Source organism: Coptis chinensis, chromosome 7 (assembly GCF_015680905.1).
Source record: "Coptis chinensis isolate HL-2020 chromosome 7, ASM1568090v1, whole genome shotgun sequence".
Taxonomy (NCBI): Eukaryota; Viridiplantae; Streptophyta; class Magnoliopsida; order Ranunculales; family Ranunculaceae; genus Coptis; species Coptis chinensis.
The window spans coordinates 88,927,169-88,999,257 of NC_141462.1; the positions used below are offsets into that span (position 1 = coordinate 88,927,169).

Here is a 72,089-nt window from a genome sequence, read left to right on the forward strand (position 1 = left end):
ACTTTGATTTTTTTTCAATCGGATCCAACACTTTTTTCCGCATCCAACACTTCTTTTATTAAACCTTTCAGATTTCTATAGTCAAAGAGTCGTGGAGCTCTTTGTAGTGCCACATGAACTTTAAATTTAAAATTTTCATGTATTTTTTAGATTATATTCTTTTTTTCCGAACTAGTCAATAAAAAGTGATGGTTGTTAAGAACATATTCTTTCCTGTAAAAAAAAAAAATAAATAAATAAACTAAACTTTAAGAAGAAAAAATTATCTAGAAATTTAAAATCTAACTATAAACTGATTTAAACAATATTATCTAAGTAAATTATTTTACATGTTATTAGGCGGTGAGTGGAGTATTTCTAAAAACTCCCAAAATTAAGTATTGTAATTTAAACCTCCTGTGCGTCCCTCAATTGCGATTGCCCACAGAGCTTCCAAAATATCAACAAAAACTATGTAGTCCTGTTCTATCGGAATTGCTTCTGCTTAAATTTTAAAAAAAAAACAAACTTGTTAAAGTCAATAACGGATACACACAAAAAAACAAAAAAAAAAAAACAAAAATACTTACTACTTGGATGGATATGTAATAACATTGGTCTTGCATAAACTTTTGGTCGGACATACCAAATATTTTGTAGGGTGAGATTACCGTGGCCTCTGTTCTCTTGTATATGATGAAGTCCTAGTGCGTTTAAAATTTCTCTAAAAAACCGAGCAAAAAAAAAAAAATATATATATTTAAATAAAAAATATATTAAAAACATTAATCCAATCGGATACTAATTACCGTATATAAATGAAAATAGAAGATATTATATAAGCGCACACCTGCATAGAAGTTTCAAATCCGGAGTTAATCTAACATTAACGTGGTGTGAATGAAGACATTGAACCACAGTTTCTAAATCCATCCGCGTAACTCTAAAAGGTAAAATAATACAAACAAAAAAGAGTTCAAAATGAACGAAAAAAGAGCATAGTATAATTTAATTTAAAACATATATTTGTGCAAACCAGTAAATCACAGAGTTGAGTTGCAATGATTTTGAATCTAAAAAAAATAAAATATGACTTATAGCTTTGGAAACGAGTTTGAACTCAGTTCTACAACTAATATGGAGATGTAATATACAGTATTGGAGTATGTAGTATATCTCTAGCAGTTTTATACTTCATAACCATTTCACGCACACACTCAAGTGGGCTTATAGTAATCTTATATATGCATTTCATTTCTCATAAGTCAACTCATAGCACCTATTGCTTACATTATAGTTTCCTAAAAAATGTTTGTATCAACCCATTTTATGACCAATGAGGGTGGCATATCCTCATGCCCGAAGTAGAATAAGGAGGTGGGAACGCAAAACACCGAAGCAAGTCCGCAGAACCCTAGCAGGATGTGGGTCGCATAAAGGCAAGTGACTCAAGAGGTGTCAGGGCCCAACCGAAGGCAAGATAAGTAATAAGGAACGGGAGATACAAAAGTAGGGTCACGAAACCCTAAAAGGACTGGTGTGGGGGAATTGACCGTGAGATAGAAGGAAGATCAAGGGATGGAAGGAGGGGGAGGAAGATATAAAAAGGAACAGTGGAGAGAAAGAAAGGGAGAAATTAAAAAGGAGAAAAAAAAAAGAAAGAGAGAAAGAAATAGACTAAACGAGAGGAGAGACTAGTGAGGCTGTTAGGTATATTTGTGGTGAACACAATGTCAATATTTGTAGACTATATGTGTTGGACAGTTCCTCGTGTCTAATAACATCCTCAAATATAATGTTATTAGAATAAATAATTTTTATTTTATTTTTTAAAATATTGTGTAGTAGATTAACAGTCTAGATATGCATATATTACCCTTTCGCTTGAACTAAATCCGTGAAGGTTCGAACCTTGCATTGGAAAACCTGTTCCATGTACCATAGATTGCAGGTCATAGAACCAAGAAAATTGACTCCATGTCTCCATCAATTACTACTTCCCCCACTATCAACCATGTCAAATTGTCAAGGAGCACTTGAGTACACATTCGAACTTATTTTTACACCGAAAAACTTTACAAACTTATTATATCATACAAACACAGAGACCCCCAATCTCACTTAAAATTATATAATTTTAACCTATAGCTCAATAAGAAAGGAAAACCATTCCAACAAATAAACTTTAATTTACCAGTAATGGCGAAGTAATGCGCTTTTAGACAGCAAGCACAGCACCTTCTTTAGTCTTCAAAAGACACATAAATCAAAATTTGACAACCCCATTTCTTAAAACAATGAAAATAAAGTAATTTATATATACCTTGATTGCTTCAATTGTATATTCAACTTGAAACAGCCATCTTTCGGGTGAGGTGAGAACGTGTTAACCCCTCTGTCCAAACTTTAAGACAAACCCTAGATTTTTGGGAGTATTAGTACCTGGTTAGAAATATTTTAATTGAACTGATGAGAATGTGAAATCAGAAGATCTGTGTTTCTTGGGAATATTTGTTTCACTTGTTTTTTATATCGGAAGAGATCCAACCCAAAAAAATAAAATTTTGTGAGGAAACAAAGCCCAGAAAAACCAAACGGGAGCCGTTCCCGTCAGTGTCTCGGTTCTAGCAATTAAAATCCGCGCACAGCAGTCGTTAGATTTTCCTTATTTTGCCCTGTAGCGCCCAAAAATATAAAATTTACAAACTTGAACTAGCTAGTATTCTTCTCTAACTGAATAATGGAGATAACATCTCGAAGGCTCTAGAAGATCAGACAACTCAGCAAAGATTAGTTACAACAAACTAACAGTTTTCTGTAACAAACTAACTGATTGTGTAACTGTGAAAACCTCTTGTATATATAAAGCATGTGAGCTCAAAGAATGTAAATGAACATAATCCATTTTTTTGTTGAGGACGTCTAGGGTGCACCCTGCTGTACGTGTGCGCAGGACATCTAGCCGTTCACAGTACTTTTACCTTGCAATACACACGAGTCCCTGCCTATATGAGTGGTTGAGAGGCCTGCGTATGGGTACACCCTGCGCACCCTAGATTTTCACTTTTTTGTTTTGAGTTCAATTCTAACATCTTTTCTAAATTCTTGTCATGGTATCAGAGCCATGAAAGCCAAATGGCTATCACCTTCTTCCTTTCAATCAAATTTGTCAGTGATTTGATCATTTCATCATCAATCTTAACTACAAATGGCTATTTCAAAGAACACCAACACTACATCTCAAAACCATAATTCATCAGTTCAATTGAACCAGACAACAAATCAAAACTCATCATTGATTCTTCAAAATATTGGAAATCTTGTTCCAATCAAACTCACTCGAGATAACTATTTGTTATGAAAATCGATCTATTTACCTATTCTTCGAAATTTTAATATGCTTGAACTTGTTCTTGGAAGAGAAGAGTGTCCATCTCAATTCATTATTGATGATAAAGGAAATCTAACAACACAAGAAAATCAAGCGTTTTATGATTGGGTGAAAAGGGATCAAACCCTACTTATCTGGTTAAATGACACGCTATTTGCTGATCTTCTACCTTATGTGGTTAGTATCTCCACATCAAAAGAGCTATGGTCTATTCTTGAAAGAAGATTATCTACACTCTCTAGAGCTCATATCAATCAGCTAAAATTGTATTCAAACAATCAAGAAAGGTAACTCAACTATATCTCCATACTTACATTCTATTAAACAAGTATCAGATAGATTGGCAGCTGCTGGTGATGCAGTTAAGGATGAGGATTTGTTGTGTTATGTATTATCTGGATTAACTAATGATTATGGACCATTTATATTTACTACTTCCATTCGTGCAAGATCAAATAATGATCCAGTAACACCTGATGAACTGCATAGTTTACTTTTGAGTGAAGAATTAGCCTGAGAACAAAGAAATGCTCATATCCAAACCAATGTATCGTTAGAACTTATTTCTCATGCTTTTGTGGCAACATCCCAAAACAATAATATATCAAATAGAGGAGGTTATCAAGCAAACAAAGGTGGTTATAGAGGAAATAACTTTCAGAATAGAGGCGGTCGTGATAGAAATGGTTATGGCAAAGCATACTATCAGAATACTGGCTCTTAACACAAATGGAAGAGTTAACATACCAGTGTGCCAGATCTGTAATAAGCCTGGTCACATAGCAGTGGATTATTATAGTCGTATGAACCATTCATATGTTAGGAAAGTTCCACCTGCTCAACTTGCAATGATGGCAACTTTTCAAGATAATGCTTCAACAAGCTATCCTTCAGGAAATCATGTCTATCAAGCTTATGGACTATCTTCATATAACAACAACTTAGCACCATTCAACAATTACGTAAACAACAAGTTTGAAGGTTCTACATCTTATGATCCAGCTCATTATCCATCCAACAATAATCCAATAGCTTATTTTGCTTCATCTGCAAATGCTTCTACCAATTGGTATGCGGACACAGGTGCCTCTCATCATATTACTTCAGACCTCTCTAACATCTCTCATCCTTCAGACCACAAAGGAAAGGAAAAAGTCATGGTTGCTAATGGACAAGGTTTGCACATACTTCACACTGGATCCTCTTTAGTGACTCCTCATACTTCTGCTTCCACTTTTAAACTGAGAAATATTTTGCATGTTCCTAAAATGACACACAATCTGTTGTCTGTTAACAAATTTGTTACAGATAATAATTGTTCATTAATTTTTTATTCTACTGGTTTTTCTGTGAAGGACAATGCTTCACAAAGGATTCTTTTCAAAGGTAGTTCAATCAATGGTCTATATCCACTGCCTTTCAATTTCCACTACATCAACCTCATTTCCTACTACTACTGCATTCATAGTTGTTAAAGCTTCTACACTCACCTGGCATCAACGTATAAGGCATCCATCTCATCAGACTTTGCATCAAATTTTTACAAGGAACAATGTGATTTCTAAAGATTTTCAGTCTAAACACATTACTTCCATTTTCTGTACTGACTGCCAACTTGGCAAAAGTCATAAGCTATCTTTTTTGTCTTCTGTTGTCAAAACTGTGACACCTTTACAAATGTTACATGTGGACTTAAAATCTAACTATCTTTTAACTAATAATGATTAATTCTGGTTAATTAAAATCTAACAAAATATTTATTTTATTCTCTCTTCAAATCACTCTGTTTTTTTTTTCTCTACAAATATTTCATTTCTTTGGTTTTCCACGAAAAAAAATCTATAGTAAAATTTGTGAAACAATCTTGTCGGTAAAACCAAAAAGAAAATAAAAAGAAAAAACCTTGTATAATAAAATAAAAACTACTCTAACATTAACATTTATGGGGAAAAACACTTAAATTTTATCATAATTAAATTAAAAAACACCCTTAAATGCAATTACAAATTACAACTTTATTTCAAACCAAAATACCAATGATAATAGCCAATAAAAAAAATAAAATTGAGAAATTCGCGTTGTAATTGAATGAAGAAAAACCCCTTGAAAAATCTGCAACATAAAATTAAAATCAAAATTTGTAAAATTTTTTAATTTTTAATTGAAAATTAATATTTTATTTTATTTTTATAGAAACACAAAGAAAAAAAAATTGTGAAGAAAAAATGGGATAATTTGTGGATAAGTGGTGAATTGGTGACTTTTCGCTCCTAAGCGCTTAGGAGAAAAAATATTCTCGGTACAACCAATGGCACCCATACTAATCTAGGCTGTCAGCAGTTAAAATCTACCGACAGATTTTACTTTGGAAGCTCTATAAGCAACTTTTGTACACAGGTTAATGCAATAACGTGGCAGACTGGCAGACACTCGAGAATTCAAGCCCCTTCTGGGTTGCTCGGCAACTTAGATGCTTGTGCAATACATGTAATATTCGGGGAAATACTCTAGCAATACCTTATTCATATAAATATGATTACCGAAATGTACAACAATATCTGGTGGATTTGACCACCAGAAAGATACACTGTTATAAATATGGGATTCTGTTTTCAGGGTATTTAAGCTACCCCATAGTAGGCTCCTCTGCATACAGATATACATATCCTCAAACCAATGCCAAACTAATAACACAAACTGATACAAAATCACACAATTACAATTTAAATTGCAATACAATGAAAGGTTTCTGAAATTTATCTGTGAAGATGTCTCCAGAGGCAAACCTTTAAGACGTCTGTTGTAAGAACCATCTTAACTTGTCCAGGATTAGGTATGCCATCAAGCTGAGTTAACCAATAGTTTCTTGATCAACAAATATAATAACTGACAATTTATGATTGTGGGGTGCCATGAACCAATTCGCCTTCTGCAATTATGGAAGCAGTTGTGTCCTTTTCTTCAAACCCCGTTGAATCTATACAGATAGTACAGTAACAGAAACCATAGAGAAGAGCTATTCCTAGTGTCGAAAGATTGATAACTGAAGCTCAAATACAACCCCCAGAAGATAGGCTTAACTTATCAATCTCAACAATTGCACTTATGTGGGTTCCTGGTAGCAACAAATGCAACAGAGGGACCGAGGATATCTTCACTTTTGATTTGATCATAGATAATGCTGAACTAATGATAGAAATAGGTGGCATCCCAAACCACTGAAGATACCAAGAAAAAAGAGCTTTATTTCCTCCATGACTTTGCTCATTGGGCCACTTTCCTTCGTTCAAGTAGTTACAGAGATCACTCCCGACTCCAGAGTAATTCAGGATGTCCTCAACCCGTTTCTGTAAAGAAGCAATGAAATTAGATTGAACAATACCACCTTTTGAACTGGTCAACCTCCCACTTGTCACAGCCTTGTTGTAGGCGAGTGCAATCTGCAACCACAATGAGCAACAGTCGCTTTTGTCAGTGCTTTTGTTTCATTCAGAACTACTAATGTTTTTACGAGTTTAGAGATGTCTAAGATGGGCAAAAAGTGCAACTAAAGGATGTCAAGGACAAAAAAAATCAAGGTCATACAGATCAATTACTTGTTTCTTGCAAATCGTTTCCACTCTGGGGCAACTTTCTAACACAGTTTTAGTATGGTTACACATCTATAGTAACCCCATGTCTATTTGACTCTGTGAGTGGAACTACGGATGTAATGTTTGTAAAATATTGAAATAGCTTTGTAACACAACAGACCAACACAACGTAATTTGTTTATCTGAATACGCTTTTAGTCGTACAACAAATGTTTGCTGTTTGGGTCGCAGAATACTTTATAAGATTTTGAAAAATCCCATTGGATTTGAAATAAATTTCTTATAGAAGAAAGCCCCATACGGCCATCCATATGAAGAAGAATATGTCTCACAAGTGGAAATTAGAAAAATATATTAACATACAAAATTTGGTTTCAACCTCTTGAACTTCTATAGATATATATATTGACAATTTTTTTCTTCTTTTTTAATATAGATATATATTGACAAGTTAGCTCGACTTTGAGCACATTGGTCTTTTTGACGCATCAAATTAAACCAATAAGCTACAAGAAGCTACTCAACATCAACATTTGAAGCCCTTACCAACGCAAGGTTTAATGTACATCTGGATAACAATGGGAAGTACCAATTCTCGTCATGGTGCACAAGAATCCAGCCATTCAGTAATAGCTAAAAATGAGTATTTCCTACAAATAGGCATGTTTTAAATTTGGGCATTTGGTGATGAGTGAAGAAGCCCAAGAACTATATCCTATACGGCAAGGCATTAAACATCCCACGTCGTACTATACACGTGGAGTAGTAAACAGGCCCTTTGGCCCAAATACAATATCATGCTCTAATACCATCTTAAATTTGAGCATCCATCTCAAAACCTATTGGTGATGAGTGGAGAAGCTCAGGAACTTTTCTACTATACTGCAAGGCATTAAATATCCCATGTGGGACTAAACTAAACATCTCAACAGCATGGCAGCAACAGCTTGTGTACGTAGTACATAACAATCAAGGTGTACAAGAGATAGAGTCACTATTTGCAAATCACAATCCTTGAGAGAAGTTCTATGTGATTGTGTGAGGGGTGTATGTGAGAGAGACAGATGGAAACCATCATTAACAAGAAACAAAACAAGGCAGTCTACAGAAAAGAGTCACCTTTAAACTAGAGATGAAGATTGAGTTATCAAAAACAGTAGCACCACCGACAGCCTGTTCGGCCATTGATGTAATCGTCGTGTATAGTGAGATGTAAACCTTGCATCAAAATTCAACCGTCAGATATAATGAAAAATGTCTCATGAACCACAAAGGAAAGCAAATACAACATGGTAACTTCTGCTAGCCTTAATCGAAGGACTAGGAGATATTCTCCACCTATGTAAACCAAATAAATGTACTGAGCTATGATGTAAACAGAGATTTCGTAACTCACATAATCAGATATGTAGCAAAGAATACCTGTAAGAGAGCTGGTCTATCCTTGCTCACGCAGTCAAACAATACTTGGAGACAGAAGTCCTGAAAATCAACATCCGATCTGCAGATCACATTTACAATGGTTTAGTTTCTTACAATAATAAGAAATAGAACTCAGTTATGCTTAATATAAATATATAACAAATCTTGAGACAGCATTCAAACAAGGTCTACCTACTCTATTATTGCTACCATATTACCACACATCATATTCAAAAAGTAATAACCATATATATATGGAGAAACTCTAGGCCTCTAGTTCAAATAAAGTGTAGAAAGAAATGATAACTTATATTCTGTTAATTATTACTTGCCTGCTGTTCCAACAAGGGTCACAGCACACTTGTGCGAAGGCTATCAAGCTTGGATCGGAAGAAAAGGTACGGACCAACTGATCAACTTTGAAGAAACCAGCTTGACTGTTTCCAATACTACTTGAAGTAGAAGCTCTTGTGCTTGACAAATCACAAACCTGCCATGCAAGGACCTTTTGATAGTTTAGTTATATGATATAATTTTAAAATCTTGACAGGAATATGCAACATGTCTATAACCTTGTCCATTGCTCGTGACAGCAGCGACTGACATCCCACAGGATCATCCACATAAGAGCAAGCTCCAACTTTTCGCTTAATATAGAGAATACCACCATTAAATGGGTCATTCTTCTCTCCAAACTTCCACCAGGGCTTATCTGTGGAAATAGGCAACCCACAGTTCACAATTCACATTTTCAATATTATTGTCTAAAATAGCTTAAAGCGGGTAGTTTTTACTTCATTACCTTCTGGAACAAGATCTACATATTGAGGCCAATATCTAGGACCACAAACACGAACAGTCTTCAACTGCAAACAGGATGGATGACTTTGTTAAACCATATTAATTATTTGAGAGTAGTTTGTATTTTATGTTTCTTAGATGCCATGCTCAGCACATGTCAATTGTAACTTTGAGAAGAATAGATTGATCTAAGTTAACAGGTTTTACTCTTTTAATATCTAAAACTGAATTATATTATTAAGACATGCACATACAGTTCACACTGTTTTCAAGCAGATAAAATGAAGAAGTCGCATTCAGGACAACTTGAGTGAACCAGAAGAGTTTTTCTTTCTTTCAGCATGTTGACAAGACGTCTTATCCTCTGTTACTTTCATTCAGCCATAAAAAGTTTCACAAATGATTTCACAGAAAGGAACAAATTCCAAGGATGTTAAGCAGTAAAATTACCATTGCTGAGATGTTTAGTCCCAAATGGGATATGTTAAGCCACGCATAAAAATATGTCTTGGGACCTCTCCACTTACCACCAATTGGTTTTAAGTTGGATGCCCATCTTCAATATGGTATCAAAGCGGGATATTGTGTTTGGCCCAAAGGGCCTGTTGTTTACTCTACGTAACCCAAGTATGTTTGTCCACGTGTTATGCTCAAGTAATGTCACACGTGAGGGGGAGTGTTGAGATGTTTAGTCCCACATGGGATATAGCCACGCATAAAAATATATAAGTGTTGGGGCCTCTCCACTTATCACCAATTGGTTCTTTAAGTTGGATGTCCATCTTCAATAACCATATTAAGCTTCTAACTTCATTCACAACAATTAGAGGACAAAGATGAGGAAAAAGAAAAAAGAAATACGCAACCCTGCAGATCTACCAAGAAAGAGATACGAATTACTAAACCAACACATCCAAAAGAAAATGATCCCACGACTTACCACAGAGCGTTCTGGCAAAATACATGGTGTGACTTCACAGAAGTTTGTCTCTGCATAATGTTCGGTTTCTGCAGTAGTGATTTCGAGAGGGGCATAAACTGGTAAACCTGTATCAACATCAACTGTTTGTACCCAACGGCCTTCTGTCGAGAGAACATAAAAGTGTCTGAATGCCTGGAGAAGATGAGTCCAGAGAATTAGGCATGAAGCTTATTATTCTTTTCGTCTTTTGAGATATAAGACATACAAGACAGACTGAAGATGTTCCCTAAAATCTCCCCCCCGCCCCCCACACACACACAAAATAATAAAGATATACATATATATATGAGTAGTGTATGCACGCAAGACATTGAATGAGCAACTAAGCTGTGGAAAGAGAACTTAGGGGTTACAGCAATTGCGCCACCCAAGGATCTACTACTAATAAATAAATCCATGATTCTGACCATTAAGAATTGGTTGACCATCTAAACTTACCTGAAGATGGCAACGATTGTCATTTGGTCCAGTGGGTAAACGAGGATAGAGAGTAATTAGTAAAGAAGCAATAGCACCATTTCCAGTTGAAAAGGTCCGCATTCCACCACCAAGAAACAAGAAACCAATACCTAAGCTTACCTGCACAATGCATAAACAACTAAATATGTGACCAAAACAACACCCTGAAAATTTGAAATGGAAACTACAAACAACATTAATAGTCAGCTGTTTGCTGCAACCTACAAAATAGCCTAGGATTGAAACTTCATCCCCCATTCCTAATGAAAATAATACAATGCCCACTTTGTGTTAGACGGAAGTTGATGTCAAAGGTTCAATGTTCAACCCCCCTTCATTCCAGTTACCAATTGACAAGTACTTACAAGTTACAACTATGCAGAACATTATCTCATCAACGTGACCCTATTCAACTCCTGGAATCAAAAGAGTTAAAATATTTGAAAACATCTAAGATGTGGACACCCATGTAAAAATAATGTATGGAAATGGATGCGTTGCCCAGAGCGAAAGAATAAGGGAAACTGATAGCATAGGGGACAATGGAAGCATTACCGAAAGCTTCAGAGCTTTTTCTTCAAAAGAAAATGTAAAGGACGAGATTTCATATTATAAAATTATCATTAATTGTTTATCAAGAAAGCTACTATTATTAATTTTCATATAACACATGAACAAATAAACTCAAAACTCAAGTCTCGTATTGACATTAGAATTACCTCCTCAACAATAAGGCGCAGGCACCACAACTAAAACATAATTTGAACGATTCGAAGGACTAACTTACAGCCATTTGAATACCATAATTTGCATGGACATCTGCAGAGTTTCGATTACGAAGATATCTCAACAAGCGAAATGTTTGTAGATGTCCTGAACCTGCCATAACCTGGATCCCAGAACAATTGTTTAATTACACGGTCATGGTTTCAATTTTGAAATGATAAAAAATAAAAAAGCAAAATCACAAGGTAACATATCCCCTCACCACACATAGGGAAAGTACAACTAGGTGCAGGCATATTTCCAAAGTTCCCCGATCTACATACTCTGACAATCCTTTTGGCAAGCCCTTTGAACTTGTAGAAGAAACAGGCTTGATCTGTATATTAGTTGTAGTTTTAGTTCCAAGCCAGCTGTGTGCAATAGAAAACATCGGAGTTCATGCTAAGGGGATACCTCATTCAGTAAGTACGTCGCATAATTGTGAAGTAGTTCCTGTGCATATCCATCCCTAGTGCCAGCATATCTCAACCCTGTGATCAAACCAAATAAGAAAATTCTCAAAAACAATATATAAGATAAATTAGTAGTCTTTCGGAAAAGATAAAATCCTAAATACATTGTTCAGAAGTTCAACTCTAGTCAGTAGACAAATAAGAAGTCTCGGAAAAAAGAAGAAAAAATTACATCATCGTCATCTCAGAAAAAAGTATATAACTTGATTATCATCATCATAGTAAAACCTATCCAGCTAGATAACATGTTACTAACAATGAAGGCATGCAATGGATGCCTAATCCATTTCAAACAACTTTACTTTATAAAGAGAAATTTTTTTATTGAATCTGCATCAACTTTGAATAGAGATTTTGGATGTGAGACCACCTGCAAAGGCCACCAAAGCCCTTAAACACCTCTAATTTCTTCAATTTTCGAACATAAAACTCCTGCTAAACTTTCTTGAATACCAAGGACAGCCCTGATGCACCTTTATAGGTTATTTGCCCGTTCTAAGAAGGTTAGTTTGCGTAAAAGAGAAATTATTGACATTCAATTTCTTTATAAAAGAGGACAAAGAGCAACTAATGGCAATATAGAGATGTGGTCATAGACTTAAGGTTGCTTGTAGAAGATGCTAACAAAGTTTGAATACAGTTCACCAACACGAGCAGGGGCGGATCCAGGATCTTCAAGCAAGGTGGGCTGCTGCAACTATCTTCACTACTATATTTTTTTAGGGTAAATTGTATACTATTATTAATAGTTTTTTTTTTTTTTTTGTGAAAGATAGGGGGGGATCCTGACTGGTACACGAGGGAGGAGAATTTATTTCATCAAGGCTTTGCTAACTCTAATGGCCTATCAGGTGCAGCTGCTTTTGGTCTCACCTAAGATTTTGTTTCATAAATTGGTTCGAATGTCATTAATAAAAACTAGCCATAAAAAGACCAACTTCCATCTGATTTTTGAAAACATCCATCATAGCAACATTGTTGTCAAAACCAGAACTCAATCTCCGGAGTGTTCAGAACTGATAGCAGGTTTTATGGTTTTCGCAGGATATATACAAGCTACTTGTGCCCTTCCTAAAACATGAGAAAATTAAGAGACGGATAAGATAACTATGATTATTAACTTCTGACCTCTATTGTACTTACTGTTTCTCTGGTATAAAATAAGCACGTATATAGACACAGACATGCAACCTAATCCATGAGGATAGAAATCATCAGTACAACTAGCAAAAACTGTTCATTTGAAAATAGCAACTAACTGATGAACTGGCAAAAATGCCCTAACAAGTCAGAATTTCCCAAATGCTTAAAGACTTGAATCATTGTAGCTCTGAACAAATAAGCATCAACGTATACTGTGCCGAATTTCAGTAGCAAACAAATGTGAACTCCATCTACTATGACATTAAGAAAGAGATAACAGCAAAAACCAAAATCCAAACAAACAAATAAATAAGGAAAAGGCAGTTAAAGGTCAAAGCAGAAACTGAAAACAAGGTATAAATTAGTCTTGAAGTCTATAAAAAAAACTAAGGTACTTGTAAACTGGAATAAGTAGATTTACCAATAGAGATGCATGCTCCAGCAACTATATTCACATACGCCTGAACTAGTGCTTCAGCGTCCATTTCGTGAAAGTCACTTGTCTCATCCCCCAGGTTAGCAACACCCATCTTAACTATGTCAGGGAGCTGGGACTGAATCCAATCTCTGGATGGTCGGATCCTACACTAAAACAAGCATAAAAAGCTAATAACTCCTCGGATGCAGCCAATAACAGTGTGTGGCCAATTAAGAAGCTTCATATAATAAATTTACCTGCTCCACATTATCAAATTCCGAGCAATTACACGAAGCATTATAAAGTCGGGTCTCACATATTGCAAATCAAAATGTGTATGAGGAATAGAAAGTCTACATGCTGTAACTTCTGATTCTGTCTGTAACAAGAATTCAATCAAAGAAAATAAACACAGGTAATAACTTTAAAATTAAAAGGTTTTTCAGTTGATGAAGGCTAAACCTTTAAAAACAGTAACGCTAGAGCAATTATAGCACCAGGTGCAGTAACATCAACATTGACCGCTGTCCCATCCATCATCTAGTAACAAAATAATCAGCAAGCGCAAAACAGTCAAAAGATAGTTTAAATAAAACTTCATCATGTCACCTGCCCAGAATTGCGGTTGTGATCATCAATAGATGGAATCGCATTACGGGGTCTCTCCTGGAAAAAGCAAAACTCTTAGATACCATTTAAAGATGTAAACAAGACTGCTATAAATATTTCAATAAGTATAAGCATCAAATAATAAGTTAAATCTGGTTCCATATAATTGGGAAGTAAAAATTTGGCAAAATGAAACAGGTCTAAAACACCCTGATCTACCATCATCAAACAAATGGAGCAAAAAGATAACCAAAAAGAATTTTCAATAGCTCACATTATGGTACTCTTTGACACCAACATATTGGAACAGCCTGTCCACCAGTGTTTCCGTGAAACCAACAGATTCTTCCCCTCGTCCTTAAATGATAACGACACTAAGTTAGGGAAAATGTTACTTTTCGTAGTACTCAACTACATTAAACAGATGTTTACCTAAAGCTACAAGCCCTAATGCAAATCCTGAAGCAACAGCATACCCCTCCCTCTCAAGTACATTATCACCTCCACTTCGGCGCCCAATTTCACCCTGTAAAGAAAGTTGACAAGCAGATGATTTTAGGGGGGGAGGGGCGGAAACTAAGCAAGCTGGTAAGCCTTTGGCACGTAAAAATTTATATACATTCACACGGCTTCTCCATGCCTTGTCTTAAACATGTCCCATTTCCCATGTCTCAGGCACAAACAATATTTCTATTACTTTTGGAAATTAGTTTTTCATTACTTGTCACAGAAGAAAAGTTTCTTCAGTGAGCTCTCTAGAAATGTAAATTGATTGTGTTAGTGGACCACTCTCTTGGAGCCACTCCATTGCAGAAGTGAGAAATTAGATTATTACCAACAAACAAATTTGTGCCACAAAATTTGTTTATTAGGAAGAGAAAAAATCCAAAAATAGATCTAGAAAGTAAGAACAGTAAGAAATGAAGAGGATACCAGAAGGATTTGCATTGTTTGTGGATGTGCTGATCCTTCATATAAAACCCCAAGAGCCATAAGTGCAGCTGACTGAAAAAAGAAAAAGCAAGAGTATGCTTAATGGACAAAAAAAAAACAATGAATTACAGATACAGTTGAGAACTAAACTAATATCTACTCATTATGGGGTGCAAAATATATATAAACCCTATCAAAACACCTTTGATGAAAAGAGACAAATACTTGATTGTTGCTTGATAGCAAATGAGCTTGTGGATTAAAAGTAAGATGGGGGAGCTTGTCGACTCAAAGCAGACTTCATGAATGCCTTTTGACCATGTCTCGTGGAACTTTCTAGAGTGTCATGGTGGATGAGATTTGGAGTAGTATGGAGACGTTGGATGAGGTTTTGTATCTTTATGGCTCGGTTCTCTATACTTATCAATGGTGTTCCACATGGCTTTTCTTGAAGCTCAAGAGGATTGAGGCAAGGTGATCCTCTTTCACTTTTTTTGTTTATTTTGTGTCAAGGTATTTATAGATTAACATTATCTTTGGTGGATGAGGATCTCCTTGATGGGTTTAAGCTATGTTGTCAAAGGCGTGAGGCGGGGCGAAACGGTAGACCAGTTTAAGCCCACTTTGGGGGTGCCTTTGACCAGTCAAAAATATTTATCATATGTTTTACAGTAACATATTCTACAAGTCTACATCTTCAAAAATATATTGCTTGCAGTTTGTTTACCCTTATGAATATATTTCTTGCATTCATGCAACACGAAACTGTTTTGGATGATATGAAATGAACACCGAGCGATTATCTGGATCCTTTGCTCTCAAATTATAAGAAGAATATTTCTACAGGATGGAACAGTGACCAACGCATACTTGACGGGTCGTGATCTCATGGTTCTTATAGTTGGATTCTCACAAGTGCTGCAAATACTATGGTGGTTATCTCTTTTGGTAACCAGATACAAAGGCAAAATTCGAGGTCGAATTTACCAGAACAGCGGGAGGGTGGTGTATGTTGGTTTTGCTGTATACTGGAACGTGTTCATATCAACAAATTTGAGGACAAATTCTTTCAAGACAAGGAGTTTGAAAGAGATTGATGCAGTAGCATAGCTGCCGACATCAGCATGATATCAGACTTGCTGGAAATACAAATATTATTGGTTATCATTATCAATTTATTTTTTTTATCAGCATCATTATCAATTTATCATGCTGTATAGTTACTAGTTTCTAAATTAGGAGTCATACTTTAATGAGGATTAGTAAAGGTTATTAAGTAGTTTTCCCGTTTGGATTCTAATTCAAATTAGGAATATGGTTTCTTATTTACAGGCATCTAGATTGTTAGATAATTGTTATTTCATATTATTTTCAAGAAATTGTTGTACGTGTTGAAGGTTTAAACCCTAGATTTAAGTGTTTGTTTCTACTAAAATTTAATTGGTGTTTATTGTCGTTGCTTGCTTCCGCCAACAAATTACATCATTTAACGGTCCCACATGGGATGTTTAACTTGCGGTATGCCATAAAAAAATCATGGACCTCTCCATTCATAGCCAGTCAATTTTGAGTTGGATGCCCAATTCAATAATCACGAATGGTCAAAAGTAAGTTTATTAAGACAAAAAGGAAATACTTCATACCTGCAAAAGTGTTGGTAATTCCAACTCCGGAAAAGAAGATGGGTGACGAGAAGGAATATGAAAATAAAGAGACTGCAAGAAAATAGTCAAACTTAAGCATTAGTTACCAAGGGAAAGTGCTTCATGAAGACAGGCATTAAAAAATAGCTTTAGAAAGGAATGATTTGACCCAGAACTTCCACAATTTCATTCTTTTTGCAGAATGAAAAGTTCTGCCATAAAGAATTTAGAATACCAAAACAAATTTCACTGTAAAGGGCTGCAACAATTACCTTAGATACAGATGGATCCATAGTCCCCCGATAAGACGCTGCCAGCCCAAGCATCAAAGCTACTGTTGTGCTTTCGTGTTCCTATCAGGACGAATTCTACAAATATAAGCAATGAAAGAGAACCTAACATACCTAACATTCAAAATCCTAATAAGCATATAAATAGAAAATGCTAAAAAGCAGACCAAATACGTCAAGAATAAAAAGAAACAACCGGTAACAAAGGTGAGGCAAACTTCAGTCACTGAAAAGAGAAGAAAAGATATTTCTTTGACTCATGTTATTATAATCCATAATCTACTGAACTGGAGAGAGATTATTTTAAAATAATCACTCTTATTCTTGAGATTGTTTTGCTAGCATGTTTATCGATTATATTCAGCACCTTCATTCGGCTCATGTTCGTCATCTCCACAAAGCTATCTATGGACTTAAACAGGTTCCCGAGTCTGGCTTACTCAGTTATGCTCCTTCATTGTCCAGTATGGCTTCACTTATAGGAAGGCTGATCATTCTTTGTTTGTCTAAACCAGTGCGTCACAACTTATGTTTTTCGGCGCAATTTTCATGGCATCATCTTTACAGGAAACAGAAACCTCCTCAGTGTCCCTATTCACCTCCCTGCTTGGCAATAAAATCCCTGCTTGGCAATAAAATAGAAATCAAAGAGGTAGGGAACAATATTATCTTGGTCTTGAAGTATCTTCCCCTCAACGTGGTTTGCATTTTTCAAAATAAAGTAATGAAACACGTTAATGGAAGTGGTTTTCAAGTCTCAACTTCCCACTTTGGATAGTAATCCCCCCTTGTCTGATGTGACCAAGTACCCCGATCTACTTGGCTCTCTGTGACCTTGCCTGTGTTGTTCAGCAGGTGGGACAATTTATTAGTGCTCCATGCCCCTATGTTTAAAATATAGACCTTGAATAATGAATCCTGCTAAATATCCAAGCCACAATAGTTTGGTTTGATACTCCGACAGGACACGTCTCACACATATTATGATTCAATCCATAGAGGCCCCAGCACGAAAGTAACTCATAATATATATCTAGTAGATGCAGATAAACTTTATGCTATACATGGAATAGAATAATGTACAGTAGTTAGCGTTCGGTTAAGTTCTAGGTGCACCATCGGTGGTAGTTGGGTTTAAACCTTGTCCGCGCACAACCTTAAAAAGTTTAATAGTTATTCTCAAAACTATTCTCAAAACATGGGTCTTGGTTGGATATATTAGAACAGTATCTAACTGGACCTGGATGTGGACATAGCTATTGGCTTATCAGCTCTAATCCTAGTTTGTCGGCTATTGGATCAGGCCTAGAACTTCACAAATTTGGCTCAATTCGACACTTCCCATGTGCTGGTTGTTTAGTGTATTTTGCACTAATTGAAAGGTTCAATTGAGCATGGACTTGAACTCAGATCTTTCCTAGTCCTCGCACTCTTTCTCTGATGTTGATAGAGTCAGGCGCCCTGATAGTAAAAGAGTACTTCCGGAAACGTCATCTTCTCAAGTCCTCACTTTCTCTCATGGAGTGCTAAGAAGTATTACACTCCAGTGTTCTTAACACTTCCAAGAACAACCTTGCCAGATAGACAGTAAGACTTCCATGAATAACCTTGCTAGATAGACAATAAGATGCACAAGAAATAGTATGCATACCTGAGAGAAGTACTGATAAGTGTCACTGACTGTTAAAACACGCAAATGCCCATGGAGTCCAAGTGCAAGAAGAAGTCCTGCATGAGTAACATTCGGCTCCTCTGGTTTATTATACGTTATCCATGTTCGTGACATTTTCCCCTGCAAAAAGGAATGTCAATACATAACAAAATAAGTGTTTGCAATGACTGTATTTTGATGAGGAAATCAATTAATGGAACAAGGTCATAATTCTCATTAGCTCGGGAACTACATGAGTATCACATTGAACCAACAGTGAAAATGGAAAACGAGGAAAATAATAGGTTAAACTAAAGGGACTATTTACCATATATCAAATGAAAAAATGGCTAAAAGAATATCTGGATGAAACATTACTCCCAAAATAAAAATAAATGACTCTAATTGAGATAACCTGTAACGGAGCCAATCTTAATCCAGCAGCAACAGCGTTGTGAAACTCGGGCCAAGATCTAAGTTCTTGTATATTTCTTATACTCGGATCTAGATTGACCTGATAACAAAAAAAAATAAACCCCTGAAGGATAGAACAAAGATGAATATGAAAAAAAAAAGGTAATCCCAAAAGGATCTCCGCAAAGATAACACTAAAGTAAGAGAAATACATCTATTTAATGGTACAATGTAAAAAACATCACTAAATTCCTGACATGCTTGTCAAATGATCTAGCAATTGTTTGACAAAGAGATTTGAGGAACCACCCCAACTTGTGCCATGTGGTAAGACATACGCTGTGCGCCTCCCAGGCTATAACCTTAAGGTTGTTCAGGAGGTTTAGACCTTAACTTGCTGAATCGTAACCTTGAGAGCATAATCTCGAGGCTCAATGAAATATACATCTTATTTTCCAAAAAAAAATGGAATCCCGGATTTTCACCACTTTTTCAAGAAAAAAAACCAAAAATATCATCGTATATCACAACAGACCAAAGTCACTATCTTATGGACAGATGTTCGGCCAATCAGATTACCGCCTATGTAGGAAAAGATACCTATGCTTATTTTTACTATGGTTTTAGAAGAGTCTTATTAAGAGTATAAGTTACTTCTTATTTCAGTGTCCAATTAGAGTTAGAAGTAGTTCCTATTTTGCAATTGCTTAGAGTCCAAGAAACCATATCTGTAAATATGGCTTCTCTAAAATTTTGCAAGGAACCAACCATTATGATTCGTACCAATTGAATTATAGCTTATTTTATTTGAGTTATCTTTTGTTACAGAAGAAGCATCTTAAAATATCCTAAACACCTAAAACATATAATAATTAAATTTTAGAAACAAACATATCAATTGTAGCTGAATATTGGATTCCCCAAATTCTGTGTGCTTCTGTATCATCTTTCTTACTTATCTCTTTCTCCTCTGAAATCCTCATCTTCTTCTTCTTATTGTTCTAATTCGTCTAATTTATTCTTCTCTTGTGTTCACTTCTTCTCTAAACGAGATTTCCACATCTCATTTTTCCAGAACTGGGATCGGGCACATCTAAGAGTTACAAATATGCCTACGTGGCAACAAGCCCAAAAGTGGAATCACTTTACCAGTTCTTGGCTTTCTTATATGTATGTATCGGATTCTTACTCTCAAACGAACGGGGGAACTAATGAATGTGAATGCGTTGGACGAAACCTCTATTCGATTCCATCCGCCACTGATTCCCAAACAGTATTCTCTTATGTATTCCCCGGAACCCCGTCGTGCGTGATCAGGAACTAGGTAACGAAGTTTTTTTGCTTGTTTGTTGAGCCCATACCTGACATATTCCTATGCCCATGAGTACCTAAGCACAATTTCAGCCTTAGCTCCTGTAGCAATCCAGCTACTGCTATTGATGCTAGAGATGCTCACTACTGGTATCGATCAATGTGATTGCCACTTGTCTTTAAACTTTACCTCCCTTTCTTTGGTCTTATTGTTTGCCCCAGCTTCGCGAATTGCACCTCATTCTTCATTAGAACAACTAAAATTGATTGGGCTTGTAAACAAAAAAAATGTAAGGTTACCACTAAAAGGGAATTGATCCAAGATAAAGACTCCTACAGAAAGGCAGAGATAAGTCTATTGAGGCGGCAACAAACCTTCTAAACATGTCTTGAGAGAAGACTTGATACACCTGATTTACCTTAATGACAACAATTTCATGCCTACTATTTAAGGTAATGCCCAGTTGGAGAACCACCAGTTGACAATATTCAGAAGTCAAGACAGAAAAAATTGTAAAATTCTAGAATTAGCTAGTTAAAGTAACAAAGATGAACGTACAGTAGCATTCTGTTGAGCAGGCAAGCGACCAGCGAGGACAAGTTTCGGAATGATAAGTGCCTAAACATTTACATAAACATCATTAAAACAGCACTAACATGATGTGCATAGATGGAAAGAATATAACACACAAACACACACACACACACACACACACAGAGTTATGCAATTTAGTTCTCTTCAAATATTTGATGGAAGTATACAGGAGAAGATAACCTCTGTCAAAAGTGCAGAAGTTGTAGCAAGGGTGAATGCCCCACGACCAAGAGGGAGCGTGGTAGTCCTTTGTGCAAGCTGCCATAGTTGAGCCTACAAGCGTAGAGAAAAAACAATAGTGTAAGGAAACAAAAGAAACTTAAATGCAGCAACAACCATGGAAACAAAGTTTACCCAACTGACGAGAGAAAAAAGGATCTGTAAAACACAATTTATTAACAAAATCAATGCTTGTAACATACCATATAAAACACGAAAGTACACCAGTAAATATTCGACATCACTTGCAACATACTTCTACATAAGTAGACTGTATTAACCTTTGTAACATGGACACTTCATATTCTTTAAAAAAATCAGTCTGAGACACAGACTCACGGCCACTCGTGTCGGACACACAGACACGCTGTGCATACGATTTCAAAATAGGGTTTTTCTATACCCTAAAAGACTAAGAAAATAATCTATTCACATAGTTGCAACTCCATAATATGCACTTTCATAGTAATTTATTTATAAGGAGGCACTTTGTAAGGTCTTGAGCTCAAGCATTAGTTGCGTAACTAAAGAAGAGTAATAGTTTTAACTATTAAATCCCGTGTCCTACTTTATAGATCGCCGTGTCGAACACTCCGTATCCGTGTGGGCATGGTTTTAAGAATGGGTTGTTTGGACCAGATCGGGTAACAGCGATAATCACCGGTTCCTATAGGAAGCGACCAAGTCTTTGCTACCAAAATCACTTAGATTTACATTCTCATTAAGGTAAAGAGACTTTATTGGGTGGTCTCAACTGTTTTAAACACTTGGGAGCACCTGATTTATTCAGGTCTAATAGTGAAACATCACCCATCTGTTCACGGTAAAATCTCGCTGTCTCTTTCTTCTCTCAAAGCCTTCTTTCTTCTCTCTTTTCTTACCAGGATGATTGAAACATATAGGGGCTGATTTTCTTTGCTTGTTGACAAATCTTTGGAATAAATTACAATTTAATTGAATATGATGTTAAAATCTCATCCGAAAAAACTCATATACCCAGCTCTGACTTCTCATCTCTATGTTTCATGAACCTTCCATTTTTCTTGTTTGACATATAAATCATGTGCTTTGGTTTTCTCATTTATGATTTTTTGAAGGTTTTGTCCAAACTTTGTTTGGTGCATATCTCAAATCCATGTTTGTTCTTTTCAATTTTCAAGTCTATTGACACTAGAATTGGAATTCCATAAATTCTCAAAACCCAAATCGTTAACTGAGTTTGGGCCAATTTTTACTAAAAACCATCAGATTCAAAGCATCACTCTTCCGATATTGTAACTGAGTTTAATTTTTGGTTTTAACCACCAAGTTAACCGGTTCCTATTATGAATCATCCATTTCAAACCGGTGATAAAACCAGTTCTGTTTTGAACCAGTCCAACATGAAAACTTGTATTAAGAGCTCCGACTACAGTTGAAACCGGCTGAGTCTTAAAAGTTAAAACCATGTGTGTAGAACACCGATACGAGTATCCGAGTCAATGTGACTTACGTATTAACCAGCTCTAGTTTCTCCATTATTCGTCTAACGTGTACGCAAGAAAAGGCAAAGAAAACACCATGTAAAAGATATCAGATGACTATTTTCCCTATGCTTTGTTTTGCATGTTTTTAAGTTTGTGTGTCCCATGTGCATGTGGCAAGTGGGTATCTAGATGTATGAGCGGGTGGATGTAGTAAATCTATAGAGAACAACATTGAAAAGACAAGTTCAACTTGACAATAGCCACATGCACATACTGAACCAAGGATAGTACTTTGATGCAAAATCTGATGTAAATTTTATATAATAGCTCAATAACAACTCCCATTACTGATGGAATCTCCCCTCAAACAACAGAAATTACAATAATTGCAGTATATAATGCCGTCATTGTTCCTCGAGACAAATTCAACGGTTTACCAACCAGTTAAAGAATTACACTTCACCACAGTATAGATATGGAAACAAAGAAGACATTTACCTGTTGAAGTTCCTGATCAGAGGCACTGGGATTTCCAGATGTTTGTATTGTCACAGGTTTTGCGGAGCACAAAAGGCATCTAACCTGGCAAAAAGAAGTTTTAAAAATGTACATAAAGTGAGTTTTTATATGAATACAGAGGCTTATTTATAATTGAAGACGTACATGCATAGAGAGAGAGAGAGAGAGAGAGAGAGAGAGACTAACTATCCACTTCTCACTCACTTTATAGCTAAAATTTGAAGCATGACATAAGTAAGCTTTTTAATGTAATCTTCTAAACCTTTAATCCCTTAAATGCTCCTTCCCCCACCCCCACACCTTGTCGAAACTTATTGCAAGACCTTGGGCTCAATCCCCCTAAGCTTGGCCACTAGACATAATGATGTGGACATGAGTCAGGTCCAATAGTCAAGTCAAGCCCATCGGTCGAATGCATTAAGCACCCCTTTCTTTTAGTTGCTTTATTTAGTTATTTGCCATGTGGCATGTTTTAATTGGTCTGCTTTGGTGTCAACTAGTATAAAATAAGGGCTTGTAATTTGGGGTTCATTAGTTGATTAGTTGAATATTATTTTAATTCCAGAGTGAATTTAGAGAAACTTTCGTGGTTCTTTTCTACTTCTTCTTAGTTGTAGATTTCTTTTATTAAATCGCTTCCGCTCGATTAAATCTACATCACGTAACTCAGTGTGTGGAGCTCCATAAATGGTCTGTGTGGCATGATCTCATCCGCCTGATTTTATAGCCTGCTCATCCGGGAAACTCTGTCACTGGACTGACATATGTCTGTTGGACATCCAGCTCGACAGTAGCAGCACAGTGACCATGGACCAGCTAGGAACGTACCCCTGCACAAGATTCCAAGGCTGGGCTCCCTAATCAGCAGGATTCATGCCCACGTTCAGATCCAGGCAAACTTGAAATCCATCATAGCATTTGGGCTGGCCCCACTATAACCCAAAATAGGTTGGTAGGTGACTATAAGAATGGACATCTTTGAGCCCTAACACGAGTCTTGGATTGTGTCTCCAGTAATCCAAGATTGTCGCTTCCTTTATTTATTACAACCAGAAAAGGATATGATTTATCTTCCATAAAGAATAGAGAATATCACATCAGCAAGCTAGCAGCTCTCCAGGATATTCTCCATACATCACACATTCAATGTATATAGAAATCTTCTTTTATAATAAGTACACAAAATGGAATGTCAGTAAAGCATATAGTGGTGCAGTCTCTTCTCCAAAGTCCAAACCCACCCCCCATCATTCATAATTTGCTGACTTCACTATTAATAAAGCTTAAAGGAGATATTATGAGAGTAGTCTACGACTCTACGGGTACATTTGTTGTCATTTAAGTTTTTCCCCTACACTAATATTACAGAACATTCACCCACATATATAAAATTCATGGCATTCAACCCATTAGAGTGAAATTGACAAGGGATCAGCATTGACTAGCAAAAGAAGAATCAAGTATGTCAAAACCATGCCCAAACAAAACCCACCACTTCACTAATCTGCAACTCTTCTTACTTCTCATTTGATCACCTTTGGCCTAGCAATTAGGAAAATTATCAAATCCTTCAAGAACGCTTTGTGAAATTACCTAACAATTTGCCTTTACTTTAGTTTCTCAGCATCTGACAAAGAATAGTTAAATACTTAAATGAAAGAGAGGAGGAAGATGGCCTAATGGAAAAGTGTAGCTAGCAGGTACCAAGTTGGACATTTTGTTATTTTGTGTGTAGGCATATACGCAACTCACAAGTTGAGTTGCTTGCTAGCATTCCTCATAAATTAAATTGCACTAACCATTCTTGCTCTCATTGTGCTGCCATCGAGGGTGTAAGTCAAGACTAGGCAAGATGGATCTTTCATGTGATCGTACACTGACTGCAACTTTCTACTATAACCTTCAGGCTTCTATAGAGCACATTGGCCATAGAATTCAACTGCGGCTTAGCTAAGAGAAGGAGATATTACCACAAAAGTAACATGTTAAGACGAACATCATAATAAAATATAACTCCAGAAGGGGTCGTTGTCTATCTCAAGCACTAAGGCTCGGCTCAAATCCAATAAGAAAAGGACACTGGAAAAAGCAAGATAATCACCAATACAATGGAGCCCCGCCAAGATCACCTCAGCCTCTCAGGTGCATCCACGAGGCATCAACCTCAATAAAAGCCTTAGTAACTGATGAACTGACTAATGAGCTTCTGCGCCTTGGTAGCATCCTGGGAAGAACGTGATGCAATCCTCTTTGCCTAAGCCTCAACACCCATAGAATAACCATTGACAGATACTCCACATTTTCCAAATTTTATGAAAAACCTTTTTTTCTTCTACTAATAATCACTTATTACATGCGATTTTTTTTTTCTTCTTTGGGGGTGGCGGGGGGAGGGATTATGTGTGTGTGTCAGTACTCAGTGTAAACCAACCGTATTCCAGAGCTTTTCTGGGATATATTTAAACTGTCAGTACATCATGGTCTAACTAAACAACATCACAAATCTTCTAATAATATCTAGATCAAAAGGAAAATAAAAGCACAATGTCAACAAGCAAAACATTTTTTTCCACAGATTCATTTTGGAGGTCTTGAAATTTTTTGCAATTTGAAACTAACCTCATTCAATCGCAGATCCCGACCATATCGCAATTGTGTGCTGGAGTTGAAGATATGCTCCATACCATCTATCATAGACCCGTCAAGAGAATCTGCATCCTCAACCTTGACACCATCTGTTCCTATCGTATCAGATACTGAAGAAGGGATTGTCACTGGATGCAGATGTAGCATGTAAGGGGCAGATATAGAAATCAAGTCAATAGTGTTTTGGACTTCACAGTCCGTGGATTTTCTTGCGTGTTCAAAACATGACAATGCCAAGTCTTCTCGGCCAATAAGAACATATGCTGCTGCGGGCCAGTCAGTGGGAGGAGATTCACGGCAGTTGTCAAGAGCCTATGAAGGGCCAAACAATGTGAACATTATAAATCACATGAAGTAGAAAATGCATACAATGAGTAGAGTAATTCCAATATTAAATGCTTTTTGCATAATATGGATGTGGATGCTAGATTAAATGCAGTACTAACATAGTAACACATGTCTCCCTATGGACGATTTATGAGAAAAAGGCACACATGTAAGGGGATAAGAGCCTCTGTGCACAAAGACAATTACAACCTGGATATACTTGGATGCACTACAAACATAGCCTAATACAGAAAACATTGTTTCAAGACTAGAGCACTGCCACACGGCACAGCCAGTTGAAAAGCTCTTACAATAAGCACCTCAAAGTCTACACCGAGTACATAGTTTGAGGAATGAACTCACATGTCGCAAAGCGAGAGAAACAGCACCAGGGAGCAAGTCAAGCTGTTTAAGTCCAAATCCTTCTGCAACCATAGCTAACACAGTGCTTTCCTCAGGAGTACGTGATGATCCCCCCACAATGTCACAATAAATGCCTGAAGAAATCTGCCTGCCCGTCCTCTCAGCCCCTGATAGTAGACTATAGAATGATACTATCTTCCGCCCCCAACTCACCACAGAACTTCCATCTTTACGAATAAGATCTGGAAGATCATCAACATTAATTGAACTGCAGCCATGAAGCAAACAACTTTCAAGCCATCTGAATATACTGGGTGGATTTCTCATAGAAACAGAGGTCTTCCAGTGTACAATTTTTTTAGGGAGATGAGGGAAATCTCGGAGATAATACTCCACATAGTTCTCCTCCCCTAGAAAAACAGCAATATCACACAATAGATCAACTAGAAGTCCCAAATCCCTGGAAGCACAAACATACAACGTGGAATATATCTTAGGTTAAATAGAAACTAAAGTTAACATAAACAATGACTATAAACTGGACCATGTATCTAGCAGAAGATAAACAGACCATATAGACAAAGACAAAATGTGCAGCGGATTTATATGCAACACAACCCTAATCTTCTAGAGACTAGAGTGAAGGCTGTGGTTACAGGTATAGACATGTGTCCCTAAGAGACAATAGTATTTAAACAAATTATAAAAGATATCTTTCATTGAAAACAATAGAGATACATTCAACCACATTAGTTCCACTTTTAATTACATGATATAAGTCTCTATTTACTAGCTAAACCTGGAGTTTAAAAAGTTAAATCTAATCGCAAAAAACGTGTAACTCAATACTCTTAATAGTCCTCAAGCTTGACATAAATACTTTGAATGTCCAGCTTGTAATACAGTAAAGCGGGTGTGGGGAGAACCGCTCATCCTATCCCGAGCTTCCCTAGCAATCATATTTGGAGATCTAAAGTACCCTCCCAAGTCTCCTTCCTTTGGTGTGCCGCTCAAAATAAAACCCTTACCATAGATAACCCTTACCATTACCCTATGGCTGAAGAGCAACAGAAGACACTTCGATGATAGATCTTTGTCGGTGGAGGAGATCATTATTTCAATCAAAGGGATATAATTTCTTTGGCCGAAGATTTGGGAGGGTAGAGGAACACACTGTTTGTTTGATTTCTGTTCCGATGGGAGAGTCTTTGACGAGCACTAGTTAGTATGTTCCATTGAGTTGAACTTTTTCAGTTTCTTTTCATTTTTCTTGTATTTGCAGTGTAGGATATCTCATTCCACAAATTTCCTTTCCTTGTACTATTTCTTGATTATATATAACATACCTCTACTTTTATAGATCCTAAAAAAAAAAAGGTTCCCCTTACCAATAAAATAGTCAATTCAATTACTAAATTCTAAAATTGAAGTCTTGAAGACCTTCAAAATCTTCATATCAAACATAAAAAAGCAACCATAAACTTCAAACATATATCTTTAGGGTCTCCATTTTAAAACAAAACCACAACCGCATGTGCCCAGTTTCCAGGAAACAAACAGAGGTTATCAATCAATAAAGAAAGACCAACAAGCATCCCAAGATTTTAAGGAGGAACTCACAAAATGTTGTGGTAATCAAATGACTAAAAAATACAAACACCAACTTGAAGTACTATTCAAACCATATGGTGCATGAAAACCGACAACAAACAAACACCATCCTATCAAAAATATCACGGAAAAAACACAAACTTAGTAGTACTTGAACCAACTAACAAACACGCCCTTGACTACCCTGAGTTGTTAGAGGGTGCACAAATGTATCTCAAAAGGGAGAGAATTTTAGCATGGGCCTAGCAGATGCCTAACAACACCCAAGGGTGACATAGAAGAGAAAAAATTGAAAGAACAAATAATGCAAAATGAATGTCAATATGAATGTCAATAGCAAAAACAACTAACGAAATATCCACTTGATAGATTAAGGCAGCCAGTAAAAGAACTCATAAAATAAGTGATTGCTTGCATGCTGCGTTACAGCTTAACAAGGAAAAGATTGATTACGAACAGAAATTCAGCTTACCGTTTGTGAAGATTATCGAGTTTCAAAGTTTCATAGAGAGCATGCAAGGAATCTAACGTCTCCACTAGAAGTTGCGTGTAGTAGGACTTATCTGAGCTATGTCTACCCTCTGTGTTTGAATTAGAGCAATCAAAATCTTGCAAGTTATGAGATGGAACCACAGAAATCCCAGGGAGAGAGGTCTGCTTACAATACTTCTTGTGAAACTCGCTATTCATAAGAAACTCCCATGCAGATTGGGACATCGCATTAGAATTTTTAGTAGGATAAGACTTCAACTTTCCACACATTTGCAATATCAGACTACTGAAAGCCTCCCATTCAGAACTGACACAAGAATCAGTGTTACCCAAGTAGGCACTATCACCGTCTCCCCATAGAAGACCTAGGAAATGATTGTAAAACGTGGAATGAAGTCCTTCCGCCATCGCTGTGATGCAGTCATTCGTCAAGGAAGAAGAAGGCCCTCTGCGTAGTGTGCATCTAAACATCTACACAGATGAAGAAGGGGTAAACAATATCATTTTCTTTTCATTTTGATCAGTAAAATGCAAAACGATGTCAATTTAAAAATGGAGGAAAACTACATAAATTTCCATCTCAAAATGCTGAAAATAATGTCTGTGGTGAACAATATAGAGTCTTGAGGTTTCATTTAATGAAAGCCAAATACAGAAATTGCAAAAATATAGATTTCTGGTCCAATTCTTTAGAAAACATATGCAACAACTTCTGTATCTTCTGATGGTTCATGAAAGACAGTACACAGTGTAACTTTTTATTTTTTGATTGGTAAGCCTGTTTTTAAACGAGATCAGTAACTCATTGGTGCGGCGGGGGTTCGAACCCCAGACCCCTGGTATCATCACCCAGTGGTTTTACCAACTTTGCTAGTTGGCACCTGCACACTGTAATTTGAGTACAATGAAACTGTATAGTGCACATATACAAGCATCAGAAGCTCTTAAGCTCAAATTTACACGAATTCCCTTATCAGAGAGAGAGAGAGTCTACTCTACTGTACAAAAAGGAAAAATGGATGTGAGTGCTAAGGCATCATTGATGACATGTGACTGTTGTACTAGAACCAAGTGGTCTACAAACATAGGATGGTACAGTTGAATTTCTTTACATTTGATTGATAGGTCGTTATGTTAATGATTAATCAAATACCATCCCAAGGGCATCTCCAATGGGGGGTGTAATGAGTATAATTTCTAAAATTTACACCTCATCTTGAAAAACACTAACCCAGTCGGCTAGTAGGGGACGTAAACCATTTTCCTCTTGGTCTACACATTCACTTAATAAAGCATTCAAATACACACTTGCATTGGAAGAGACATGAGGTGTAAACCAACACATTAGACAATAGAGATGCAAAAGGGACTATGTGGAGGTGTAAAATCATAATGGCACATAGGTGGTGCCCATGTGGAGGTGACATACGCAGCCCCCACTGAAGTTTCCCTAAGAATGTGAGCTGGCATATTCAGTTGACTTCCCTTGTACTTTTAATCTAATAAATTAGCTATGTTGGTTAATAAAACATAACTTAGACATGACATATGAATGAAGTTGCAGATAACTTTTCACACAAAGGATGACTAAAGTGAATGCCATTATGAAGTTTCAGCTTAAAGCTGCACGACATCAAGACTCAAAACTATTGTAAGTTGGCACAATTGCAAAAACTATAGTTCTATAAAGCAGGTATGGTTTGAAAAACAAGATCAATAAAAAGGTGTAACTACCATGAAGCTAAAAACATGATATAACTTCCACGGAAGAAACAAGCAACTGGAAAGAATATAATACCTGGCCATTATTGACAATAACATTAACTCTCCCCTCAACAGCATCAGCTAATCCTGTAATCTTCAAATCAATGCCAACTGCAGTTGATTCTATAGAAGGTAGTTTATACCTACACAAGCACCTCTTTCCTGACTGCGAATCACAAAATGATACAAATGTGATTTATGAACTTCATCAAAAGGGTACCAAGTTACTTTGAAAGTTCAACAAGAAGAAAAAGTGGTAAAATAGGATTGTTCAAAGCACAGATCTTTGACCAAACACAAAAACTACCGAGCCAAGAGAGAGGGAAAAAAAACACACAAAAAAATAAAATAAAAGCATCGCCATGTGGAAGTTTAAAATTATTTTTTGATTGGTTGGTCGACACATAAATGAAGTTGCATAACCAATGAACTTTAGGGGTGTTGAGATTATTCCACCTCATTTCTAGGTGTGTCCCACACTCCCACCAATGCTGTATCCCCACACTTCCTCTTGATATACATAAAAATGTAATATCTCTACAAGTTTGAGCTTTTACGCAATCGACAATTTGACATGGTATTAGAGGTTTTGTTATCAAAGATTCCGTTTCAAGTCTCTCCAGGAGTTTGTCGACCTGTATTGATTCTGGAGTGTTTGTGTGTGTGGTGTTGGGGGGTGGGGGGGTGGGGGTGGTTGTTGTTGACGTCGTCGTCCTATCTACTTGTTCATGCTTTTTAAGTCATTGGCAATTTGACCCTATCAATTTTAGAAATGCAGGAAGAACAAGTTTTAAAATACACCCACAGGGTACAACTGGATATCATTCAGTAAGCTTAAGAAGAAAACTTTCGGAATTTCCAATGACAGAAAAATCAGATGTGATACATCCAGAGTAGAAACTTACATAAAGAAGCAGGGTGTTTTCTGAACTCAAGACAATGATGTCTGTAAACTGCAACAGACCAACTTTCACTCTGCAGGAAAAATTGCATAAAGACACCTTCAACATTATAAACAGCACAGTCAGAAAACAAAAGGCAAACAGCACAACCTTGGGCGTGTCACAATCACAGGAGCAGCAGCAATTGCAGGAAGACACCAGCTCATATCTGGTTTGATATCAAAGAGAGTTTCGTTGTTTATTTCCACAGTATGAAGCCTTACAGAGAGTAGTCCTTTTTGTTCTTGGAGAAGAAAACAGAGTACAGGAACCCCATCATCATCAGTTGCCATAAACACCTGATTATAACACATAATAAGGCAGTAGAAATGAAATAGAGTTGAGTCTACCCAGCCACTAGAAAATAAACACAAACATAACCTTGCTGATATAAGTTTCTATTGTACTGTAAGTATCCCAAACTAGCAGAAAGAGCTGTCTCTCTGCAAAATGACAAGTTCTGTTAACCCAAATCCTGCTTTCTACAGAGTGAGGACAGATGTCGGAGATAATTTGAGTCACCCATCAGATAGCCTGTAAACAACTAAACAAAATAGCAAACTTATGTTCTCATGCACTAGTAGAGTAGTGGTTACTATGTCTTTCCTCCTAAGTCCTAACAGACTTCAATTTAATTTTTAACAAGGTAACAAAAACAAACTGCAATATGAATTTGTTATTCAGACTACGCTGAAAAGCAAGACTAGTAAGACTCCTCTCAGTCATAATTATAAAAACCTTTCTAAGAGATTACCAACACTTCTACAGGAACTCAACTGGAAATCCACCGGGACCAAGATAATAAAAAAAACTGTAATATGAATGAAAAAAATGAGCATTCAACCAAGTGGAATGGTACCTTACTAGCAGCAGAAGGAGCACCTTTCCCTTGCCAAATCCTTCGCAATGATAATTGCTTTGGCAGCCCACCAGGAGAAAAAAGTTCAGTGGAGCTTAAATTTGAGACCTCAAAATTAGAATTTGCAATTTCAATAAGCCACAAGGAGTGTTGCATCTTTCCTACCAGTTGGAAAAAGATTTAGAGTTAAAACAACATAGTATTAAGTGTAATAGTTATAGAGCGTTTCTTTTGATTGAGGAGAAATTATTGAAAGAAAACAAAAAACAACTTTGGGTCTTAGGAAAAAATACTGAAAACCCACCTCTACTGTAAGATGCCATAAGAGGAAATGAATTGCTAGTCCATATAGTCCTTTCGTCCAAATCCCTCATTGGGACTAATTGGCCTCTTTCTTCAACCAAAATTGCCTGAGAAGTAATTATTAAAAACAATAACCGAATGAAAAAAACTGTACGGCAAGCAAAATGGACCAGATCGTGAGAGTGGGACGCTTAGTAAGCAAGTATCTTCTAATTTGAGTCTGACTTACTTATTAACTTAGTTTTTTAACATATTTCGTGAAGTGTGCATCAATTTCTTAATGTTCAAAGAACCACATGCATCCACACCTCATTTCCTTATTTTTCTATTTTTTATTCTTTCTATGTTGGTCATTAAAACAGAAAACAAATTATAATTGATTTAAATGATGTGATTGAAAATATCACACTACAACATCAACAGTTCATAGAGAGCTATCTCAAGCTAATGTTTCACCACCCAAAGAGTAAGTTTTCAATATTTTCCCCTGCACCTTAACACCCAAAGAATCCCAAACCCGAATTCAAGTGTTAACATTATGCGGTAAATGATCTTTCAAAAGGTGGAAAACTTGTTCTTAAAATTCGGAGAGTTAAAGTTAATCCATATATTCCATGAGATAGCATGAAAAAGCATAAAAAATATCTTCCACGTATGTTCATTTCTCAATAATGGTGTTTAGTACACAGGCTGATTCTTCAAAAGTTAAAAGGATGTGAGGCAAGAAAACCCAACCAAAAAATGTATACAAATAAATTATAAACAAAAAATAGCACTCGAAAACTGGGTTCTGTAAATGAAATGTAGAATATGCAAGTGATGATACGGGGGCAGTCATGCACACCTGAGGCTCCTCAAGAGGATCTTTCAAAATCAAATGTGATGACAGCTTGGTTGCATCCCCTCTGATAGTATGATCTGCGTGGAGATTATGCTGTGGACTGTACCCAAGTTCCCTTTTCAGGCGCGGGAAATCACGTGCATTCAATGATGTACTCAAAGCTGAATAAGGACCAAAAGCCGGATAATTTACATCAGCTGCTTTTTGAAGAAGCAAACCACATGGAAGCGGCCAGATCGAAGTGATTGTACGGGGGAGTGGAATAGATACTACTTCACCTGCGTAAATTTGAACATCACTATTATTAGTTGCTGGGTGTGTCATCTCAAATTTAAGCCATCAAACATCCTAAACAAAGGATGAATAAAAAACTTTACTCACCGCCTACTCCGTATACTGTCAAGGTACCAACTTGTAAAACACATAGATGAGGCTCACTCAAGGCACCAAGATTACACCAGCATGCCTGAAATAGAATATTTGAAAACAATGAAATTATCTCTTAAGAACAAAAAGACAATACCAATCTCAAACAAAGAGACATTACCATAATCACTGAAGATTGCAACGTGTATCTCTTAAGAACCCGTGAACCTGAACTCCATATTATCCTAATTAACAATTATAATCAAAATTTTAAAACCCTAAATTACAGTAAATATAGTCAGTAACAAAAAATATATGTATATTACCGATTGCCTCTAATAAACAGCTCTTGATCAGTTCCATTCCAAGAAACAGAAGGCGAAACTGATGAATGACAATCAGACACATCATCTCTTTGTCGAGTCAGTTTAGGATCAAATAAAAAGTAATCGTAGTTATTATTAGTCTCGTCAGATTTGGCATCTAATGATTCAGCTATTAAACCAAACGGTTTGAATTCGCCTAATACTGTTAGCTCTCGTACTTTATCACTCATTTTTTTTTAAATTTAAATAGAAATGAGAAATGTAGAGAATACTTTTCTCTCTCCCGCTCTTTCTTTTTATATTGCTTTGTTTTAAGCAACTCCTTAAACCCTAGAGAGTGTCTGAGGTTTGGTCAGGTTCGATCACGTGTTTTAAAAATCACTCGTAGGGACAATTTTCCAATTTTAGCCCTATGTCATCTTGGTTGGTATGAACAGGGTGATGTATCAGGCTGGGTGCAATTGGGGGTGGAATTTAAGCCGAGTAGCTCGGGCTTGGCTCAAGCTCGTTCATTTAACTAAATGAGCCAAGCTTGAGCTCATATTATAGCTCGTTTAAGGGTGAAGCTCGGCTCAATAAGCTCAAATACCATCATCACAGTGTAAAATAGACGAGCTATTCGGGTTTGGCTCATTTAAGCTCAGCTCGGACTCGTTCATATAATATATGAGACAAGCTTGAGCCTATATTAAAGCTCGTTTAAATAAACGAGTTGAGCCGAGCTTAGTGAAACTCGGCTCGATTAGCTCGAATTCCACCCCTAGATGCAATGGCTCTCCATTCTCTCAAAAGTGGAGGGAGTGGCGGTGGTTTTTGCCCCTTATCTCTATAATACTCTCCATATATATAAAGTAATATTGAGAAATAGATAGTGCATTCCACGCAAGTTGAAATGGCGTGGTTTGTAAAAATCTAAACGACGCCACATGAAGTGGCGTAGAATGCATTTTTCAATTTCATACCGCCATTTGAAGTGGCGTGGTTTGTATAATCCCAACTGGCGCCACTTGAAGTGGCGTGGAATGTTTTTGTTTTTTTTTTTTTTTTTTTAATTCCACGTCGGTCGAAGTGGTGTAGAATGGTCCGAACCATTGGACACCAAAATTGGCTCCCCATCCTCAAAACATTGTTTTTTCGTGGAATGGAGATAGAGGGTGATGCACCATTGGACTTGCCCTTAGTAATTGTTCGTATCCAAATACGTTAACATACATTGTACACTATGTTGATGTATGAAAAATGACTCTAACAAGTATTATTATTTTTCATACATTATATGTGATATATGAATAGTAATTGTTCATACTCCGGCCAATAGGTATGAAAAATAGATATAAATAATAATTGTTCATAGCTAATGTTTGAGGTATGAACAATAATTGTTCATACTACAATAGGTATTTTTACTAATCATACATTATGTTAACACATAAAGGTGAAATTGGTATTTAAAAAATCAAAAAGGTTGGGGCAACTTTATTTTGTTTGTGAAGGTTAGAAATAGTAAGTTCATGGGTTACTTAATGTTGGAATTTGCTAGGGTGAGTTACTAAAATACAATGGTGTCCTCCTTTAGAGTTGTTTTGGCTCGAAATTGGTCCTTTATACCAATGTTTAGAAAATCGAATCAAACCGATAATTGAACTGGAATCCGATTGGAACCGTCGGGTGACTTCGGATCGGATTAACCTCTTTCGGAACCTAATATGCTAGCTAAATCCGATCCAATTTTTTTTCGGATTCAAAATATATTTCCAATTTCGGAACTTTCGAAATTTCGAATAACTCGAAATTTCGAATACTTGGTAAATTTTCAAAGATCTCTTTACTTTCAATTATTTTTTGAATATCATACGCCAATGTTCATTGTAGGGAGAGAAAACCATGTCCACAACACCAATGCACCAACAACAATACGCACTTGTTTACTGAGAAAACTCATTTTCATTCAAACAAGTGATCTAAGAAAAAAACGAGAAAAAATAACATTCAAATACCACCAATAGCAAGCATTGCATTCTGTTGAGGTATGGGTATTTGTAATGTTTCAATCTTTTTTCGTGTGTGGAAATTAAAGCGTGAAGTGTCTGCATAAATAATGGATTATGGTCTTGGACTCTAAGTAGCTTTATATAATATTCTATCTATTGAATTTGGCTTTTGATTGGTCCGAAGTCATTGTATGACTCAAATTATATTTTTTTTCATATCATTGTTGTTATGGCAGACGGTGTAATGACAGTAGAGTGGTCCAATTCAAGTGGGAAAGTAGTTGGAAGTAAAAAACTATAAAATGAATGAACGGTCGAGATCTAATCAAGTGAATAGTGAGAGAAGTATATATTTTCGAAATAAATTGGCAATAATATCGAAATTTTCTGAATTTTCGGATTGGATCGGATTTTAAAATTATATCCAAATCCGATCCAATTTTTTTTCGGAATTTTCGGAAATCGAAAAATTGGAGAATCGGCCCATGAAAACTACACCCAGAACCAGACCAATTTCGGGTCGGATTTCGGAAAAATCGGAAATTCGGCAAAAAGAGACACCCCTAAGAACCGGTAAATTTTTAATTTGGTTTGGTTAAAATTTGAATTTTTGGTTGGACCCTCGGTCTAAGTCTCAACTAAACCGGGGTGGAACCAACAAACTAGTTCCGTTCAAATCCGAGAAAAACTGGATCATTTTTATTATATATATATTTTTTTGATAAATTAATAATGCGAGCAGTCAAACCTAACAACTAAACAAAATAGCCCAACCTATAGACCAACATGCCACTATTTCATGTGCTGATTGGGAGTTGGCGCGGTCGCCCCTATTTTCCGGTGGTGGGAAGTACAAGTAAGATTTTGGTAATGATTACCCCTGGTGGTGATCCTATCCGATGCATTTTGTCTCTGGCCATGCGTTCATACCGAGACATCTTTGTTCGTACCACCTACCTGAAAGGAGCTACTCACAAGTCGGTCTTGGAGGTCGATGTCCTGAGTTCGTTCATGCTGCGCACATATGTGTTCACAAATGAGCTGCTCACAGGTCGGTATTGGAAGTCGATATCCTGAGTTCGCTTATGCTCCACGCGTGCTTGTTTTTTTGTAGAATACTTATATTTTGATTTATAATATTACTTAATATTAAATTGAAACATATATTTATTCATTTCATTTTTGTAAGTATATAATCAAGTGAGCGGAGCGAACAATCTAGCCTGAGGGGGCAAGTGGCCCAAAATTATATTTGGTAGGTTTATGGTATGTCCTTATTATCTCTTATCATCTTCTCCGTCAAACATTATTTATTCTCTCTAATATCTCTATCTCATTCTTCTTCACCCACCCAAAGCCGTGGTCTCTCTCTCAGTCCGCAGCTCTGTTCACTCCCACTGCTTTACATTGTACTAATTAAGTGAGCGGAGCGAACGTTATGGCCCGAGGGGGTATGCGGACAAAAAGTCATTTGGTTGATTTATGTCTGTCCTTATTCCTCATATTTTTTCTCTGTCCCTCTCCATCTCCACACCCTCTCAATCTCTCCTTCTCCACTCCTCTCTCTCTCTCCACTCATGCCCCCACTGCATAGTAGTATATTAGTTTATTTAAAATTTTGCTAAATAAATATTAATATGTCTTACCGAGTCGAACCACGGTTAAATCCAATTGGACCATTTCAACAAAAAGATCAGTTCAATTACCAGTTCGGTTTTCAAAACATTGCTCTAGACCAAAAAAACAAAATATTACTGATATATCCGATATATATCGTTTTTTTTGTACACCAATATCGATATATATGATATATATCCACCGAATATTGAATTTTTCCCTATATATATTGGGATTTATGATATAACGATATATATCAACCGATATATACGATATAAATTATTGACTTTGACCAAATATGGTTGATTTTGACCGATATATTGTAAATATTTATAATATATCGACATACAAAACAAAATTTTAGCTGGTCACAAAAAAACTGGATATATATGATATTTCTGATATATTCCATATATATCGGTTTTTGGGTACACCGAATTCGATATTTTGAACCTTGATCCAACCTGACCGGTTTTTGTGTCAAACCAGGTCGTACAGTATTGCTTTCTATGAGTCTTCACGTGAGCAGGTAGGCGTACAGAAATAGTCAACAGATTAACGGTACTTGAAACAAACATCGCACTCTCACTCTCACTCTCACTCTCGTACTTGAAATGGCGGCCCTACTAAATAACGGTGGCTCATCATCAGTGAGATTATTATCCAACAAAAACACTAATCCTCGTATTCGTTCTTCTCCCTCATCACTTCACAGACCCAACTCTCTTTCTCTCACTAGTGAGTATTATTTTTCTCTTCCTTTTTAGTTGAAATAAATATACAAACTGATATTACTATTTGTTTCTTTTTAGGTAGGAAACTCGTAGTTAAAGCAGAAACCGAAACAAACAAAGGTTCATCATCTTTCCTTTATTATACTATTATTATATATTTTATCATTTATTGTTTCGAGGTTGGTTACGTGGCTGTTGTTTTGATGTTATGATGACAGAACCAAATGAGAAAACATTGCCGTCCAAAGTTTCAAGTTTCAAGCAACTACTTGGCATACGAGGGGCAGCCCAAGAAGCGGTGAGGGAAACTTTTTTATACACCTATAAAGTGTTTTTTTGAATATATATTATATTACATTATATGTGTATTCTAAGCTCATATTTACTGCGTGACATTTTTTGTGACTTGCTGCAAATTGAATCCATAGCAATGCTTGTTACCAGTAAAGGGCATTAATTAGAATTTAACTCACAGGAAAAATGGAAGATCCATCTTCAACTCGCTAAGCCCATTACTTGGCCACCTTTAATTTGGGGAGTGGTGTGTGGTGCTGCTGCTTCTGGTAAATTTTATTTCTCATTTGATGTTATCCTCTGCATGCATTTACTCTCACATTCAATTAGCATGTATCTTCCTACTGTTAATGCCATTCTCAATGTTTATCACTGTAATTTATTTGCAGATATTCATATTCCTGTCATTGCTTCAATACTGGTTGCAAAATCTAAATGTCATAATAATGCAGCAGAGACTGTCTTGAGTTGGAACATCTTCAATCTTCATTTTATGCTGGATCTTGCATCCGCATAAAAACTATTTCCCTATCTTTCCACCATTTAATTAAACTCTTGATGTCTTGTAACACTAGAACACATTGACTAGAAAACGCTCGAGAATACTTAGTCCACAACAAGAAATTAAGTAAGAGTTGCCATTAAATAATATCTTATTTTTAACATTCATGAAGTCATGTGCTCTTTGGCCAAAAGATGAATAAGATTGGTCATAGTGCTGCAAGTAAAGACTCCGAAATGGTTATGGTTAACCCTTAGGTATTGTAAGCTATTCTGCGTTCAAGGTATTCAAATGCACGAGTATATACTCAGAAGAAGAGGTAGTAAGCTGTTACTAATCCTTCACTGAGAGCAAATAGTTTCATATTCACAATTCTTATTTATTTAGGAAATCTATTCAAGCATATAGGGTTCTCTTATGACATTTATAACTGATTCTTTTACGGACCTAACTTAGAGTCGTCACTTTTTTATTTTTAAAACTTTATGTGTTTTTCTTTATTGAATTTAAAGTATTATTCCTTTTATTTAGAATCTTAAGCTTCCAATCAGTACTCACAAATCTTTTACTTTTGCCAAAAAAAAAGAATGGAAAAAAGAAAGAAAGAAAGAAAAGTATACTAATAGTGGATGTTAATGTATGAGAATAGCAGAGAAGACAGTCAAGAGTGGATAGTGGTAAGGCTGGAAGGTTCCAGTTAATAAGTTAGCACTTTTGTTCTTCAACCTTGGTTTATCCCCAGACATTGACCAGTACTGTAACACTGATATTTGATTGATATGAGTAAGACACAGCCATTAGAAATGAGTATGAAGGTAAGAAATGAGATCGACCTACAGAATACACAATCTGAAGACGCATGTCTTGATCAGGATATACATCTAGAAGTTCTGAATGATCAAATAACAGATTTCTTTTGGACTCCTATATATGGTATAATTGTATAATGGGTAACTGGTAATAACAAGAAAACTACCGTGTCAACGAAATGCGATTTGAAATCTTATAAAGATTTGTAAAGATTCACTCTGAGGTTAGTTGACTACTACGTTTGGCATTCAGTGTACATGATATGATTATGTCCACCTCATATTGGATAAAGGACAAGGAGTTGAGATGATTGTATGTGCTGCAATATTTCATCGCTCATAGTGATCGAAGAAGTCTTATGGTTTAAATTTTGTTACTATTGGAGTAGCTTATATTTTACAGTTTAATCAGCACTCACAATATTCTAGGTAAAAGCAGGGCAAAACACTTACCAATCACTTGATATGCAATTTGTAGACAAGAGATACGTAAGATTGATGAGCAGTTCTTTGAGTACTATCTAGGTTTGAAGCAATTTCTAGAAACGGAATTATATGTGGATGTGTTTATCTAATTATGCAGTAAATTATAGTACTATACACACACTGACAATTTGTTTAACAAGTAATCTTAAGTATATGTTTGTGTGTAGCCTTCTCTATACATTTTTCAATATTGCAGGAAATTTCCATTGGAATTTTGAAGATGTTGCTAAATCAATCGTTTGCATGACGATGTCTGGCCCATTTCTCACTGGCTATACACAGGTATCCTTTTACTTATAGCAAATTTCTGCTTGCTTTTCTTTGATTCACTCAAAAGCTACTGTCTTCACTATGTTATACTTTTCTGTTTACATTCCTAGACACTCAATGATTGGTATGACCGAGAGATTGATGCAATTAATGAACCTTACCGTCCCATTCCCTCTGGATCAATATCGGAGTATGAGGTATGTGTTTCAAATGATTGAGTACCTATTAAAGTATTAAGTCTTAACTGTTAAACGATGCTTTCCTACTCATTTTGTCTCACTACAGAGAGATTTTGCTCTATTTTCGGTTATTTTCATCAATCTGCTCCATATGTTGTATAGAGATACTTATATGTCAAGTTGTGTGCAGTATATCATGCATGATACTATAAGTGTGCACTATTATATGTTTGCACTTGTACTAAACATATCTTTAACATTGAAATTGAAGTACGCAATTATACTATCCGTGGAATGTCTCTACTTTTCATCAATTGGTTTTAAGTTAGATGCTCATAATGTTTAAGATAGTCAAAGGGTCATATGAAGTTAAATTCATTTGATTACTTTCTAAAGTAATAGATAAGCTAATCATGATAGTATAAGTTGGTGTATGTAATTAGAAAAATCATGTAGAAGTATCTCTTATCATTGCATACTACAGGTATTTAATGTCCATCTTATTCAAGATTCAATTTATTCACAATTTTTTTTTTTTTCATCTATCAGTAGAAGCTATAAAAAGTTGTAGGAACAAATGTGGTTGTATATTTTAAATCCTTAGAAATTTGAACTTGTCTTGGTTCTAGTTGCATTAGAGAGATTTAGCTTAAGTAATAAAGTTTCATAACGTCCATTGCAACCAAAAAAGGGCTTGCAGATTATGTGTTTCTTGTATGTTATGGAAAGTTCTTTTCACTGTAAATCCTGGCAAAAGATAATTTGTTGGCGTGCGACCGTGCATCATGTTTTTGAAGCTTTGTTATTGTATTGTACTGTATTATATTATAGGCTACCAAAAACTATGATGCACAAACATGTGTGAGCGTTTTGGAAAGTACAGATGCAGCAATTACCTTCTTCCATGCCTTATCGTCAGGCTGTTTTCATGCCAGGCCTCTTTTGTCCACTTTTCCACTTTTGTTTATTTTTACATACATGATTATGAGGACAATTTAAAAAGTTGAACATTATGGATCTTATTGTTTTACATATATGGAAAAGTGACAATAATTTAGAACTATTGAGCTATCATATGAGCACCTAAAATCTCATATAAGCTATCATTTTCAGGTTATTTCTCAGATATGCGTGCTGCTTTTAGGAGGAATTGGCTTGGCTGGTTTCTTAGATATATGGGTAAGTGTTCTCATTGGTTGTTTTTTCTCATATTATATATTTATTAGTTCCTCAATCCGTCTCATTTAGGCAGGGCATACAGTTCCTGTGATATTATATCTTGCTTTGGGTGGATCTTTTGTATCGTACTTGTATTCTGCTCCACCAATGAAGGTAAAGGCACTTACTTCTCTCTATTCCCTCAAGACAGAAAAGATTGTCAATTTTTTGTTCTTGATAGTTGCAAGATAAGTGTCTTGGTTTGTAAAGATTTGTGATCTATGTTTCAGCTCAAGCAGAATGGATGGACTGGAAATTTTGCACTAGGAGCAAGCTACATTTGTTTGCCATGGTGTGATATCTTTTCTTGTAGTGTCTAGAAACATATCAATTGAAGAAAAGTTGAAGTTCATTTTGACAGTTTTTCTGATAACCTGCAGAGTGGAGGGCCTTTGCCCCGTTTATTATTATTATTATCGTTTTTTGTGGCAATATACCAAAATATGTACAAAAATACAAGAAGTATTTGAGCATGGTTACAAAAGGATCCACCCTCTCTTGTTTCTGTCATGTGGACATTTGATGTTCCGGTTACTTTTTACATTGGCTGTTTTTGTTTTTCATTCTTTTACTTAATGTATATAGGATACCTCATCCTTAAATTTAAGGGGATGATGTAAACCGATGGATGCTTGTGGCGGTAATGGTGGACAGTCTGATTTTTCAATATATATATATATGTATATTTTTTTTGGGGTTACTGTTTGGTGGTCTCAACTTCATGGTGGAGCAATGGGCTCTACCAGTGTTTCCTTTTGGGGTTACTGGATTTTTTGTTGTTCTTGTGTCCTTAGTTTTGTAGGTGGGTTTTGTGTCTGGAGTTCTTAAAGGTGGTGTCTGGCTATGGTCCTAGGGGTTAGCTTCTGGCTAATTCCCAATGTATTGATGCAACTTATTCAAGTTTATATCAACTAAGTATATTTAGGGATTGAAAAAAACTAAAAAGGAAAATGCCGAATACCAAAAATCTGTGAGGCATACAACCAATCTCTGACTGCCAACTTCACTCAGCAGCAACTACCGCGTGCTCCTATTCCTGCCTTAATTGTTGATGGTGTAAACTGAGAATTTAGTTTACTTGTAAACTATGCCTTCTGAGCCTCCACAAAGATATTTCAAACTTTCAGCTAAAATAATCCTAAATATAGATTCTCATATTCTTAATTTTGTTCTTTTACCAAAATTTCTGATAGATTTGTTAGCTTTTAATTATGTGACTTGATTGAACTGTTCCACCCATCTTTTTGGTAGGAGAGGTACTCAGCAACTGCTTAGTCAAATACACCTGCATGTTGGTTGTCTGAATCCCACATCTTTTATCCTAGTTGCACTAAATTTTGAAAACATTTTTGTTCTTGTAGATGTGAAAAATATTACTAGACAACCTTATATTTTCCAAAAACTCGTTTATCTGACAGGTGGGCTGGTCAAGCTTTATTTGGGACTCTTACGCCAGACATGATTATCCTCACACTCTTGTATAGCGTAGCCGGGGTATGCTCTCCCAGAAATATCTTAAACAGATATGATCTGATAGCTTGTATGACCCAACCGAACCTTTGATGTGATTTCACTATTGGGCATTTCAGCTGGGTATTGGCATAATCAATGATTTTAAGAGTATCGAAGGAGACACAGAATTAGGATTGCAGGTACTTTCTTTTATAATCTATCTGCACTTGTTTTTATAAATGCAGCATTATGTATATTCTTGACGGCATTCAGTTTCTATGGTTATGCTGTGTAAAACAGTCACTTCCTGTAATTTTTGGCATTGATACTGCTAAATGGATTTGCATCGGTGCCATTGACATAACACAGATAGCTATTTCCGGTAAGTCTTATGTATTCATGTAGATATTTAGTTTTAATGATTTATCACTTTCTTTTGTCTTGTCACTTTTCTTGTGGTATTAAATAACCATCACGTGGTCATTATGAATTTCATTGAAATATGGAACTAGAAATATAGAGGTATAATTGGGTAATTCATCTCCCATGACCATCAAGTGAAGAAGCATCAGGCATAATCCAGAAAGTACCTGACACATATGAGGATATCTTGGTTTAAAAGTTAAAACTTAGAACCAGCTAATTAGATCAGTTGATGTCCTGTACTCTATTGGGAGTTACAAAGTGAACAATGGTTCGTGAAAATGAACCATGAATGAAACAGCTGGTATCATTAGATTTGGTTGGTTTTTACTTGAGTGGAATTCCATAAAAATCATCTCTTACGTGCTGAATTGCTGAGTGCGGTGATTCATAAGCTACTGATTATGTTGAATCCTTCTTTGTAGTCTAAGCTGAAATAGCTGGACTTTACATTTGATATCACCAGTGTTGATATATAGCCCCGTATCAGAATTTAAAGCCTTGCATCGTAAATTCGTAATGCATAGGATCTTGGGGCCGCTCCACTCATTGCCAATTTGTTTCAGTTAGATGCTCCAATATACAGATGTGTTGGAGCAGGCTATTATCTGGCCCAATGGCCCACATACTCCACATCATCCAATAATATTGAGCCACGTTTTAGGCTCAACTTACACACCCACGTGAGGTGATGTGTTGAGATATATAGTCCCATATTGGGAATTCAAAGCCTTGCATTATAATGCATACAAATGTCTTTTCTTCTTGCAGGGTATAATGGTATATGTCTCCTATTGTTCCTGTGCAATGTGTTTCCTATTGTTCCTGTCTGCGTGTGTGATTTATTTATTTTCTTTCAAAGTTATTTATTTATTTATTTTTTATCAATAAAAGTTAATATATCAATGCAATCAACACTTGAGTAATTAGCCAGTAACTAATAATCTCAAGACCAAAAGAAACCCTGTCACCCCTAATACAATCTGCAACCCCAACAAATCAATGAAAACAGAAGAAAAACAAAAATACTAACAAACATAAACCAATAAATGCTAATAAGGCGTCCTAGTAATTAGACGCCCACTATAGTAGAACCCTGCAGTTGCATCCACCAGCCACCTCACTGTTCTCAACCCTCGCCTCTCCACCTCCTCCTCAAAGGCTTCTTCCTAAGTTTATCTATTAAACATTCTTTCTGATTAGGTCATCGACAATTCTTATAGGTTGTATACGTGTGTGTATAAAATAATCATGTATGGATCTTCCTTCTAAACTCTTAACTTGATTCACGATATAGTATATAGGAACCTACGTACCATTCGAGTTTCAAAAAGTTTCTTAAGATTATAGTTTTAGGCTTTTAGCAATTAAAGCGCTAAAAATTTCAAATCCTGTTAATGATTTTTTCGATGGAGATTTCTTCTTAGTCATACCAATGTACTTGATGTATCTGCTCTGCTTTTGTTGTACACTACAATCTGCTGCCCTTGCCAATGGTATTTTGCTTATCATCATATTTAACATCAATTTTGTGTTGGTAACCATTGCAGGTTATCTCTTAGGTGCTGCTAAACCATTTCATGCCTTGGCCCTTCTTGGTTTAATGATCCCACAAGGGGTTTTCCAGGTAAGGTGCATTCTTGGAAATTCAACAGCTGTTACTCGAGATTCAATTAGAATGTGTGATGCTTGCTGCATCACCCGCAATCATATCATTATCATCCTTCTTGTCTCCTAAATTCCATGCTTTGTTATTTTACTCCTTAATGTTTAAAAATAGTTTTCAATCAGGACTTATCTAACTTGCACCGTTGTACGTGCTTCATTATCTCCTTCCTTAAAAACAAATTCATTAGATACACTATCCAGTTTCCTGATCAATACATTCAATTTTTTTGTTTATAAATCTAAGTCAAAGAATCATTTGTAGAATCTCTAGAATATTCAGCCCAGACGAGAGATGAACTCGAGTTCCCTATGGTGTTTGTTTCTTTCACAGTAACGCAGCATATATTCTTTAACATTTTACAACGAATTCAAATTTAACACTAAAATGCTATGCATATGTTTTACTAAGTTTTACTAAAATGTTTTGAGTAAAATGCTATGCGTATGTTTCATGTTTTATACAGTTATAGTAAAATGCATACAATTTACTACCACATGCATATGCAGATGTTATTACTAAAATGATTTTGCATTTGCATCTACAGGTTCAGTACTTATTAAAGGATCCTGTCAAATACGATGTCAAATACCAGGCAAGTGCTCACTCAGTTAGTCTAATAACCGTGGAGATCCTCTACCCACAATTTCTTACTACGAATTCAAGAATGCCTCTGGTTTTCCTCCCCACTCAAACATTTTAGTTACTTGTAAGAAGGAATGCCACAATTAATGTAGTTTACAAGCACAGAGGTAAAGTTTATACTCTCATTTGTATGATAATCACCGAGACTAAGGTTCACTATAATGTGTTAGCGTGATACACCTGTATATAAACTACAATTTGTGTAAACTGAAGTTTTGATTTTGTTTCACAGGCCTGCGCCCAGCCTTTCTTTGTGCTGGGTCTTTTGGTGACTGCTTTAGCAATGAGCTGTTGATCTTTGGCATGTGGATACGATCCAGAAGACTATAAAGATCTGGTGAAAAATTGACCATGGTTTGTACCGCTCCACATTGGTCAATGCAGTACATTTGCGTTTGCAGAGGGAAGATGTGGTGGATTCAATAGGGGAAACAACAAAAGAATGGTGGTTATAATGATTGCCCAGTTGTTAGGACCAGATGGTCGGAACTTGCTACACTGAGTAACAGTCTAGCCTTCCAAAATTTCTACGTTCTTGTGCATTCTTTTAAGCTATGCTGGAAAAGATTGTAAGCTGGTCTTCTCAAGTCTTATTTCGTGGTAAACAACATTATTCTGTCCTTGGTCTAACCAGAAAGTGGTATTCGGTTGCATATGCTACTAAGTATTTACTAATTGCTAAGACTGCATTCACATTTATACCAAAGAAGAGAAAATATACAGTGAAGACTAAATGTATAGCATTCCTCTACAATTATTAATTTCATTTTTGCTCAATCACCATTATCGTCAATATCTGCTTACAGATATCCACTGGTGTGATTGTTTTGTTCATTGTGGAGCATAATATAGTTTTATGTTCTATGTTGCTTTTGCACATGTTCTTGTGGTTCTCTGCTCGAGATATCAATAATAGAATGGGAGCTTACGTTGATCATAATAAAGATCTCTTCAAAAAGTGGCCAGAAAGTATGTTCCGAAGACTGAAGCTCTGTTAAACGCTTTCAGTTGTAATCCTCAGTTTGTCATATGTAGGCACCCAATTTACGTTGATACAAGCCGCATTCAGATATCTTCTTTTAAATCAAGTTTTGTGAGGGGACATCTGATTATGATTGGTCAATGTTGACACTAGTAGTGACCCAGTCATTCCCAGATTCTGACAGTGTTAGTACTTAGTAGGAAGTTTTGCTACTTCCGTTAGATGGCTCGCACTGTCTGACGACATAGTAGTAAAATACTAGATGGAGAGCTAACTTTGCGAAGGATGAACCAATAATGTTTACTAGATCGCTTTGGATGTGTCGTGATAATAATAATCTTCCTTATGGTTCTTTTGTTCCATAAATAGGTCGTACGCCAATGCACATTAGTTTTAGTTTTTTTTTTACTTTTGTACCATTTTATATGTAGAGATCGATATATTTCACTCTTTTTCGGCTCTGTACAGGCACAGTAGAATGTAGATGATCCAATTATATCCTGATGGACTATATAAGCTCCCATATTGAAATTGCACTGGTAACCTTGACAGACCACAAGGAAGCCACAAATATTTCAACGACGTAGGTGGTTTGTCATTTGGGAGGTAATTATGCATACTGCATTACTGCATACCACCTTGACATATATAGCAGTTTAGCAGACATCTGATTGGCACTTGGTGACTGAAATGCTCTCAGCTCGGTTTGGGAGTAGCCAATTTAGTGGTGCGGCCATTTCCCTGGTTCCTTACTATAAAAAGGGAGGACATGAAAGAGTAATTCACATGAAAAAAATGTAAGGAGAACGGTAGAAGATTGAATTTATCTATCACATTAGTTTTCTGTACATGCTCAAACATTTTGAAAAAGTTGTCCCCCAACATTTGTCCCTCGAAATGTTAAGAACATGATCAAAATCCAGTTTCTCATTGTAATTCCCCAGTAGCCTGGAACTCTGGATGATAAGCTACTGCCTCGAATGCAGTTTTATAGTAAGCGCATATGAGACTCGCATTGATGGACTACAGAAGATTCGAGACCCAGCTTAGTGTGATCGAGTCCCACCTTTAACCATTTTGATGCATGCTTAATTAATTGAAGTAAATGTCCATCTCCTTATGCAAGGATCTTTTATATACGGTAATATTTGACCCCCTAAAATGATTTTCACGCACTCATCGGGTGATTCAGGAAGTTGGTCCTTGAAGTTTCCGACACTCTTAAGATAATCGTTACTACTTACCCATGTTTTAAAACGCGAAAGCGCGGGGCGAGGCGTTTGACCAGAAGGACATTTGCTTGATTCTAAAAGTTTCCTATTATGTAAGTATATAATGTTCTAATTGTACAAAAGCAAATTTGAACGGACAAAAACCAATAAAATGAAGTACACTATGTGATACTTAGTTAAATACAACAAGTTATAGTAAACTTTGTGATACATCATTATATACAGCAATTTATGCATTTATTCATAAACTTGGGATTTATTTAGAGTTTCGTATGATTAAGAGTTAACAATTATACTCCATTTTGCAAGACAAGAGGGAATACATAGATTGATTAAAGAAGGTTAAAAATACTTGCAACAAATGTTAAGGATGAGTTTGTTTGGTACATCAACACTATTTAAAGTGTATGTCTACTTACACAAAAAATCACAAAAATAAAAAATAAAATCGTAATAAAAAAATCACTATTTACGCCTCACTACCATACGCTTCAAGAACCCTCACACACTGAAGCGTGTGCATAAACGCCTTACTCAAGGGCGTTTTAGGTACGCCTCCTCCCCTCCTCTCCTCGAGGCGCACCTCGAACTCGTTCTTGCTAGTATAATTGTGGTCAGTGCGGTCTCCCTTCCCCGCACACCCTTACTTTCATCCTTGTTCACTCGAATGTGATCTCCATCAGTTCTCTAAGAGAAATCTCATTATCCTGAACACTGGTTCGGTATTTCAACTAATAACCCTTGTAATTCGCAAGAGTAGTGAAGAGTGTATGCAATATTGCAATGGGAATGTTTGGTATACCAGCAGCCTAGAACACGTCTAGCTGGCATGTCGGTGCAGTGCAAGATCCAAATACTCTTGCGGTCTTGCTCTTCTTTAATTTGAAGCCACAATACATGCATGAAAAGCAAACTATATATATGGACGCAACTTGCTAAGAAAATTATTTATTCATTGAGACCCAAATGTTACAAAGGACTAAAACATCAAGGTGACAAGGACCCTCGCATACATGACACACCCTACATACCAATACCAGGAAGGAACAAAACAAAGTCAGACAACAACAGCCAACCAACCGACACACACACACCTTAAACGCTCATACTAGAAGAACGTAAACAGCCCTTCTAACTCTTAGTCCGAAACTTGGATTCGTCAATTTCAATCCCTTCTTCTTCAGCACGTTCACCACCGGACTTGTCATTGGTGCTAAGCCCACCTTTTTTTCCCATCTCCTGGTACCCTTCATGTCCAATCTGTTCTTTCCTCGTCTGTCCTCCCCGGCTACGTCCTTCATTTTCATGAAAAATGTAGACAATAAGAACATTATGAACTAAAACAATAATAAATAAATTTCCTTAATGAAGCATGCTAACAGAAGATGAGAAGAAGTAACAGAAAGTCAAAAACAAACCTTCAGCAAGATGTTGTTGAGCTTCAAGGCTTTTGCCACCAGTTCCACCAGGAACTACAGTCTCTCCTTGCCTTGCCCTTTGATCAAGTTCCTCCTTGCTTTCTCCTGATGCCATTTCTTCGATTCAAGTCCACTCAAAAAGGTTTACAACAAAACAGTATATATCTATAAATACCACTCCTATGAACTACGCCCGGACCTGATTCTACTCGAGCCCAAAATTCCCCGAGCAAGATATCGTGAGGCGTAGCGGTTAAAGCCAAAAGCGAACTTCGGTCTCACCCATTTATTCATATCACCCCGTGAGACTAAGCTTGTAGGAATAACACACCACACCTTTACATTGGGCGCCGTGGTCTCGACATTTGAGAAGCCAAACCACCTTTACACTAATCATTAGCAAAAACCAAACCGAAAGATTCTCAAGCCCACGAGCATGGCAAGCCTCGGCTCAATTCAACTCTTTGGCGGCCAAATAGGAACCATGAACGAACAAATTGCACAAACTTCGGGCAAAACGTCACCTTACGGGCACAAGTATATACACAAAGCCCACTAGCTGGCACCGCCCGACGACGACGTTATCAACGTCGACCAACAAATCACCGAAGCTAAATCAAAGGCTCCGACAAGAATGCGGTCAAGAAAGATTCCACTCAAATAGTGCGAAAAATGCCGAAAACCTATCGCTCCGCCTCTCCATTCACCGGGTCCTTCACAAGGTCTCGCCTCGACTTCGTCCCACCACGCGTTTTCAGATGACGGTCGTATTGCCTGCCGGGCGAAGATATAGCACGATATGCTCAAAGCCTTCATTTACAAATACGCCACCACCATCTCCGGTCACCAGACTCTTTCCAGCCCGACCCTAAAGGATCGCCCACTCGACCGGTTTTCTCCCTCGAGCCCGACTCATGACGAAGCTTCGACAAATTCACCGACACTGTTTCGCGAACCAAGATCGCGATGCCGCAACAGACGCAGAAGGGGTGATCTCAATTCACTCTTCCAGCTTCACTGCGGGCGGAGGAAACCTACGACTCCTTCTTAAGCCGGTTCAAACGAGCTCTTTGGACATGGAAAGCGGCCTCGCGAATCATTTGCACGATGGCTTTCACAAAACCCGCTCCTCAACACCGGCCTCACTAGGTCGCTCTTAAAGACCAACCCGACACGGCCGTCGTATCTTGATGCTGAGTGGATAAATACATCAAGCCGCAAGAGGCTTTGTTAAAGCGTAAAGGAAAAGGCTAAAGCGACGGAAGAGGAAGAAGTTTACGAAGTCGCGATCATCATCTAGGAAACGACCACCGACAACAAGGGCAACCCTCCGGATCCAAACCAAGAAATGATCGGAATTCGCCAGTTTCACCGGATCTCCTAGTCACATACTAGAAAGATCAAGCGTCGATTCTACCGCCAGATACGATGGCCAGACGCCGCCCATCAGCCCAATTCTTTTTCTTTCATCGGCGCAAATTGCCATGAGACCGACGTCTGCTGGGGGCTCAAGCATTACTTGCAAGACCTGGTCGAAGCTGGGCACATCAAACAGTACACTAACATCCCTGACGGCGACCTGCGCCACAAACTCATGGCCCGCAAGATTCGAAGCAGGTCCCCACCAAGAAGGAGCGCTCCGAGGTCTCACGGTCCGCCCACTCACACCGGCCGACGCCCCTGCAACGCCTATCCAGATCGCCGTCAGCCGTCAAGACGTCGCGAGCACGACAGAACCATCCACATGATCACTCTCCAAGACGATTCCGTCTCAAGTTCACGGGAAAAGCGGGCGCGTCGGAGCCCTTCATGAAGTATACAATTTCTCTTCACAAGCCGCAGCATGCCGCCAGCCTCGTTCAGTTAAGAACGGAGATATCACCTTCTCCGAGGTCGACCTCAACAAGGTCTGCCTCCCGCATAACGATGCACTCGTGGTCCACGTCAAAATCAGTGACTGGACCGTCAAGCGAGTTTTGATCGACCCTGGTAGCTCGTGCGATATTTTGTTCTATCACACGATCCAGGAGATGAACTTACCAAAGTCGGTCTTCATAGACCCCATTGCACCCTCTTTCGATTCAACGGCTCGAGCCGAATTCAATAGGAGACATCATCCTCCCAGTCTCGGTGGGATCCCGAAGACAAAGTCAGCTTCAACACCAAGTCGCCCTAGATACCCATTCGTCCTACAACGCCATTCTAGGGCGGCGTTGGATACATCGATCATCCATCCATCCAGATCGGGTCATCCGCTTTCCGCCGGCCCGAGAATGATGGAACTTCAAGCAACCCAGTTCGAAGCCCATCATTGTAACCAAATCATTACCGCAACCAAGAGCGAACCTCCCATCTCCGTCAAGAACGAACCTACCAACTACACTATGGCCAAGGATTTAGTGGGTGAGGGAGAGCTTGGCCTTGAACAAAAAACATGCGGGGAGCTCCAAAGAAGAGTTTTCAACCACCGCCTCGATCTCAACCACTACCAAAGCACTTGGCATATCGACGGTTCAAATCCTGTGATCGCCCCATTCAAAGATCACGAACAAGCCGCGACCTGCGTGCTACCACCACCTCACCTCCCCCTCCAACCAGCCGAGAATGTCGGGGAACTACCCAGTTCACATTTGTCACGCCAACAAAGCCACCGCCGACCACGTTGTCGTGAACCACGCCGGGCGTCCCAGTTCCTCGACTCATGGGCTTCCCGACCAACACACCAAGACAGCACGCGCGAGCGGCATCGCCGGCGCCCGAACGCCGTGAGCCAAGCGCCGACTCAAGACAAGCAGCAAGTGAACCTCGGAACCGAAGACGACCCTAAACTCGTCTATGTGGGAGCCAACCTAGACCCCACACTTAAGGCTCAACTTGTAAACTTTCTGTCCATGAATAAAGATGTGTTCGCTATGGTCGATTGATGTGCGGTATAGACCTAGTGTCGCATGCCACCGGTTAAACGTCAACCCTGGTGCCAAACCAGTTCGACAACGTCCTAGACGATTGTCACTACGCTTTCAAAAAGCAATCAACGACGAGGTAGATAAGCTCAAAAAAGTCGGTTTCATCCGCAAGGTCGACTACCTGAATGGATCGCCAACATAGTGGCAAATCGAAAAAGAATGGCACCGTCCGTTTGTGGCCGACTTCACCAACGCCAATCAAGAAACTCCAAAAGACGCCTTCCCCTACCAAGAATCGAATCCGGCTAGTCGACCCGGACTTGTGGGCACGAGCTGCTATCATTCATGGACGCCAGATAATGCGGTACAATCGATACCACTAGCTGAAGAAGATCGAGAAGACATCATTCATCACCGAACAAGGAACTTACTTTAAGCATAACGCATCTCCCATTCGGACTAAAGAACGCGGGAGCGACCTATCAGCGGCTAGTAACTAACATGTTCCAGGACATGTTAGGGGATACCATGGAGGTCTACATTGACGACATGGTTGTCAAAAGCAAAAAAGCAGCCGACCACCTCACCCACCTCGAGCAAGCGTTCTCCAGACTACGACGAACCGGAATGAAACTGAACCCAGAGAAGTGTCTTTTTGGTGCGTCCTCCGGAAAATTTCTCGGATATCAGGTCTCGCAACGAGGTATAGAAGCAAATCCAGACCAAATTCGGGCGTTCATCGACATGCCCGACCCTCAAACAAAGAAACAGATACAAAAGTTGTCAGGTATGGTCGCTGCACTCAACCGATTCATATCCGTAAAGCATCGCATAAGTTACGAGACCATTCTTACAAATACTCAAAAAGGCGAGCAATTCTCATGGAACGATCAATGCCACCAAGCATTCGCCACCCTCAAAGAGTACCTCACAACACCTCCCGCCCCATAAAACCAACCGACGGAGAAACTCGGGCTCTATCGGGCGGTATCCGATTTCGCCATCGGTTCGGTCCCTCGCTCAAGGCGAACACAATTCGAAAGGCCGATCTACTTCACAAACAAGACACTCACTCCAAATGAAGAACTACTCTTTATATAGAAAGAGCGGTCCTTGCTTTGTTATAATTCGAAGAAAAATTCAGACAGTATTTCGGTCATCCAATCAAAGTCTTTGGCGATCTCCCTTTGAAGAGGATTCTTCACAAAGACAACAAGACTACCAGATGGCAATATGGGCGTAAGAGCCGGCGAACACCATATGGACTTCGGCCCCAAGCATATCACGGCGGAAGAAGTCGGTCGTCGCGAGACTTCCTAGCAGATTTCCCAGTTGGACGAACCCTAATTGGGGTCGAAATGGTCGCGCGCACCAAGAAAGGGAGCACGCAAAAACCGTCCCTCACGCCGATGGTTCCAAAGAACCCCTCGAGGCGATGGTATGGGAATCGCCCTAGTCTCCCCGAGGAGCCATATAGAGAAGGCGTTCGGATAGACTTCGCGAACAAACAACGGCAGCGGTAATGGCACTAATAATGGGAATCTTGTAGCGGCGATCCAAATTGGGAGTAAAGGAGATCCAAATCTTTAGTGACTTGAATCGTGGTCGCTCGCCAGTTGCAAAAAAAGAGTACACTACCGGCGTAACCTCTCTCTAAATACCTTCAGGTTGTTAACAATTTGCTTCCGTCATTTTAGCGAAGCGTCGATACACCATTTTTTTATGTGGCGAACCGCCACGCCAGATAGCTTCGCATATCTAGCTACCCGCATTAATCAACTGCGGTCCCTCGACAACCGATTATCGGTAGTCGGCCGACCCGCTTACCAAAGCGGACCAAGTCTTGACAATTAGCGACTGAGGTCCCACTCTCGAAGATCGAGACGAGCCACCATGGATGCGACCTATTATACGGTACATATCCAAAGACGCACACTCCCGGAGGAGCACCAAGGCCAAGAAGGTTCCACACCAAACGAAGCTATTGTTTGGTGAACGACAAGTTATTCCGCAAATCCAGCGGACCTCATCCGAGATGTATCACCCGAGCAAGGCCGCCTAATTTTACCTGAAATTCACGAAGGAGAATGCGGCAACCATGCTGGGTGGCCTAGCCCACCCAAAGCGATCTCCCCAAGGGTACCGGCCTCGTGATGCGATCCATGCTAAAGCGTATGTCCTCAAATGTATCAAATGCCAAACATTTGGTCACAACATCATGCAACCGGCTAACCGATTAACATTAACATTGAACCTCCTTGGCGTTCCACATGTGGGGCATGGACATTATGGGACCATTCATCCCTCGAGAAAGAGCGGCTTCCGCTTTGTCCTACCGCCACGCATCTACTTCACTAAAGTGGGTTGAAGCGATTCGAAGCGCCGTCAAAAGAATCACATGTCGAAAATTTCATTTGGACTCATCTCATCACCCGGTTTACCACATACACCGGTGATGGATAATGGCTCCCCATTCCAAAGGGCAAAAGCAATCAAAGAGTTTCGCCAAATGGAAGATCGTTCATGCATTCTCTACACCCGCGATGCGCTCAAAGCAATGGACAAGCGGAGGCCGAAGAATAAGGCCATTCGGAGAATTTGAAAAGAAAATTGAAAAAGAACAAAAGCCGCCCAATCGGTGGAGAACATACTGCGGGCTCATCGCGACTACATCTTCCGCTCGAGCACCGGGCGAAGTCACCATTCTCCCTATCTATATGGCGAAGCCGTCATACCCACCGAAGCCGACAATCACGACAACCCGATCCAAACTTGTCGAAACAGGGCTTAATAACTTCGGTTCTAGCTCGAGAGATCGACCTCCTCGAGGAAATCGCTAGCGACCTAGCGAGCCGTCCCGAAAGTAGCGGCCTACCAACAAGGTCCTCAAAAGATCTTACAACAAACGAAAGTACATCCACGATCTTTTCAACCAGCGATCTCGTGTTGAAGAAAACTCAAGATGATGCTAAGCTAGCACCAACATGGGAAGGCCCTTACATCGCGGAACGGTCGCTATAACGCGGCGTATTGGATTAAAACCCAAGAAGGAAAGATCTTTGCCACGACCATGGAACACATACTTGTTAAAGCAATTTTTCCAATAGTTGTATACGATTGTAATTCCCGCTCCCGTGCACAACAAAGTTCAAATGAAAGAAAGTCAAGATGGTATCATAAAGGGCGGACCTACTCACATCTCCAAACCACGCCCTACGTAACGCCTCGGGGGCTAAACACGCCGCCATATTTTCGCCAGACGCCTTCGTGAGCTTACAGCCTATCGCTTCTCGAATCTCGCTAAGTTGGGCATATACTTTTCGAATCAACTAAGCGAACGCCTGGGGAGCGTAACGCCCTCGTGGCTAAACACGCTACCATACGCGCCAGACGCCAGAGCTTACAGCTCAACGCCCGAAATCTCGCTTAAGTCGAGGACCTATACTTCTAGGATCAACTCGTTTGGTGAACGCCTGGGCGTAACGCCAGTGGCGCTAAACACGCCATACGCCAGACGCCTCGGGGAGCTTACAGTTCAACGCTTCCGAAGTCTCGCTAAGTTGAGGACCTATACTTCTAGGATCAACTGCTGCAGAACGCCTGGGGAGCGTAACGCCTGGCTTAAACACGCGCCATACGCCAGGACGCCCAGAGCTTACATGCTCGGGCTCGCTAAGTCTCGCTAAGTCAGTATATACTTTTCAATCAACGCGAACGCCTCTCGGAGCGTAACGCTTCGTGTAAACAACACCAGCCATACGCTGCTGACGCCAAAGAGCTTACAGCTCAACGCCCTAATCTCGCTAAGTCAGTATATACTTTTCGAATCAATCTGTTGGTGAACGCTTCGTGAGCGTAACGCCCTCGTAAGCAAACACGCGCTTCATACGCTAACGCCTTCGTGAGCGTAACGCCTCAAAGCAAACACGCCACCATACGCCAGACGCCTCAGAGCTTACAGCTCAACGCCCTCCGAATCTCGCTAAGTCAGTATATACTTTTCGAATCAACTAAGCGAACGCCTCGTGAGCGTAACGCCTCGTGCTAAACACGCCACCATACGCCGCTAGACGCCTCTCAGAGCTCATAGGCTCATCGCCCCCGAAGTCTCCCTAAGTCGCGGCATCCCACTTTTTCGACTCAACTGGTTAGAACGCCCCTGCCGAAAGCACCATAGCCCACGAACTCATTGCGGGCAAAGCCCCCTTGTCGCCCTAAACGACAACGCCACACAATGATTCCCATACATTATCATAGCAAAGACAACATGTAGCAAGAATACACTTCGTAACCAAAACATATACAAGATTAATCCGGATCCAGAGTAATCGACTGGCTGGGTCTACCCGTAAAATCCAGTTTCGGCTACCGAATCGCGAAAATACCAAAAGGGACCGAATCGCCACTTGAGTGGAAACCAGCTCTCCAAAAATCAAAAGAAGCGAATCGGCTGGGCAAGTTCAAAATGCAACTTAATGTTTAACCTCATAGGCAATGTAAAACACACGATCAAAAATGCATAAATCAAAAGTCAGATCCTCACCAATAAACAAAATCGCTTGTTTATAGTTAAGCTCTGAACATGGGCTCTGAGCATGGGCTTGTTTATAGTTGGGCTCTGAGCATGGGCTTGTATTGAATTGGGCTTATATTGGGCCACATTTGTGGGGGCCGGAACATCGCCCTCTCTTTGTTACATGGGCAGGCAAGGCCTGCGTGTGGCAAAGAAGTATTAATATTTATGGTACTTGGTAGGTTAGTAAATTGGTAAAAAATGATGGGATCCGGTGCATTAGTGCTGGTATGATCAAGTCCAGCGGTAATTCAGACTTCTGCGGGAATCTAAACTCGAGCGGCAATCTAAACTCGAGCGGCAATTCATGATCAAGTCCAGCGGTAATTCAAACTTCTGCGGCAATCTAAACTCGAGCGGCAATTCATGATCAAGTCCAGGGGTAATTCAAACTTCCGTGGCAATCTAAACTCGAGCAATTCAAACTTCCACGACAATCTAAACTCGAGCGGCAATCTAAACTCGAGCGGCATTGACAGTTCAAAGATTCGGCATTACGGGATCGGCAAAAGTGATCGAAGCAACTGGTCAAAGAGATCGAGCGGCATGTCTTACACGTTGGGTCGGCAATTAATTAAATCCGCAACTTTCTTTCCAAAATTCATCGCGAAGCCATGACAACAATCAACTCGAAATGGCCTTGAAGACACCTAAACTCAGCTAGTCCAAGATCAATTTAACAGCTTTAACAAGTACAGGCCGTTTAGTATCGCGAAACATGTGGTTGCTAATGGGCGGCACCCTATCCAAAATTATCAATGTCATCGTTCGTATCTTTTACGGAATCAATATCAACAGTGGACTGTGAAGAAGGTTTTTGGAACCTAAAATGCAAACTTTCATCAACTCGATTTTCAATCCAACAGAGTCTCTTCTCTAACTTCAACGCCCCTGAATGCATATATCGAGCACCAACTTCGGCAACATGAGCACAAGCACGAAGCAATATGTAGTAATCTGCATGGGCAACATAACTCCTAGTCCCGTTATCATTCTTCCTGATATAATGGAGATGATCTAATCTCTTGAGCTTTACTCTCGGAGGGATGTAAGAACCCATTTTCCTCCATGTTCATCTTCAATCTTTTTATAGCAGTGCCTCTAAGAATTTGATCATTTTTCTGAATTGAAGAGTCACTATCTTCGCCTTGATCTGCACTGCATGCTGCTGCTGCAAGTGCCATCGTACGCAGGAGTTCTGCCATCGCCTCCATCTCCAATGCTGGTTGATCTATCTCGAGTTCTTGACGTTCATAAAAATTCCGGCCTCCATCTCCATCTCCAAGCAAAGACTACATCCCTGGCAATACTTCCAGATATGTTGGTAGGTCCTTCAGATATTCTTTTTTGTCATCAATATTAGCAAGCAATGCCTCAAGGTTATGTAGAAGCTCTGCAGATCAAAGCCATAATTATGATTATTTAACAATCCTCTCGATTTTGTTTGATTCCTCTTTCGGGCAAACTGCTCGAACGAGAGGACCAGATCGGGTTCTTTCTCTTCTTAGGCTTTCCATTGGGGTCAAACGACCGAGAACGCCACGAGAAACATTTTTCTTTTCTTGGACTTGCATGTTGAATTTTTTCCTCCTCGAATGTCAGAAGACAGGGAACATACTTCAATATTTCCATCCCTTCCCCTGGTTACTTTGAGATATGGTAGGCTCAAAGAAAATTTCTTCCCACTTCCCAAATCCATTTATATTGTACAAAAGCCTTATTGCTAACAAGATAATTGACATTACACAAACACGAGATGGAAGCCTCTTCTCCGGGTTTGCAGATAACCATAAACTGGAGGCATCGACCATTCATAAATACGAAAGCAAGTGGAAGAATCTTATCTGGTGGTAGGGATAGTTCATTGATAGTCCAAGAAGCCAGAAAAATGGGCGGCACCCTATCCAAAATATGAGTCGATAGTGGGAGATGAAGTTTTTCAACTTTAGTGGAAATAACATAAAAAATATATTGGGACATTTCCCTACCAAGACTGGTTCTTGGTGGTTGGAAAAGAAGGATACATAGGTGAAATTGGTTCCTCAGGATTTGGATAGAGTGGAACTACAAGCGGGTGATATTTCTATGGGATCAAAGATTCTAGTGGTCGGTGGGACAACCAGATCGGCAAAGATAGAACAACACAGCGGCAAATTAGAAAAAACACAACGGCAATTATGGTTTACTATAGCCACAGCGGCAATTTCAACAAGCGGCAAATCAAGCAGCGGCAATTCATTCAGCTCAAACCGTAGACCATTCTCAATGGTAATTTTGGCAGAAGATGATCCTTTAGGTAACCGTTGCAGCTACTCAAAGTTCGAGCGCATCGGCAGTTCAACGGCATCGGCAATTAATTAAATCCGCAACTTTCTTTTCCAAAAAACTGATCATTTCAAAATATTGATGGGGCAAGTTGTTTGCTGTGTAATTGAACTCTACGAATTGATCGGCCAAGTTGATCGGCATGGTCGAACAGCTTGGGTAAGCCGATTTTCTTGTATTCTTTTTTTTTTTCTTTGCATGTGCAATTTCTTTCAGAAGCTTTCGGTCTCCAGTGGTCTTTGTTTCCCAACTAGAAAACATGTTTTAAACCCTTCCTAAAGTCTTTATTTGATCTGCTTTCGGTGGGGGTTGGAGTTGACGAGCGGCATGTTACGAGCGGCCAAATTCAAACTTCTTTTTGATCGGCAATGCAAGGAAATTAATAGGTCGGCAGCTGTTATATAATGTTTGGTTTGTTAATGAATTGGATTAGACACATTAGAATACTAAGAGGATTAGGAGATGATAGAATACTAATCGCTAATAAGAGGCTTAACTAGTAAACCAAGTATTGGATGTATTGGGTTTTAGCAGAGAGAAGAGAGTCCTATTGGTATACGGCTTTGGAGTTAGAATATCTATAAAAGGAGAACTCGTGGGAGTAGAATAATTATCGACTTAAAAGATAGAGATAGCTAGAATTGAGAAGAGAAGAATAAAAGTTCAAATTATCTCCTTCGTGGTTCTTGTTTTATTTTGGCAAGAAGGTATGTTTTATTAACCGCTCACACTTTTTTTTTTTTTTTTAATGAGGAAATGTATATTAGGATTTGTATCTATGTAGTGATTAAGAGAAAGTAAACAAGTGTTTAGATCTTATTATCAAAGAAAGAGAAGGATTAATCGATACTATTCTATTTTTTTTTTTGACAAGATTGAAAATATTTGATAATGGAGAAGAATTATAACTTGAAGAGGAGATGGGGTGATAAGGAGATTTTAATATGAATAGGTGGCTAAGGGAATTGATGTTGATAGTTTGAGAGCAATGTATGATATCGGAGATGATGTTTCAATTGAGTATGTTGGTAGGAGATCGCACTCAAAAATGTGAAAAGGATGAGATAATTTTATTGTTTTCACATTTTTGGCTTGGTTGTAGTGTTCCATTTCGAAATCAGTTTCGAAGTTATTAGCTCGATGGAGAGTACATCCTTTACAATTATCTCCCCCGCTATTGGGCTATATTTGCACGCAGTAGCGAGAATTTGTAAGGTTTATCAAAATAGTATGTCGCCGACCTTTTGTTTGAGTTATTGAAGCCTCAAGGCAAAACAAGGCCTCTTCAAAAAAGTTATGCATTGGGATATCATAACCATCACAAACCGTAATTATCGGTTTTATGGGATGCCTTCAACTACAAGAATGCTAAATTGTATGGTTTTAAGATTAAAGGCAATTGAGGTTCAAGATATTGATTATCCTAACAATATATCGTAAGATATAAACTTAATATTCTTATAATTATAATTTTAAATAGTTAGCATCACATTTTGATTATTTTTTTTTTTTTTTTTTTTTAGGGATTTTCTCAAGTTTCCAAATAAATCGCGTTTAGCAAAATGATGATGATAAAAAGAAATTTGTTAGTTTGTTTAGTCATAATGCAGATGTCTATGATCTTTCGCTTCCGCACGATATAGTAGATTATTATCATGATTTAGAAACTAGATCGCTGAATGAGCCTAGGGAATTAGCACCTTATCGCGGGCTCAAAGAAGAGAAAGAATATTATTGTGGATGATAGCAAAGAAGATGACCTAAGAAGTAGAAGGAGATGACTCGAGGATAGTGGACAAGAAAATATTAGAAAGAAGAAAAGAAATGTACGCCAAAAAAAAGAAGGAAAAGAAAATCGGGATAACTCAAGTAAAATCGAGGAAGAGATTGATAGTCGAGAACTGCACGATATAATATTATTTTTTAAAATATCATATATGTAATACCTATAATATGTTTTGGAATGATGTTTCATTGTCACGTGTTTTTGTCTTCCCGCATAAAACTACCGATGTGTTTGATATTGATGATGATGATGATATCTGGGGAAGCCGGCGATGACTAACAAAGATATCCGACTTGATGTTAGTGTTGATCTTGTTTCGTGGATTTTGAATAATATTCGCTATTTATTGTTTAATGGTTCTTTGGTAATGTAGATGGAAAAAGTTGACGATGGTGGAGATACAATGGGTTCAAATTTCGTTGTCAAAATCAATTTGGACCGCCAACTTCTTTGGTGGAAGTAGTATCGAGTTCCAACACCGTTGTTGGCACCAATGCCGGTGTAGCAACTTTTGCCGATGGCACCATTGCTGGTGTGTCGAAGTTTAGTATCAACCATTGTTTGCACTAGTGTCGATTGCCGATTTTCGTTGTTAATACCGATGCGTATGTTAACATTGTAAATGTCAACGCATTGTTGGTACAAATGTCGGATTGCCGACTTCCGACGCCGACACCGATGCGTGTGTCAACCGGCGTCTACTTTGTTAGTGCCGACATCATTGTTGATCAATCGTATCTTCTTCGCTAGTCAGCCGTGGATGAGCGGTTGTTCTACAACACCTATGCTCATCACCCGCACGCAAGCCTTGGCAATTGAAGGTTAGATGTTGAATAGCTATTTAAATAGTATTTACCGATTATTATATATTATTATTTTAAAACCTTTTGTCTAATATTTCAGATCCAGAGTTATTGTGTTTGGATTATCAACGGCGTAGATTTTGGAAAACCGCTAATATGTTGAATTCAAAGCTTGCAGAGGTAATTTTAGTGTGTGATTTTTTTTTTTTTTTTTTTTTTTTTTTTTCTATTACACATTATTTTTCTATTAAATGGGGATTGTGCCAAAGAAATCTTAGAAGCAAAAAGAAAATTATAAGATTAAAACCAAAGTGAATATGCGTAGATTGAGAAATATTTGAAAGAGAGAGAGCTCATCTTCAGAGAATGAACATTTGAGAGGAGTAATTTTGAGAAATGAAGTAGTTTTGCACGACTATGAGATGAAAATGAATATCATGAAAGTCGGGCGTCTAAACGTAATCAAGAAATTGTTGTTCCTCAAGGAGCGTAAGGTTTTGAGTGATGAAGTTGCAATTTTAAAATGTGAGAAATTGGAATTGTCAAAACAAGTTTTGCGAGGGTCGAGGGGATTAGAGGAGACTACAAGGTACTATTGGAAGAGAATGCATTTTGAAAAGGAGTTAGATGAATGTCATGAGAGGGTGGAAAATTTTAGAGTAGGGTGTGAAGAGAAGGATGATATAATTGAGAAGCATGCAGCTTGAAATTAAGAAAATGGGCGTGTTACGGAAGCATCGGCAAGTGTTGGACTTTGGAAATCAAGAGATTATGAGAAACGGAAAAATTGCAGCAGAAACGGGCCGATTATTATACTATGTGTTATAGGAAGTTGGAAGATGTATCTCCGCCGGATCTATTAGGTGTTCCCAGCCCAAAGTTGGAGGATAGCATTATGCGCGAACTTTGAGTGAAGTTTTTATTTTTATTGTTATGATGATGTGAGGTTAGGTTACGGTTTTTCTTTCTCAATTATATTTTTCCAATCAGATTCATGATATTTGGTTTTTATCTATTTTTATTAGATTGGTAATCTTAATAGGTCGGTCAAAATATATAATAGTTGTGTAATCTGGTTTTGAGGTAGGTCGGCAAAATAGATATAAGTATTAAGGGATAACGAATTGGGGTGTCACCCCATAATAATATAATAATAACGTATCGAAAATGAAATTTGGGGTGTCCCCATATAGATAATGATAACGAATGAAATTTGGGGTGTCGCCCATAGTGTAATGATAACGAATGAAATTTGGGGTGTCGCCCCATAGTGTAATGATAACGCAATGTAATGATAACATAATGAAATTTGGGGTGTCACCCAGAGTGTAATGATAACGAATCGAAATTTGGGGTGTCACTACCCAGTGTAATGATAACGAATGAAATTTGGGGTGCCCCCATAGTGTAATGATAACGAATGAAATTTGGGGTGTCGCCCCCCATAGTGTAATGATAACGAATGAAATTTGGGTGTCGCCCATATAGTGTAAAATGATGATAACATAGTTTAAATAACATAATGAAAATTTTGGGTGATAACGAATGAAATTTGGGGTGCCCTTATAGTGTAATGATAACGTAATGAAATTTGGGGTGTCACCGCCCCATAGTTTAATGATAACATAATGAAATTTGGGGAATGAAAGTTGTAAAATGATAACGAATGAAATTTGGGGTGTCACCCCCCCAGTGTAATGATAATGAAATTTGGGGTGTCACCCCCATAGTGTGTAATGATAACGAATCGAATTTGGGGTGTCGCCCCATAGTGTAATGATAACATAATGAAATTTGGGGTGTCGCCCCATAGTGTAATGATAACGAATGAAATAGGTAATGATAACATAATGAAATTTGGGGTGTAAGTGTAATGATAACGAATGAAATTTGTCACCCCAAGTGTAATGGGGGTGTCACTTCCATAGTGTAATGATAACATAATGAAATTTGGGGTGTCACCCATAGTTTAATGATAACATAATGAAAATTAATGATAACGGAAATTTGGGGTGTCACCCCATAGTAATGATAACGTGAATGAAATGATAACATGATAACATAATGAAATTTGGGGTGTCGCCGCCCCATAGTGTAATGATAACATAATGAAATTTGGGGTGTCACTTCCATATAGTGTAATGATAACATAATGAAATTTAGGGTGTCGCCCCATAGTGTAATGATAACATAATGAAATTTGGGATATTTGATAACATCTAAAAGTTAAAATGATAAAGAAATTTGGATATTTGATCTCTAGTTAAAACGAAAAGATGGATCGAATTTTATTGAATTATAAAATGATTACAATGAATGAAAACAAACATTCAACGATAAAACTTTTTCAAATGAAAAGCATTCCATGGCTTGGCAAATTTTTTCTCGTGATTCAATAAGGAAATAAGACCCTTTGATGCCGGGTCTATCAATAATGAACGGTCCTTCCCAATTCTCGACAGCCTTCCCGTGATTCAATGAGCTTCGCTTATGCTAAGTACCCAATCTTCCGGGTTCAAAACTCTTGAGGCAAAGCTTTTATCATATTTGCGTTTCATGGCTGCCCGATATTTTATTAGACATTGTAAAGCTTCTTCTCGAAGTTTTATCAATCGAGTCCGCCACCAAAGTTAGAGCAAAGATCATTGTTACCAGCTTGTAACCGCTTCGCCCTTGTAGTTGGTGCAATTAATTTCGTCGAGGACAACATCCATGCCATAAGCTAGATTGAAAGGGGAAAGATTGGTAGAATGCTTTGGAGTGGTGCGATAAGCCCAAAGCTAATCGGCCGGCAACTCTTTAACCCAATTTCCTTTGCTTCATTAAGCTTCTTCTTCAAAGTCAGAGAATCGCCTTATTGGTTGCTTTCGCTTTGTCCATTTGCTTGTGGATAATATGGAGCGGAGAAATTATGCTGAATTTTTAGTGAGTGAAAAATTTGTGAATTTCTTCCAAGATCAAATTGTTTACCGCTGTCGAGACTATGTTAGATGGAATTCCAAAGCGACAAACGATGTCTTTCCATAAGAAACGCCGCACATCCGCTGTCGAGATGTTGACAAGCCGTTGAGCTTCTACCCATTTAGTGAAATAATCACCGCAACCAATAAAAATCGTGACACTTCCGTGAGCCTTTGGTAGGGTCCCACAATATCCAAGCCCCATTTCAAAAAAAGGCCAAGGGCTTAGAATTGGGTGGAGTTCCGCTCGGAAGTTTGCCCATATTTGCATGTTTTGACATGGTATGCATTTTGGGCAAATTTCATTGAAGTGTCTTTGCATGCTAGGCCACCAAGATCCTTGAGTCATGGCTTTATGTGCAAGACTACGCCCCCTTAATGGTTTCCACAAAGTCCCGAGTGTATCTCTTCGAGAACTAGATGACCTTGATCTTTGGAAAGACATCCGAAAAAAAGAGGATCGAAATTATTTGCTTTCCTATAAAGTAGGAGATTTCCTTTAGAATTTGGAATTATGACAAATTTCCGTGCATCTCTTAATTTTGTAGGAAAGTTTAATTTAATCCTCGTAGAGTTCCATGTTGCGAAATTTAATAATAGGTCTCCAATCATCCGTGAAGTGTCACCGCCGATAGATTGGAGATCCAAATGTGGTACTTCGAGAATTATCCGCTTCGTGGGACTCATCTTCCATATCAACATTGATTTGGTCCAAGATCATGTGTGGGTGGAGAATCACTCTCAACACGATGATCGGCCAAACCTTGATGGTCGGCTAAATCTTCTTCGAAGCCGCTCCTCCGAGTGAGATTCTGAACTTGTGCCGCCGATCGAGCGAGCTAGCTCTTTTTTTTTTCCTTGTTGTTACGGCATTCACTTGCTCAATTCAATTTCCGAGATGTCGCCCGAAATAGCATGATGAGCAATATATAAGTTTTGAACATGTTCTTCTATGACGCTTATGCTTTGGAAAAGGTTGGAAATCAATATAGATTTTTCTTTCATTGTTAACATCAATCGCGCGCAGAGATAGGCTAAGGCATCGGCATGACGATTATCATTATGGTAGAGCTACGGTGAACAAAGAATGGATTTGAAATGAATGGATAGCTCATGCATTTTTGGACATATGCAGCCATCCTATCATTTCGAAAGCAACAAAAGATCCGCCAAATTGATTCGCAACAAGCTTTGAGTCGCTGAATAACTCGATTTTGTCGCCTCTGTGTCAAGTGCCGTCAGATTGCATAAAGAACCGCTTCATATTCAGCTTCATTGTTTGATGCGAAAATCCGAGGCTAAAGATTTTTCAATTTTTCGCCATCGTCGGATCAAAACACAACCAAGGCCCGAACTCGATTTGTTCTTGGAACCGCCCGCGGTGTATAGTCCATAAAGTAGTGGTCCAAGACTTCTGTGGATGGATCGGCCGATCCTTGTTGTGGATTAGAGGAGGTTCGTCAAACCGCTTCTTCCATGGTCGGTATGTCATCGACAGAAAATCGGCCATAAGTGATGCTATCATGGGGCCTTTCTCGATGATCGGCTTTGTAGATAATTTCGAGAGGCACTCAAATATGTTTCCCATTCCGCTAATCGGCTCGAATCAGATTTCAAGAACTTTTCTCAAGCGGGTATTCAAGTAGACATTGATGATACGCCCTTGAAAATAAGGCTTCAATCTTCGCGGCACTATGGACAAGTGAGAGAGCTATTTTTCAACTGCGGAATACCTTGTTTCGAGTCGTAGTGGTCTTACTTATGAAGAAAATTGGTTGTTCATTTTCATCATCAATGAATAAGACAAGACTCACAGCCTATTTCTCGATGTCGCCAAATAGATGCCAATTGTTTGTCCCGTGGTCGGACTAGCAAGAATTGGCGGTCGCATTTCAGGTATTCTTTCATTTTTCAAAAGCTACATCACACTCATCCGGTCCATTTTGGGGATCCTTTAATGGCTTGGAAAAAAAGGGTGGAGCCGATCTGAATATTTTGAGATAAATCTACCCAAAGCGCTATCCTACCCGTAGAAGTCCGGATTTGTTTCTTTGGTTTTGGTGAGGGCATTTCAAGAATTGCACGGATTTGATCGTGGTTAGCTTCAATGCCTCGCTTGGTCATAAGATATCCAAGAAATTTTCCCGATGCTAATCCAAATGCGATTTTGATGGATTTAGACGATTCAATATGTATCACCGATCAAAATATTTTTGCAAGTGATGAAGGTGTGATGACTCTTCATGCTTAATTTGATGACCATATCGCCAATATAAGCTTCCATAAACTTGCCTAAGAAGTCTGAAAAATGATGTATTAATGAATTTCCGATATGTTGTCGCGGTGCATTTTTAGACCGAAAAGGCATTACCTTATAGCAAAATAAGCCTTGGTCTGTTATGAAAGTTGTAAGTTCTTGTTCATCTTTCGCTAATGCAATTTGATAAAATCCCATCGAGGCATCCATAAAAGAAATTGCTTTTAAACCCTGAAGTGGCATCAACCATTTCAGAAATACGAGGCAAAGGGATACGGGTGAATGTGACATTTTTATCGACATCAAGAAAATCAACACGATTCTAAGTTTCCCATTTTTCTTAGGGATCTACTACATTTGATATCCATTTCGATATAGTACGTGCCTAATAAAATTAACACTTAGAAGTTTGTCGATCTCTTCTTTCACTTTGAGCTTTCGATCGGAGCCATTCGGCGAGGCTTCGACGACCGGCTTTTGTGTTTTGTCGATATCCACCGCGCGGACATGCAAGTGAAGGATCAATCCCGTGCATTTGTTCGACCGCCCACGCAAACATCGCGGCAATTTTTCTTCAAAAGCTCAATGAGATTATCCCGTTTCTTTCTTGGAAATTTCCGCAGAAATAAAAGTGGTTTCTTCTTCTTTGTTGCCGACCAGACTTCGAGGAGTCTATCGATGGTCGGGGCCACCTAAACGCCGCTCCATAGCGCTTTAATCCGCCAATGGAATTCTGTAATTGCTACTTTTTCCCATCGACATTTAGGATGGTGTTACCCTTGACTTCGAATCTTTATAATCTTCGAAAGTACGCACTCATGGCACTTCAAAGTCGCTATCCGATCACTTCAACTTTGCATACCCTACCATCACACCGTAACTTGATAGCCCGATGGAAAGTAGAAACGACAGCCCCATTGAGTGAATCCAATCTCTTCCTGTAATGACATTGTAGGAGGAGTTACAATCCAAGAGAAGAAAATCAATTGTAACTTCCTTTGTTCATTAATGTCACCGAAGAGAGCATCTACCAACCGATGTTGTTGCCGTCCCATCGGGCCAATGATAGGATTTGGATCGAACTATCATTTTATCGGGAGGTTGAGTCCTTTGTAACAACGCTTTGTAGATCACACTTGCCTAACTACCAGATCGATCATGATTTTCGCGCACACGTGAATTCCAACAAAAGCTTGTATTACAACGCATCATAATGAGGATGGTGCACTCCTATCGTCATTGTCGGCCCAACAGAGGTCCTTCCTCATAAGTTTCAGCATCCATTCCGCGGAGAAAATCATATCCACTATAAACATAGTGGTGGCTGAGATCGCTGATCTTGGAGTGATTGAAATTTCATACTGGTGTTAGACATTGAATCAACTCGCATGACCGACTTTGATTACATCAGGTGCGGTAACGACTAAAGCTTGTTTCGCTTTTACCCAAAGACATAACTCGAGCATACCCTTTCGATCAAACCTTGATTCTACCCCTTAGAGATCGGCATTGTTCGGTTTCATGACCAAAATCATCGCGGAAATTTGCACCACGTGGATTTGTCACGGTAGCCTTGGTATCTTCGGAGAGAGGAAAAGGTGGAGATAAGATATTCTTTCCCTTTAATCTTCTCATAGATAACAGCCGCATTTCGCTGAGGGCTGTAAGCTTTAACTCGAAGTTTCTTTTGTTCTTTGCCGCTCCATTGTTGTGGCCTACCATCACTTTGAACTTTTGATCGGTTGTTTGTTGAAACTTCGGTTTTGACTCGCTCCTCGCGGGCTTGCTTATTCGATCCCTATCTCTCGCGGAACTCGCGCCGATGATCATCTTCAACTCGAATAAACCGCTGAGTTCGAGAGAAAAGTTCATAACGAAGTTGTTGGGACGCCTTTTACAAAGAGTTGTAAATGCCGCCCCTATCATAATTAATGCCTTCCTTGAAGGCATAAATGACAAGAATATCGATGCATCCGGGATTTCAATACCGCTTCCAAATCTCGCAACAAACTTATCGAGCTTTTTCTTCTTTTGTTGTTTAATAATCGAATAGAGAATCAATATGTTTCGGTTCTTTCCGGGCAGGATTTAAAATGCTCGCAAACTTGTAAGCCGATCAAGAAATTGTGGATGGATCTTTCTCGAAGCATGTTAAACCATCTCATCGACTCAATTCCAATGAGTGTGGACGGAATAACTTGCAAAGAAGAGAATCGCCGAAAGTCCATAAGATCATCTTGTTTTCAGAATTAACAAGATGCATCAAAGGATCTCCATCAATCTCATCATACTTTTCACTCGCCGCTTGAAGTCCTTGCGGATGAACGTTTGTTTGATTCGAGAGAGAAGGAGAATCGATACCACTTTCTATAGCGAGATTTCAATTTTGTTTTCTCGTGACTCCTTATCATTAATGCCTTCAAGATCATCTCATGGAGACGCTGCTCAGAAAATGGAACATTCTTCGACGATGGTCCCTAACCGAACCGTGGACGCTTTGGCCAAGATTTCTTCGAGGAGGGGATGAGTTCCCCCGCCGACTCGGCCCATGCAGGTGAAGGTGACCGAGCCAAGTGGAGATCGGGTCCTTCTTCTCCTATGGTGAACATCGAGAATACTGACGAGGCCGGACCGGCCGTAACCATTTTCTTGACTGTTGCAAGTGAGTCTCCATCTCCATCGCTACCATTGTCAACATACTTTGGCCGACAATGAGCTTTTGGATTAGGACTACAACTTGAGCGATTAGGTTGTGAACTGAACCGCCTCGATGAATAGTGTCATTGCTGAGATCGATCGGGCGATATTGCTATCGCGACGCAGGACTTAGATTATTTGCCTACCCCTCCTAGAGTTTGGGGTAGGAACTTCATTGGTTTTTCGTTGGTGGGTAGTCTATCTTGCCAATCTATATGGATATTTTGCCGATCTCTTTAAGACGGCTCAATCGGCAAAACCGGTTTTTGTCATGAGATCTTTGTGAGTTGGTGATCCCCTCACGTGGTGGTCCGTGATCTAGGTCGGCAGAGAGAGTTTGTGGATTCGCCACGCATTACACCGAAAGTGTAGCTTTCGGGCGCTGCACATTTTTGTTTGCGCTAAGCCTTTCGTAGTTTAATTCGCGACGGTTTCTATTGGTGCGGAGTTTGTACCGGAGTCTTTGACAGATGCTTCGTTGTTCAAACGATCCCAAACACTTTTTGCCGTGGAGCCCTAATCATATTCGAAGTCGACGCAAACCGCTTTCTTCAAATTGTTATTCTTGCTCTCCAATTGTCTGGAGACTACGGATCACCCGAAGTTGATGGATTTGGCACGTGAATACCCACTCTCTCGCCGCAGATGGCCGAGGACCATCGGACTTGAAAATGAATTCGCAGCAGTAAGGTGAATGCCGAATCCCAGCGTAAAAAGGATACTTTCACCGTTGTTTGTTTTTTTGAGAAGCCATTGACGTAACTTTTGTTTTGTGGTTGAGGGTAGGAGCAATGACGCCAAATATGTTTCAAAGAAGATTTGCCAAAACACACCACTGGTGGTTGTGGAGTAATGTTTTTGGAGATGGTGAAGCGAGATGGTGATTGGGGAAAGATGAGATCGACTTCGGTTTTGAAGTTGCCTACGCTCCAAAGATATTGCTTGGGATCAAGTCTCGATTGGTGAAGTTCGAAAAATGACGGAAGGTTGGATTTTATAGGTAGCATTGGTGATAGTTACTTCCTCGCTCTCCAATATTCCAATCGTGGGTGAAGTCGAGAACCGGGCGGAGAACTGGCCCAATCATGGGATGAAGTCGAGAGTCGGGCGGACAACCGTCACCGCGGGATGAAGTTGAGAACGGGCGGAGAGAACCGCTAGTTGCGTGGATGAAGTTAGAGAACCGGGCGGGACATCCGCCACCGTGGAATGAAGTTGAGAAACGGGCGGAGAACTATCACCGTGGATTGAAGTTGAAAATCGGCGGAGAACCGGCTACCGTGGATTGAAGTTGAGAACCGGGCGGAGAACCGCCACCGTGGGATGGAGTCGAGAATCGCGAGAGAATCGCCGCCGTGGATTGAAGATTCGAGAACCGGGCGAGAATCGGGACATCACCGCGGGTGGATGAAGTTGGAGAACCGGGCGGGAGAACCGTTAGCTCGTGGGATGAAGTTGGAGAACGGGCGACATCCGCCGTACCGTAGGATGAAGTCGAGAACTGGCGGGAGAACCGCCACCGTGGAATGTAAGGCTTTGAAAGCATGGGCTTTTTCATAGATAAGCTCGAAAGTACATGGGCTCGAAGTGGGCTTGTTTATAGTTGGGCTCTCGCTCGTGGGCTTGTTTATAGTTAAGCTCGAGCATGGGCTCTGGCTGGGCTTGTTTATAGTTGGGCTCGCGTGGCTTGTTTATAGTTGGGGCTCGAGCATGGGCTCCGGAGCGGGCTTGTTTATAGTTGGGGCTCGAAGCACGGGCTTGTTTATTGTTAAGCTCTGAGCATGGGCTCTGAGCGTGGACTTGTTTATAGTTGGGCTCTGAGCGTGGGCTTGTTTATAGTTAAGCTCTGAACATGGGCTCTGAGCATGGGCTTGTTTATAGTTGGGCTCTGAGCATGGGCTTGTATTGAATTGGGCTTATATTGGGCCACATTTGTGGGGGCCGGAACA

General features: G+C 38.7%; 3 protein-coding genes across 8 annotated transcripts; 1 reads left to right on the top strand and 2 right to left on the bottom strand.

The window, feature by feature from the left end:
- Positions 1-5,873: 5,873 nt before the first annotated feature.
- EMB2771 (E3 ubiquitin ligase) lies at positions 5,874-34,301 on the bottom strand. Of its 2 annotated transcripts, none has more exons than XM_086570153.1 (37): positions 33,916-34,301; positions 33,771-33,834; positions 33,605-33,689; positions 33,227-33,501; positions 32,384-32,489; positions 32,080-32,240; positions 31,332-31,519; positions 31,185-31,254; positions 30,314-30,445; positions 28,496-28,986; positions 26,413-26,872; positions 25,696-26,034; positions 23,056-23,139; positions 21,053-21,145; positions 20,837-20,896; positions 18,968-19,066; positions 18,553-18,693; positions 16,884-16,964; positions 16,612-16,683; positions 14,969-15,040; positions 14,468-14,561; positions 14,310-14,392; positions 14,036-14,092; positions 13,889-13,966; positions 13,684-13,805; positions 13,430-13,590; positions 11,807-11,883; positions 11,616-11,729; positions 11,415-11,516; positions 10,607-10,747; positions 10,127-10,300; positions 9,188-9,251; positions 8,958-9,097; positions 8,718-8,875; positions 8,386-8,464; positions 8,083-8,181; positions 5,874-6,810 (listed from the first exon to the last, which is right to left on the bottom strand). In XM_086570153.1, exons 1-37 carry the CDS (start codon positions 34,143-34,145, stop codon positions 6,421-6,423), a joined length of 5,436 nt encoding a protein of 1,811 aa, XP_086426279.1. In that variant the 5' UTR covers positions 34,146-34,301; the 3' UTR covers positions 5,874-6,420. The 2 variants fall into 2 exon arrangements, with proteins under 2 accessions (XP_086426279.1, XP_086426280.1); XM_086570154.1 differs by having other exon boundaries at positions 33,771-33,817; positions 33,916-34,180.
- A 3,709-nt stretch (positions 34,302-38,010) lies between these two features.
- Positions 38,011-46,981, top strand: LOC147489761 (chlorophyll synthase, chloroplastic-like). 5 transcript variants are annotated; one of them, XM_086572361.1, is made up of 15 exons: positions 38,011-38,261; positions 38,336-38,377; positions 38,476-38,555; positions 38,733-38,820; positions 40,545-40,630; positions 40,729-40,815; positions 41,911-41,976; positions 42,046-42,129; positions 42,246-42,307; positions 43,434-43,509; positions 43,605-43,667; positions 43,741-43,849; positions 45,441-45,517; positions 46,104-46,151; positions 46,434-46,981. In XM_086572361.1, exons 1-15 carry the CDS (start codon positions 38,138-38,140, stop codon positions 46,494-46,496), a joined length of 1,155 nt encoding a protein of 384 aa, XP_086428487.1. In that variant the 5' UTR covers positions 38,011-38,137; the 3' UTR covers positions 46,497-46,981. The 5 variants fall into 5 exon arrangements, with proteins under 5 accessions (XP_086428487.1, XP_086428488.1, XP_086428484.1 ...); XM_086572362.1 differs by having other exon boundaries at positions 38,038-38,261; positions 43,768-43,849; XM_086572358.1 differs by having other exon boundaries at positions 38,049-38,261; positions 46,104-46,308; positions 46,434-46,572.
- A 2,366-nt stretch (positions 46,982-49,347) lies between these two features.
- On the bottom strand, positions 49,348-49,999 carry LOC147489762 (protein EMB-1-like). Its single transcript, XM_086571576.1, has 2 exons — positions 49,834-49,999; positions 49,348-49,710 (listed from the first exon to the last, which is right to left on the bottom strand). Exons 1-2 carry the CDS (start codon positions 49,946-49,948, stop codon positions 49,547-49,549), a joined length of 279 nt encoding a protein of 92 aa, XP_086427702.1. The 5' UTR covers positions 49,949-49,999; the 3' UTR covers positions 49,348-49,546.
- Between the last annotated feature and the right edge of the window lie 22,090 nt (positions 50,000-72,089).

Bases quoted from the DNA above. Each gene is read 5' to 3' on its own strand.
- EMB2771 (XM_086570153.1), bottom strand. From the start codon at position 34,145: ATGAGTGATAAAGTACGAGAGCTAACAGTATTAGGCGAATTCAAACCG. The intron at 26,873-28,495 runs GTAAGCTGAATT...TTGTGCTTCCAG, and splicing joins CTCGATAATCTTCACAAACG to GGATTTGGGACTTCTAGTTG. The intron at 14,562-14,968 runs GTATCCTCTTCA...CTTTCTTTACAG, and splicing joins AAACAATGCAAATCCTTCTG to GGTGAAATTGGGCGCCGAAG.
- LOC147489761 (XM_086572357.1), top strand. From the start codon at position 38,138: ATGGCGGCCCTACTAAATAACGGTGGCTCATCATCAGTGAGATTATTA. The intron at 40,631-40,728 runs GTATCCTTTTAC...TTACATTCCTAG, and splicing joins TTCTCACTGGCTATACACAG to ACACTCAATGATTGGTATGA. The intron at 40,816-41,910 runs GTATGTGTTTCA...TATCATTTTCAG, and splicing joins GATCAATATCGGAGTATGAG to GTTATTTCTCAGATATGCGT.
- LOC147489762 (XM_086571576.1), bottom strand. From the start codon at position 49,948: ATGGCATCAGGAGAAAGCAAGGAGGAACTTGATCAAAGGGCAAGGCAA. The intron at 49,711-49,833 runs GTTTGTTTTTGA...ATGAAAATGAAG, and splicing joins TCAACAACATCTTGCTGAAG to GACGTAGCCGGGGAGGACAG.